Genomic DNA, 72,089 nt, shown 5'->3' on the forward strand with positions numbered 1-72,089 from the left:
ATAAAAACACATTACAACTGTATATTAGTAGTATTAAAGTATGATTTTATTCTCCAAATACTTATTCTTAGATTATTCCCTAATCCTACCCACACCTAAACCTAACTTATACCTTTCTAACAATAAATAAGCAACTAATTAGTAGTTTATTGAGCTAATTGTCTTAGTTAATGCCTTGATGATAGTGTGAATTGTAACTTAAAATAAATAAATAAGTATTGCTTAACGGATGTGTTGTTCTAACGCATGAATTAACGTTTACCAATTCAACTTTATTGTAAAGTGTTATCACATAACTTTAGCTGATTGACTGGCTGTGTCTATTTTTCAAAACACTGCAGCTTTCATTAGCCATTTGATTTAGCTGTCTGAAATGAAATGATTCATAAATATCAAGTGCGATTAGACTGCTGTGCGTTTTAGTTCTTTGATGTTTAAATAACTTCTGCCCGATGTGTCAAAGCAAGCGTGATGTTTCTGATCTTTTAATGCAGATGCTACCTACCTGATCCGCAGGAAGAAAATCGCAGTTCTCAAGGAATACAATCTCAGGCGTCATTACTCCACTCAGCATGCGGTGCATCTGTGAGGAATGAGGTTTAGATGAGCTGCTCGACTCCGAAAAGGTCTAACCATGCACCATTAACCATATATAGTTAAAATCTATAGTTGTTAAAGCTCATTTTTTTGTGTCCACCATTGGAGAACACTACCTAGTTTAGCGTCTATACAGTCGGGTATTTTTGGGTACAGTCTAGTTGGAAAGCGCTTTTTCTGTTGTTGCCATCAGCATCCTCTGGGGTTCAAGCAGACATTTATTTATGCCCTGCTGTTTTGGCGGTCATCCTGAGAAATGCTGCAGAGAATTTCATGTCTTAAAAAAACCTGTCTGATCACTATCAACAGAATTGACGGGGTATCTCCGGTCACCTCCGTTCACATCTTTTTTCTGCAGCGTGATACCTCTACTTGTCTGTTTTGTCTCTAATTGGCCTACATAACCAAAAGTGGCACATGGTTTGTGGATGATGCGCACAGCAAAAGTCACACAAAGGACAAGGAAGATTTCCTCTGCTGTTTTGCAGTTTCATTGACGGGAAAGGTAATTATAATGTATTCCACCATGAGACACTTTTAGACCTCCTTAATTTGTTTCTTTGAAATTCTCCCTGTTTTGTAATCTCGAGGGACTACGTTCTGTGGAGAATAAACCGAGCGATTTGATGTGAAGACCCTTTAGGTAACTAGCAGACATGGTGGGGGGATAATGAGCTCACAGGCTTTATACCTTTTGTTTCGAATGGCTTTTAAAAAAATAAAAATAAAAAAAGCACTCAGACTAAGGAAATAATTGGCTTGTTCTTGTTTCTGTTCATCAATAAAGCAATATAGGTTGGTAGGTTCACATAATTTATCTCTGCAAAAGCGTTACTTGCAAATCTCATTGGTGTTTCTGTTGGTGTTGTTAGTTGTTGTGTTTTGATTTGCATTTTAAGTGGAGTTGCGAATATACAACACAAAAGGTCAAACAATATGTATGTTTGAGTTAACATATAGGCAACGTGATACTGTTTCACTAACCAATCCTTATAGGATTTTGTCAAATTGATCAGTAAACATCTAGGACCAGTTTTTTTTAAACAAATTGATTTGGATCAAATTGGTCCAGATTTGGAAATCCCATGTTTTGCTATCCAGGATTAAGTGATCTCAAGCTGCCTTTCCACTACACATGACAAACGACAAGTGATAGACCGGAAGTCATTTATTTCCAATGGAGAATAGTCCAGGGGCTGCGTGAAGTTTAGATCCGATATGAGCTACGGATTTGGGCCGGATTAAGAACACATATAGGGACTATAGCAAATCCAAGAGCCCCCTTTTATTTTTTTTACCTCACAAAAGTATGTATATATATGTTGTTGTTGTTGTTGTCATTATTGTTATTATTATTAATAATTTACTAATTAATATTATTATCTATTTTTCCACCATTTGATTTATATTTGATTATTATTTATTTTTTCTATTTTTGTTCAAACAGGCTGCAAAAAAAAAAAAAAAGTGTAATACTTCCTAAATTAGTGCTTTATAATAAATACTTTAAATAGTGGTTTACCTTTAAAAAGGTTCTTTAGAACTTTAGCTGACCAAAAACTAAAAAACCCTAATGATATTACTTATTTTATTAATTTATTTATATTTTAGCATCAGATATATTGTCTAATGAAAGCCAGTGCCAATATTTTTATTGCTCCATAATATTATTAATGTCGTTTTCATGAAAGGGGCAAAGTTAACATGTTAACAGTTTGCATGTTCTGCCATGATTGCGTGGGTTTCCACCGGGTGTTCCTGTTTCCCCCACAGTCCAAAGACATGCGGCATGGTGAACTGAATTAGCTAAATTGGCCGTAGTGTATGTGTGAATGCAAGAGTGTATGGTTGTGTCCCAGTGTTGGGTTGCTGCTGAAAGGGCATTCGCTGCGTAAAAACTTGCAGGAAGAGTGGCGACCCCTGATTCATAAAGGGACTAAGCCGAAAAGAAAATAAACAAATGAATGAGTATACTTTGATGACAGTTTTTTAAAGGAACTTTGGGTTTTTTCACTGTGATCCAATTACCAAATTTTAGGATTACCAAATCCTGTTTACCAGAACCAACAGTGTAACCTACTGGCTTAGCAAAGAACAACAGGTAGGCAAAATACCAGTGGCCACAAACAGCCTTTTTTGTTTTAATGGCAAGAAACAGAAACACTGTATTAAACATTTTACATTTTTAGTTTGTTCTAATACAATACTGCTTTGATATCGTTTTGTTGTTGTTTACCATATCTCATTAGATATGACCTGCTTCACAGGGTGTCCGTGGGGTCTTAAATAATTTTTATTTACATCCAATCCGCTATCCGATATACATTCAATCGCCAACAATCCATCTTAATTAAATCAGGGAAAGAAATCTTAAAACAATTACACAGTTCCTCGTGATAATAACAGAACACATTATGGTTATACTTTGTTATCTTCCATTCATACAAAAACTACAGGAGTAAGGGGGAGTAGACATGATATTTATAAATAGACGTGAAACTTCATTCATTCATTTTCTTTTCGGCTTAGTCCCTTTATTAATCTGGGGTCGCAGGATGTACGCCCAACCTATCCAGCATGTTTTTACGCAGCGGATTCCTTTCCAGCTGCAACCCGTCACTGGGAAACACACAAACTCTCATTCACACACATATACACTACAGACAATTTTTGCTTACCTAATTCACCTGTACTGCATGTCTTTGGACTTGTGGGGGAAGCCGAAGCACCCGGAGGAAAGCCACACGAATGCAGGGAGAACATGCAAACTCCACACAGAAATGCTAACTGACCCAAGCCAGGCTTGAACCAGCGACCTTCTTGCTATGAGGCACTACCTACTGCACCACCACGTCGCCTAGACATGAAACCTAAGCTTTTGTAACAAATGCAATAGGTTGAATAGAAGTTATACTCAATCAATTAGCCAACAAATATATAACCAAAAGCCAACAAATATATATTTTTAATTATTTATTACAGTTGTTTTACTTTTTTTTTGTGGCGAACCGGCCATTAGAAATAATCATTAGTGTTTAGCCCTGTATAAGTCTAAAATTTCATTCACAATGGCCTTAAAATGTCTTGAATTTGACTTGTTGAAACCTGCAGAAACCCTGCTTCATATACGCTTAAACAAAGGAATTTATATATCATTAGTAACCATTAAGTTTGGGAACATTCACTTAAAAACACTAAACTTTTTATTTTATTTTGTTCAAAAATCACAACTCAATCCACTGTTGTGATGGGATCAGGATAATGCTGTTTTTTTGGATCAAATAGGTCCCAATCTGAGTTCAAAGTTTAATAAGCCAAAGGGCAGGTTTGATACAAATCAAATGTATGGTCTGATTTTATTTTATTATACTTGTTTTTTAGGGGTTTTCACCTTTATTGGACAGGACATCTTGTAGTGTTTTTGTGTTCTCTTTATGCACTCAGGGTCTGAGAGTAATGCAATTTGAGTTTTCTGTATGTCTGTGCAGGTAAATGTGACCGCATTAACAATAAAGCTGACTTTGACTTTCACTTACAGCAAACTCACTCTGATCAAAAATTTGGTTTCACCACCTGCAATCTGGACTAGAATTCTCCAAAAATGTGTGTTGTAATTTTTATTTTTATTTTATTTTTGTAAATATTATTACTTGATACAGTACATGATCAGGCTTATAATGACCCATATTAAGAATAAAGAACAAGAACTAAAAATGACTCGGTTTCATCTCAGAGTAGGTAAATATGTATTCGAAAAATAGCATGTATATAAAATGCACATATACATTTTGTTGAATGTTGGAAATCAGAAGACATGGACATTCATAGTAAAAAGTTACCAGTTTCCAACATTGTACAAACTATCTCCATTTGTGTTCAACATAAGAGAGAGGCTAAACTATTCCCTATATCAAATACTATTCCCTTTATATTAAGAGCCCATTAAATAACACAACTTACATAATAATATTACATTTCTAAGTATGGAGTAAAGTAATAAATTAGTTTATAAAATTAAGTAATAATATTTTTATTATTTTGTTTTTTAGTTTTAATGCGAGTTTATTTTTTTATCTTTTAAAAATACATTTCTGAATTAATATTAACGTTGTCACTTTGAATGATAAACTCAATAAGAGAATGCATTCATTATGAATGCATTAAAGAAAAGGCAAAAGGGACTTTCTCAATGGACAGTGATTTTACTTAAATAAGACTTCAAAAACACATTGCTTTGAACTTTAATTATCTGTCTATACAGCACCTATATAGTTCTGGGGTCAGGACGTTTCAGAAGATATCATTATCCTATATCATATTTGTTTATGTTTAACGGTAAATAAATGAAGGTGTAGATTATACAATGTGTTGTAAATTGCAGAGCTTTTATATATAAAAAAGAGGGGAAAAAAGCTGCACGTTCTAAACGATATCAAGCCTCAGCAAAGGTAAGGGAAGGTAGGTAACGCAACAGCACATATATATTACTTAAGTTACCACCACAAAAAGTTGTTAAGTAACGCAACGAGTTACTTTTTCGGCGAGTAACTTTAATGCATTCTAAGTAAGTTTCCCCAACACTGGTTATTAATAGTATTACACAATTTACAATACAAATTATCTATGCATATTTTCACTGTAAAATATCTCACGAAACAACACAAATATATTGCAGCAATTTGTGAGAAAAGCTGCAGCAAAATTAAACTAGTAGTTGAACTGACTAGTTTAGGTGGCAGTGCGTCGTCGCGTCTGGTAGCTCCGCCTTGTAAATAATCAAACTACATGAACGACTCAAGTTAAGAACAGAGAAAACCGTTTTGGAAGCATCACGAAAGCTATGAACAACACAAGGTAAGTTTGCCAAGTTTACGTATTTTTTTCCTGCTGGGCTTGCTAGAGAGAGGTAAATGGAATGAAATAGGCCTACTGATTGGATGTGTTTGGTTTGGAGATTGATTGTGTCGCGTTAATTAAGCGAGCTTGTTTTTTAAATACAGCTGTTACTGTAGGTGTACTTTAGCAAATAGGTTTCTTTTTTATGTATCAGTGAACTGGTTGGTGCTTTATGGAAATTTCGAAACAGGGTAGGCTACTAAAAATGGCTGTATTTTTAGCAGTAGCATGTTGAGAAATTTCCAAAGCACGCATAAAACAAGGAGTGAGCAGGCCTGTTTTTAGTTTACTAGAAATGCTGATTTATTTTAATTTTGGTGTCATTACCAAGTAAAAACAGTCTGGCATGTTTGTAAACTTTCACAATTTGCAGGTCCTACAATTTAATTTTGTCAGCCAGTTTTTTAGAGGATTGAAAGTTTTTTTTTATTTAACTGCCAATAAATCGGTCCATAATTTGTTCAAACGTTTGGAACAAGTTACATAAAAAAAGAAATAGGTATACTGTATCATGATATGTACACTGTAGGCATATTTTACAATTGTAACCCAAAGAATGACTGATAATATTCAGAATATTCTGACAGAATATTCTGTCAGATAAAGAAGAACCAGAGATTCAAATAAATAAAGTTTACTAAAGATAGTTTGCAGTTTCATCAGCAGAAGCCAGCTTCAACACTCGTAATGAGTTCCTAGGCCGGTGTTACGGTTTAACTGGTGACCGTGTTAACTGGTGTCCCTTTCCAGATGTAAGCTATTCACGTTTGCAGATTGGCAGATTCGTCACTTTTTTCACAGCAACAAAACATGTCCATACCAAATAAAGATTCTTATTACTTGGTGTCAGTGTCATTGTGTGCATTATTGATTTTAATATCTGTGTAGCAGAACAGTATATAACCAAAGTAAATAAAAAAATAATTAGAATTGACATGTCTTTAACAGGATTCGAACCCGTATAGTGAAAAGGTTTAGCGTTCGTGGGAATCAACTTATCTAACTGAGCTACTCGGAACTTCAAACGAAGCAGTCTGTTTTAATATCTTTGTCAATTAAAACATGCCTTGCTGTGGTTGTGGACCCGTGTTAACATGTTTCCATCGATGTTAACATGTTTACATGTTGTTTAGTTACATGTACTCGCGTTAACGTGTTTCTACAAACTCTCCCGCTGATAGAATAGCTCTCTGTGACTAAACGATGCTTCATCAGTTGCTCAAACCATGTTTTTTCTTAGTTCTAGACTCATGTCTACCTGTGCCTTTGGAGTCGTGTTAACTCGTGACCCATGCTCATACATGTAACGTAAATAAAGATTTTATCCAAAAAATGAATACAATGACGATATCATTATGCAACATATTATGTCTAATATATATAATATATATTTCATATATAATATTATGCAACAGAATATTAAAATATTATGCAATCAGAATATAATAGTCCCATGGAGTCGTGTTATCCTGTGTCTACAAAGTTACAAGAGCTGATAATTTCTCAGAATAGCTCTAAATGACTAAGATGTTCCGCTAAATAAGCATACGTTATAAATCGCAGTCTTCCCCCCATTTTATTTTAAAGAGAATAAAAAAAATCAGGCTACATAAACAAAACTCGTATGTGGATTCGAACCTACTAACAAAAGAGACGCAAGAAAGCAATTCTATTTAACTGAGCTATCAAAGACTGCTGTAGGTTTAGCAGCCTTTAGTAATTTTATCGCATGTAGCCAAATCATGTTCATATGTGCCTTGATACAGATGTGACCAAGATAATACATTGAAATGTTGCGATTTTCAATTAATATTCTGTTGCATAATATTATATATGAAATACATATTATATATATTAGACATAATATGTTGCATAATGATATCGTCATTGTATTCATTTTTTGGATAAAATCTTTATTTACGTTACATGTATGAGCATGGGTCACGAGTTAACACGACTCCAAAGGCACAGGTAGACATGAGTCTAGAACTAAGAAAAAACATGGTTTGAGCAACTGATGAAGCATCGTTTAGTCACAGAGAGCTATTCTATCAGCGGGAGAGTTTGTAGAAACACGTTAACGCGAGTAAATGTAACTAAACAACATGTAAACATGTTAACATCGATGGAAACATGTTAACACGGGTCCACAACCACAACAAGGCACGTTTTAATTGACAAAGATATTAAAACAGACTGCTTCGTTTGAAGTTCCGAGTAGCTCAGTTAGATAAGTTGATTCCCACGAACGCTAAACCTTTTCACTACACGGGTTCGAATCCTGTTGAAGACATGTAAATTCTAATTATATTTTTAGATTTATTTTGGTTATATACTGTTCTGCTACACAGATATTAAAATCAATAATGCACACAATGACACTGACACCAAGTAATAAGAATCTTTATTTGGTATGGACATGTTTTGTTGCTGTGAAAAAGTGACGAATCTGCCAATCTGCAAACGTGAATAGCTTACATCTGGAAAAGGACACCAGTTAACACGGTCACCAGTTAAACCGTAACACCGGTCTGATTACAATCACAAATCAATACCATATACACATGCAAGAGACAGTTATAATAAGTTATAACCCCTGTTGTTTCTTCGTACACTCATCTGTCTTATTAAAGTAGTTGAAAACTGGTATGAAGAGCATTCAGACTGATATATTTTTACTACAGAAAGTCTATCTTGAGTAAATAGGAAAAATCGCTTAAAACTGAATATACACATAATAACAATAATATTAAAATCACTTTAGACAGCAGTAACACATAATTATACAAATAGGAAAACAGTTGCTGTCAATCATCCAGTCCTTAAGTTCCACTCGAGGATAGAGTTAAAATAGATAGACAAAGAGACTGCAAATGCACTGAACATTCTTATATAATATTAAGCAATGTGTTAACTTTATTCATTAGTCAAAATCATTTCAAGATTAAATACTGATTCAAATAATCATATAAATAAAGTAATGAGAAAAAGGATAAACGTTGATCCATGCTGGGACGGATTGGAAGGCGGAAATCTGATTCCATCAACACTTTATATAATTAAAAGAAAAACTGGTTGATAAAAATGTAAAATATTTGACTATAGCTTACTGAAGTATTTCAGTAATTGAAACAACACTATGGCTAACCTAATAACCATAATAGTAGTAATATTTTATATGATTAAAGTAACAAATTACATTCACAGCATATTTTTATTCGTTTTCAAATGTAAGAGCAGAGCTTAAATGCATTTCTCTGGAAATGTTTTTCTTTAGTTGACTGCATCACAAACCATTCAGTTTGAGTTATTTACCTAATAAAACTAAAGTCTAAATGTCTCACGTCTACAAACAAGCAAAAAGTGATTACGAGAAGACTACAGTTATCCGTGGCTTTATTATGACACACAACAGGTAATCATGTTGCAGGAAATTGAGTTCTCAGAGATCCTGATTTACACAGGCACTGTATGCTAGAGAATGCAGTGCAACAGCGTATTTTTCATTTGACATGCTACCTTGATGCAATCTCACTAATCAACAACTACTGGAAAGCTAGTTGATCACTGTGACACCTCTATCTTTCCAAACAGCATCCCTTATGGATTTTTATACAGATCTAAAAGGAGATGAAGTAAATTATATATTTCTCAGAGCCTCCAAAGATTGATCCAGGGGTTTTGCAGTACATAGCCAAAATCACTTTAGTGCTCCAAGCCGGAGAAATGTACCAGCGTTATATCAGGCTGCAATCAAGTGCCTGACAATCACAGAAATCACGATTTAATCTCTAAAAAGCTCTCCGGTCAGAGGCTACATTGCTATAGAAATACTGGGGACACTCACTAGGCTTTAGGAATGAATATCTTTCATGCTACAGAGTTAGATATCGGATCATTCGTATTCTAGGGGACAGAAGAGAATCAGGAAAGTTCAAAAAGGCAATCGAAGAGAATAATTTGAAGGTACAGTGCAGTGTGTCAAGCCATCTAGTGTTTATTAAAACTCATTAAGCAATGCTTGCCGGTAAATTCCCTAAGGCTTTGAAGAAGATTGCTTTAATGATGTCTCAGGAAGCTGTAACTGTAACTCTGTTCAGTCCCAAGCTACCAAAGTAGCTTTAGTCCACTTGTATTTTATGCTATTTCTCATAAGGGGAACGATTGGTTGATTAGGATGGAAATATCGAAATATGGGCTGCATTGTATTGTTTTAGCATCGATATTAACAGTCAATTGCTGGATTTGCAGTGTTGAGGGTTTATTGTTGATCAGCACAACAATTGAGAAAATATGACATTTGTGAAGCCAGTGCAAAATATAACTATAACAGAGTGAAACTTTATCATTTATAAGGCATTTCAAGAGTTTAAAGCATTCGGGTACAAAAATTTACAACATTTGTAACAATTATGAAGAAAAATGCTACAAAATTATCAATACAATGAAGACTTCAGTGTTATTTTTCATTTCATTATTTAATTTCTGTACCTGAATACTGTTTGACTCTCCTGAAAACATAAAGCTCTGTTTCGTTTACTTTTTTTTTGCTTTATTGTATTTATTCTTGCTTGAAATTTGTTTATTATTTTTATACATGATTCACACACTTACAAAATCAACCCAATCAATCTAAATTCAAGATATTTGAGATATTCAAGAGATTTTTCACAAATAGCTAGTCAGGGCAGCTGATAAAATCATTATAAAACAGGTAAGTTACTTTCTAAGTGGCTCTCTCTTTTTTGTATGTTGTAGTGCTGTATTTATATCATAGTCTGGTAGTGTTTCTGGTAATGTTTACTTTGCTTTGTTTTTTTCTTAGTTAATAATTGATCTAACAATTGCAACAGAGAAATACTAGTGAAATGTCTCTAGACTGATGGCATTTCATGTCGTTCATCTTTATAATCTTAAAATGTCAGCAAAACCACCTGTTTTGTCTTCACTTTAGATATTACGCTAGAGAATCATTTAAATACAGGATGTCTGGGGGGTCTTAAAAAGTCTTAAATTTTTATATTTTCAAAAGAATATTTTAGGCCTTAAAATACTTAAATTCACAAATATTGTGCTGTAGGTCTTTAATAACTTTAATCAAATCTTAAATTTCCTCTTTACAAGTAAAGCTACCCAATCGGCCGAGATCTGTCCAACCTCCAACAATCCATCTCAGTAAATCTTCTTTTGTTTTTTCTAAAGTTTTTTTTTATTTTAAAGAAATACAGCAAATTCAACAAATTAAAATCCCTAAACTACAATTAGTTATACAATTACTTAAGATAATAACAGAGCAACATATTTCCATTTATACAAAAGCTATGTACAGAAGTAAGGGGGAGTGGACATAATGTTTATAAGTAGGCATGAAACTTAAGCTTTTATAACAGAAACAGATTAGTTTGAATAGGAGTTTGAAAAGGACTCAATTCATTTTTACTAAAAGCCAACAAATACTCTATTATTGATTATTCATGTAATTTTCTTTAATACATATGATTTTAGCGAGGTCAATCTTCTCTTTAAAAAATATGAAGCATATGTTGAAAAAAGTGTATAAATTTTTTTTAGTTTTGACAAGAAATAACTTTTGGCTAAGAAACATATATATATGTTCTGCTATATAATAAAATCCTTAGTGTTTAGCCATGTATAAGTCCTAAATTAAATTTATAATGACCTTAAAAGGGTATTAAAAATTCTTAAATTTGACTAGATGAAACCTGCAGAAACCCTGAAATACTAGTTCTAAAGTGATGTTTGTGAAGTAGCAACGTTTTCTTCTGTTTTGACATTAGCTGCATATGTGAATGTGCGTGAGTAGCGGAAGAAAGTAGTTCCTCTTACAAAAGGATTTTCGAGACTCTCTGTGTTTGATTTTTTTTTTTATATACACAATTATGCCGTCGGAATGTTGTATAAACACAATATCACACTCGTAGCAGTGCGATATGGGTGTATATTGTCACTTGTGGGACACTAAGGCACGTCTACCACAGGTGATGACATACAGCCATATCATACTGCTACTTGTGTGATATTGCTCATATATATATATCGCAATGTCCGATTTTTCAAATATCATGCAGCACTACTTGGAGTACAGACATGAATCAATGTCTGCAGTCGTAATTGTTTACCAAGCAATACTTGACATTGTAACAAGCCTAGCGGCCCTGCTGTTGACATGGCGTCGGTGAATGTCAGCTGTGTTACTAACTGGAATAAGAGATTGAGTATTTGTCCTCTGTCCTTAAATCCATCAAATTGCATTGTGACTTGAATAATGGATTGTCTGTCAGGCCTCCTGATGTCATTTTTTTGGGTCAGTATTGAAGCAGATTGTGTGTCGTGGTTCGCTAAGGGAGTTGCTGCTCAGTTCATGCCTGCTGAATTATTCTGAGCACAAAGATAAACACATCCAAAATGTCTAATTTGAAAGCATGCTGACTGGATTGGTTAAGAAAAAGAAGCATGAATGTTGATCATTGGGAAATGTGTTCCTAAAAATAGAAATGGGATCAATAAAACAAGCTATGTTTGCTTACAGAAGCGGCACAGTTTGCTGGTACAGTTTGAATGTGTGCTAAAGGGACGAATGGAGGTTTTTCTTTCCATTTCTTGATGATTTTTGTTTGATTGATGTGCCTTGTGAAGGTCATAAGACCTTGGATGCTTGTAAACAAGTGCTCTAGCCGGAGAGTGCTTGTTCTCTACGCGGACCAGAGCAGGAACCAGCCACTTTCCATTTGTAATGTTCAAAGTAAACGAAAGAGCGAGACTGAAACGCTAACCTCATGGGCAACATCCATTTCAAGTGCATGTTAAATGTATTCCCTTCTGCTATATGGGAAAATTTGCTTGTAAATTTAAGCCGATAACACCTAAAGTTGTTTTGCCATTTTTTTTTCCTCAGTCCCAAAATAGTGTTTTGACTGCAAGGAGGAGCAGTTTTAGAGCTCTATGCCTTGTACACTGTGACTTACCCTTTCAAAATATTTATGGCTTGTGGTATATTGTTAAAAACAGGACTGAAATATTCAATGCAAATGCAATGTGACTTAGATAAGTTAATTAATATTGTTTATTATTATCATATACATGTAAATATTTATTAAGCACATTTCTCACACACTGGTAATTCACTTAGGCTTAACATTTAGAACGTATATTGTGCACAGCAAAACCCCTCTCTCAAGTTATACTAAACCTGTATGTGTTATGGTGTGTTTTTGTTGTGTATGTAGTTGCAGTGTTTAAGTCACGTGATCTTCCACATGTGCCATGCTCCATGTGCTTTCTGTTTGTCATGTGATTCTTTTGTTCTGTTTTCCCGCCAAGTGTAAATGTTAATTAGTTCCACCTGTGTCAACCCCCCTGTTTGTTTTCAGTGCATTTATGTTCTGTGTATTTATACCCCTGTGTTTAGTTCAGTCTTGTTGCGTTATTGAAATGTCATCCCAGGATGTTATTCCTAAATTCCATGTTCCTGAGTCTGTAGTTAGTGTGGTTTTGTAAATAATGCGCGTGTCTTTTAATAATTTCAGCGTTTTGTGCATTTGTAAAGGAGCGGATGTGACAGTGTGAGCTAAATAATTATCTTGGAAGAGTATTGATGACCAGTCTGTTGACTCTAACCCTTGAATTCCATAATAGAAGAAAAAGCCCACTGCTAAGCTACAAATTCATATCTATCCATAAAAGCCCTGTAAACCCCCACTATCTTCAGCAACTCTGCAGTGTCTCTATAAGGCCGCTTTCCCTGCGTTATACATCTCAAATGACAAATCCGCAAAAGATAGACAGACAGACACTCATATTTTATTTTAGAGAGTTGGCATGAGGTTCAGCTGTGTCCTCTTCATTTTCTATCCGATTTAGGCTCAAACTGATATGGCTAACAGCTACACTGACTGACAGTATTTACACAACGGCAAAGTGTGTGCTAGTAGAGGCGTGATGCTTCTTGGTGGCATGGAGCCGATCCACAAAAATCACAGCACATTATATAAGCTGACCAATCAGAGCCTCTTGAGGGTGGGTCTTTCAGAGGAACTAGGAAATATGACAATATTTATATATTTATTTATTATTATTTTTTTTAACAAATAAAGCAGAGGCACACATTGATTTGAACCCCATAAACCCAACCAAAGCTTAAAAATACACTCTGGACCACCCCTTTAAAGGTTGTACATCTGATATTAGTGGCTAAATATGTCTGGAAAAGATTGGAACAAAGTTTTCAGAAAAGAAGTAAAATATTAAACCGAGTAAAGGCCATGCTGAAGTGTGAAAAATGAGAGTGTAGAGCATTTAATAGTCCTCCAGTGTGTCATTCATTTTAGTGCGAGACGTGGTGACAAAAGGCATTTGAGTTATTTGTTAAAAGCTTTAGGGATTGCAGTGTCTCCACCCACTGCAATAGTTTCCGAGCATCGTAGAACAAGCTTGCTGTTATCAGTTACTTCATTCACAGCTGGTGGTCTCGTCATGCTACGTTTAATTTTAGAAAGAGCAATTTTTCAGCTTCCGAAGGCATTCATCTTAAAGCAAAGTCAAACTTTGTGATGAGATAGAGCTGTACCTAGATGTTTTCTCTGAGGCGAAGAACTGATGGTGTTGTTATTTTAAAGCCAAATACAAACTCAACAATTGAAGTAGGTATTTGTGATATTTAAACATTTCTTCTTTCCAGTTTTAGCTTGATTTGTCATGAACTGTGCAAACAGTCAGTTGCTAACCCCATCCTGCAACATTGCCTCAAAGAGGTAGTACACCCTAAAATGTAAGTCCTGTTATTAATTACACCCTCATGTTGTTCCAATCCCCTGAGACCTTTGTTAATTTTTTTGAAAAGTCTATAAAAGAAACCGAACAATTGTCAGAATTTTTCATGTGTCTTCAGTAGTTCAACTGTTATCATACAAAGCTCAAAATAACTTGTAAATGCAACTCAACAAATACAACTCGTATAAACTATGAACAATAATTTTGTCATGACGTCAGGTGCGCGTTTATTACAGGCAATACGATGAATTGCTATTACAGTCAGCTGTGAATAAAAACAAGTGGTGTATTGCCTTATAATAAACGCATCCCCTTATTTTATACAGAAAACATTGGCAAACAAAGTTGTTTTTAACTTTATTTTGGGGCATAAAAGTGTTCTTGAAGCTTCATATCATTACAATTGAGCCACTGAACTCGCATGAAATGTTTGGACTTTAAACTTCTCAGGATTGTCACTGTCTATGAAGGATGAGGGAGCTCTCAGATTAAATCTAAAATGTATTCATTTGTTTTCTGAAGATGAACAAAGGTCTCAGTGAATTGAAACGACATGAGGGTGAGTAAATAATAACAATTTAAATTTTTGGGAGAACTAACCCTTTAAACAAATAATAAATGTTTAGAGTTGTCAAATATCGATATTGATATATATCAATTCTGAAATATTTAAAATGATACAATTTTTCTTTTGGTTAGCATCATTACTACTTTCTTTTCACCAGCAGGGAGATGAATACTTTAATAATAATAATAATAATAATAATAATAATAATAATAATAATAATAATAATAATAATAATAATATTTTAACACTTGTAATAATCAGAAAATAGAATTATTTAGAGAATAATATATTTTTTCTTTTGTAATTTATTGACTTTGGACTTAAGGATGTACTGACTACCTTGTATAAGCATTTAGTTATTTTCGGTCCTTTTTACTTTATTTGGGTACTTCTAATTTTGCGAATTTGTTCCCCATGGTATCTAAAATGGTATTAAGCATTGATATTTTTCAAGGTATCGTACTAAAGTTGGAAATTCCAGTATCATGACAACACAAGTGACAACATGACAACACAAAACAGGACTATATGATTGTTGCAAATAAGTGCAAATAACAATGTAGTGAAAATGATTTTCATTCATGCAGGTTTCAAAATTCCATTCCATAATACTCACATCCCTAATTTGAAGTACTTTTAAATCATTCACTTTGAATATCACTTGAGTACAAATACTAAACTGTAGTATTTAATTTGAGACTAAAGTTATATTGACATTCTGTACATATAACCTTTTCAAAAGGTGTATCTAGCCATGAAATGAATCCATGATCAACATTGCCTTTATGCCATCACAACTGACAACAGATCAAATGCATTTTCAGTCACTCTAGTCATGTACTAGCTCTTTAAAAATGCCCGAGAGATTCAGGCAGTGTCACTCACTCTTCTTACCACTTCAACATGCATGTTTAATGATGACAGCACATGACAACAAGATCAATGCTAAAATTCAGGGCATTTGGGTTATGCATCATTATATACGTGACCATGTTTCCAGAGGCAACAAAAGCTCATCAGAGACATCTACTGGATATTTGATTTGGGCCTAAGCTCTGGATGCTATGGTTTTGCATGCACGATTATGCCTGAAGCAGAATTGTTTTAATATGTACCAAGAATCTATAACCAGGTGAATAATCACAAAGAGTGACTTTGTTCTGAAAGTCAAATGGCATTAAATCCATGCTCATTTCTCATGATATCAAAATTCTTTACTTTTTTCCCCCATTCTTTTTATTTTTGGTGATGCTTGAAAACAGCCAGTTTTGTTGGCTTTGGCAATGACTGTTTTCACTAACACTGCCTGGCATTATTCAGCAAATTTATCTTTAGTACAGCTAGTATATTATGTTTGTTTACATACATGTGTCGTCTGTCACAATTTGCTCTTAAAGTAAACAAGATATGTGTTAGGGTTGCCAAGGATGATACTATTTTTAAAAGTAATTATATATTATATTTATTTACTGTACTAGAATAGGTTAGCATGGTTTAATGACCAAAAAAGCATGTGTTGACATATTAGGAGATATATATATCTCCAACTCTCTGACTACTAATGTACTAATGTACTTTAGTTTGTCATCAAAAAAGCGCTTGCATGTATTTTTTTTAATTTTTTTTTGTAACCATGCATGCTTAAACATTTTAAAATGAATTATTTATTTAATTAAAATGAATTATTTGTGGTGTGTAATTGGTTTATCCACATGGAGGCAACTGTACCTTGGGGGCATTGATTCAAAAGGTAGTCAAAAAACTGCATAAACGGAGTAGGGCAAAACTTGTACAAGCTACAGCGACAATGGATGCTATCTAGAGGAGACAATGTGCAAAGAGTTTAGAACATACTATCACTACTAACTCTAGCATAAAAAATACAATGTTTTTTTTGTGTCTCCTGGCGAGAGATTGTATGCAATGTGATTATGGCCGAACTGAAATTTGGTTGTCAGAATTCATAATTTTGATTAACCTGACCTCAAGAAGAGCATTGTGATTTAAGGGTGCTTTCACACTAGCACTTTTGGTCCTCTCCCAGGTTTTTTTGACATCAGAGTACGGTATGTTTAGCTAGTGTAAACGATATCTTCTGAACTCGGGTGCGCACCCACGAACCATACCCGAGTCTGCCTAAAAGAGGTGGTCTGGGGTACGGTTCGCATGAACTCTCTTCTGATAATGGAAGTAAACTACCAACTGAACAGCAAACTTTAGTTTTCATAAAATTAATTTGTGTTTGTCTGTGTATCACCTTGGGGAGGACTGACCCAGTGCAAACAGTAATAATGTCTGCTTGTCTCCACCAAAAAAGACTTATGCAGACATCGCATGATGTTTTGAATGTTTTTAATATTCTTTGCAGCAGATAGATATAAGTGGCTCTGTGTAATTTGGTTTTAGTAACGAAAGCAAAACATTCAGTTAAAGCAGAGTGACCATGATATGCGTATGTCTCCATTTTGGTACTTTTGCTTTTGTGGCCATCACCTAGCAACAGCTGTACACAAAACAGCAGCTTAATGACGGAAGCAAACCGGGATTCAGAAGGAAAAAAAGACTGTGTGAACACAAACCAGTCGAGAAGGTGGCAAGGTGTGAAAGCACCCTAACAGTCAATTTTCTGTTTTTATTTCATGAGGACTTGAACTCCTAAAATCTGCATGTCTACATATAGTAAAGAAACCCATTAAAAAAGGCTGTCGTAATTTTTTTTTAAACTGTATGTGTCTACACATGGGCTACTAAAGAAACTAATTCACTTTAATAGACTCAAATTATGGATATCTACTTGTACTGAAGAAACTTGTTCAAAATTGCCTCTTGGTCAAATGTCTACACATGCTCAAAAAAATTAAAAATTGGTACATCACTAAGAGCCAAACTGAGCGTCTCTACACTTACTGTACTAAAGAAATCCATAAAAAATGGTCAGCTTACAGTATAAAATGGTCAAACAGACTACTCCAAATTATTCAAAATTGCCTTTAAAATGGTCAAAGGTGTACACATACTAAAGAAACCTTTAAAAGCGGAGTTAAAATGGGTCAAACTGAGCATGTCTACATGAAACATCAAAAGAGCAGCCTTGAAACAGTCAAACTGTGCTTCTCTGCAAGTACAAAAAGAAGCAAAATTGTTTAAAATTGCAACGTTTCAAAATTGGTGCTTTAAAATGGTCAAACGAAGCATGTCTACATGCTAAAGAAATGCCTTCAAAATTGCAGGATTCAAAACAGTCAAATTTAATGTGCCTATTTAGCAGAGGCTAGCAACAGGTGCTCTACCGACAGACGCTAGAGGCCATGGTCTTTAACCTTCTTGTTAGAGCAACTGACTCCCATAGAAAGAATAGCTGATTGGATCCCAGCCTAGGTTATTATAGTTAACAAAGACGAACGGAAAAATAAAAACTAAAATTTTAAATAATTTTTGTTAACTAAATAATAATAAAAGAGAGAATTTTTAAAAATACTAGAAGCAACTGAAACTGTATCGTGTACATACAAAAGTTACTGAAACAAACAAAAATTGTAGCAAAAATGTCTTTCCTTATCGTCTTTGTAAATATATTTAAAATATAATCTTACTGTAAACATTTTTAAATCTTATAATTTTGAAGTAAATCTATAATAGGTTTTATTTCTGTATAGTGATCGCGAACAAATCTTTTTAACCGGATCTTCTAAGTGAACTGGTTGGACTAATTCACCAAATTGAATCATTTAAAACAATTTCCGTCTCCACTAGGCACTCTTATCCACAAACTACTTACTTTTTTTAACATGCCTAATACCCCCACCTGCTGTGACTGAATTAAACTTGAACAACTGCAGCGCGGGAGAAGCGATGGCTTAAATGAGAGGGTCTGTCGAAAAAAACTGAAGTTTATTTCATAACAGAAAATGGTAACGGAATTTAAATAAGTGAATCATGTTTTAGTTGGATTGCAAAACATAACTGTAAGATTTTTTTCAGATCATGGTGGTTTTAACTGACTGAGATTATGATTGCTGACTACATCATTTTAGTATGCTGAATCCTAACATGGAAAGATTGTCACAAAAGATTTGGTTTGCGGTAAAGATCTGAACTTCCCATCACTACTATGTTTGTCCAACCTCAGAAGCAGCCTTGCACATATTTTACTTAGGCTGTTATCTTGTGGGCTGTTGTATTTAAATTTGAGGATGGATAGATGGTGATGGTAGATGATAGTGGTCATGTGTCCTCAGAATACATGTTTCAAAAAATATATGGTTGAGTTTTTACTATACAATATTTATTCTGATGATTTTGAATCTTGCACCTAACAAATATCCCAAAACAAAATACAGAAACTAATAAAAACTAAACTAAAACTAAGCAATTTCAAAATAAAGAAATTCATAAAAACTAGTAATACTGCTTCTAAAAACTAATTAAAACTAACTGAATTTAAAAATTAAAAGTCACTATTATAACCTAGATCCCAGGTCAGAGCGAGTTGGGTAGCATAGAACCGACAACACTTTGCTATCCTAAACGCTGTCAGACTAGGCATGCTGACAATTCAATTTCACTTGTTTTGTTTAAGTTCTTTTGTCTCCAAAAGACTTCAGTGCATGCACACTATATAATCAGTCAGTGCATGTTTAAACAGAGACACTAATGAAGTGTTTTATTAGTCATTTACAAGAAAAATGCTATAGCTCTATAGACCATTTCTTTTCTGAATAGAGTTTCCATGTAGTGCATTATCAACAAATCTGCAAAGGGCAGTGCATATCAGAGGCAGAGCCATATTAAAATGCATTTTTCCACCCTTGATGGTTTCATGTTTGCATATATGCACTGGCGTATACATTATAAATGCAATGGACTTTCTGGAGGTAACGGTACAGCAGCTTGAGGTAATTTAATTAGCTTTTTGCGTGATTGCTCGCTCACGTACAGAATTGAGCAAGTAAAGTGCTCCGGGGACAAGACGGAGATTGCGACGGGTGCCTGCGCTGAAGTGGGCCCTGCTTCAGAATCCCGATGACTATTCATCGATAGCCGTCCCTGAGCAGTGAAGGGTAAGAGCGGTGCACTCTGGGAAGGAAAACCATCCACACCAGAATTGGAATATTATTCCGCTGCATGCCTCCAATAGACTGCAGTTTCCTTTCTGAAGTGCGTTAAGCTTCACAGCCTCTCTGAATTCAATCAGTCATCAGAGCTGGTGGCAGGTTAGTGCTTCTCTCTATTGATTTCAACCTAGGGAAGCCAGCAGCTGACAACATGCATTTTCAATCTCGACGGCTCTTGTGCTACTGTGAGAAGTTGCATAAATAATACATCCATTGCATTTTCATCAGCCGCTGTATTTCTGTGCGCGAGACGCATGCCGTGACGAGGCCAGAAGACGTGCTTCCAGAATGGAGCTCAACTGCTCTGCCGTCAGCCAGATCATGTCCTGCAGCACTGTTTTTGTTTTAAGATACATCAATACTTCATTTCGGAGGTGTGAAGAGGGGTAATGAATAGTTAATATTTCTGCCATTCACTGACAGTGATTAACTAGAATTATTACTAGAGTCCTTTACCACCTCACGCAAGACTCCGAGTCTTCAGATGATGGATGATGGATTCGTTCGGGAGTTGAAAACACCCCAGACATCCGTTCAGCTGGTTTCCATATGCCAAAGGCATCCTCTTCTATTTCCCCATAATAAATGGACATTTTTCATATTGGTCCGATTTGTCTGTGGTAGAAGCATTAATTCATTGAGATTTACAATGGAATGACAATCTACAAAAAATAAAAACTCTAAGAGTGATAGCCCCGGGGAAAAGCTGGATTTCTATTCGCACCATAAATCTGGCGGCGGGAACGGCGTGGCAGACAATATTAAAACACTGCTGAAGCCGTCACACCTTATCTGGGTTAACCTTGAGCTTGTGTCATCTTCTTCAGCGTTCCTGCTGCCGTTTATAAAACTGCTCAACAGCAAGCTAAATTGTGAGCATGAGTTTGTCACTTTTTTTTTTTGTGTGGATGATTTACATTTCTTTATCACTCTTTTAATAGATTAATGTAAGGAATAGTGTGATAATGCTGTGTGCATTTTGCATAATATGAATAGAATACATATTAAATATAACATAATAACAGAAATTAAAGTGGCACCAGTGGTAGCACCTGTCGGCATTTCTGTGTGGAGATTGCACGTTCTCCTTGTGTTTGTGCGTGTTTCTTTGAGTTTCCTTGCGGGTGCTCTGGTTTCTCCCACAGTCCAAGGACATGCATTATAAGTCAATTGGCTAATCTAAATTAAGTGTGTATGGGTGTTCTCCAATATTGGGTTGTGTGTGTGCTGCGTAAAACATATGCTGGAATAGATGGCACTTAATTCCGCTGTGGCGACCTCTGAAATAGAGACTAACCCGAAGGAAAATGAATGAATGAATAGAATAAAATTAGAATATTTCTACATATTTGTAATGTTATACTCTTTAAGTTTAGCATCAGTAAAATTAAATAAAAATATATTTTTGGTTGTACTGTCTATTAAAAAGAATTATTGATCATTTAATTATATTGTCATATTGTTATTTTAAAGGGATCATTCACTCACTCAAATTTGGAAATTTTCTCAAGCTTATTTTATTTTGTGTGTTGTTGGAAACTGGTATCTATAAGTCTATAAATAGAAAAAATACTAGAAGTCATTGTTTTGTTTTTGATGTTCTTTTAAAAGCAGAAAAAATATAAAACTTTTAAATGTCTCCTGTTAACCCTCCTGTTAATTTATTTTTAACTTCAATTAATTAGTTTAACTATTTCTCAAAGAAGATAGAGGCGAAGAACCGACAAATAAATAATTTGAATGAGAAGAGTAAAACGCACAACTGTCAAACTGAAACCAATAATGTAATGTCTAGGCCTGGCCCTTTGTGGCATAGATTAAACAAGGTACTGGAAATATTCCTCAGAGATTTTGCTCCATATTGACATGATAGCATCACGCAGTTGCTGCAGATTTGTTAAATACATATCTATTCAAGGCAGGATAGATCAATGCTTTCATGTTGTTGATGCCAAATTTTACAGCAGAAATTGAGACTCATCAGACCAGGCAACGTTTTTCCAATCTTCTACTGTCCAATTTTAGTGAGCCTGTGCGAAATTATAGTCTCAGACAGTTTCTTGTTCTTATCTGACAGGAGTGGCACCTGATGAGGTTTTCTGCTGCTGTAGCCCATACACCCCAAGGTTTGATGTATTGTGCATACAGAGATGCTTTTCTGCATACCTTGGCTGTAACAATTGGTTATTTGAGTTACTGTTGCCTTTCTATGAGCTCAAACATTCTCCTCTGACCTCAACAAGATATTTTCTCTTTTTCGGACCATTTTCTGTAAACACTAGAGATGGTTGTGTGTGAAAATCCCAGTATAACAGCAGTTTCTGAAATACTCAGATCAGCCCGTCTGGCACCAACAATCATGCCATGTTCAAAGTCCCTTAAATCATCTTTCTTCCCCATTCTGAAGCTCAGTTTGAACTGCAGTAGAGTGCCTTGACCATATCTACATGCGTTAGGTTGCTGCCATGTGATTGGCTATTTAGAAATTTGCATTAACGAGCAGTTGGACAGTTGTACCTAATAAAGTGGCCGGTGAGTGTATATTGCCTCTGTAGAAGAAAGTGCCATTATAAATCAGTCCTTCTTTTAGCGCTTTAATTTGCAGTCATTTCTTCTCAGCAATTACTATTGAACGGTTTTCTCAATATATATCACATGCTGTCCAAAGTCACTTATTTGCACCTCTTATATTGATTAACTGGGATTTTACATATATATTTTTTTCCTTCCATGAGTTGCAATTACTAGACCGTCTAATCCCCATATCTAATCCTCCTGCCATTTTTCTCTGCTAGGTTTGACCTCTATCAGAGATAAAGAGACCACCTGCTTTTCCTTTCCTCATTAATAGTCCTGAGCCCAGCCTGATAAACTCCCCCTTTTAACTGCGTTTTTGTCAGACAGTGAACCTTGACTTGTGGAACACATATTCGAGTGTTCACATTAACAGATGAGCCAGAGATGGAGGTCCAGTGGGAGCGATGCCTTAGCTATAGAGGGCAGTATTGACCTGGTCACCGCCCCTGGAAGAAAAGCTTCAATGAGCAATCTAATTTTGATTCTGCGTTGTCTGAGATTAATGGAAAGTACTTTACATGGTGTAAAATGGATGCTAGAATGATGTCTCAGTTTGCTCAAATTAAAATTAACTCATCATTTAATCACCCTCAAGTGGTTCCATACACTTGAATTCGGTTGTGCTGTTCAATACAAAAGATGTTTTGAAGAATGTTGGAAACAGTCTCTGACCCCCATAGTACTTGTTTTTGTAGATTACAACTGTACTATAAACTGTATTGTCCTGTTATGCAGTATGTTACTTTATTTTTGAAAGTTGCATTGTGAAAATAATTTTCATTATACAGTAAATATATACAATACTATAAATACAAAGATAAATGTAGGTAATTGTAAATGTAAATACAGTCTTTTTGATGTAATTGATTTACAGTAAGTTACTGGCAAACTGCTGCCAATAAGTTACTTTAGATCAGACTAGGGCATTTTACGGCCCCTTGAATCAGGGGGTCCAATCACTCAACCAAAATATTACAGAGACCATACCCCCACTCGGAGTCTATGGGCATCATCGTAGAACGCCTGATCAACCTACCAACCTACCTTCCCTTCCCCTTCATCCCACTGTCCTCTTATTATCCCCTTCATAAAGTCTAGCTCAGAGTGTGGGATGGTCCATGCTGGTGAAACTGCAGTTGGCCACTTTCACTTTCATTCAGGAACATTTCATGCATGCCCCTATGACAAGCGAGATATTGGATCAGAGTGCTGCTGGAAGAGTGTTGTTTTAATGGAATGTGATACCGCACACCGTATGGGAAACAAAAACTGTGTCTGTGTTCCTCTGTAGGACTCGGTAGCTGCAGACAATAGTGTCAAACTGTATAGACTGTCCTGTCACAAAATGCGGTGAAAACTCTACACGACAGTAAATGTTTGATTGTGGTGTTTAAATGTATGAACTGCACTTCAATAATGCGACTATTATCGGCATACTCCACGTCTTGATTTAATTTCTGTTTAGTTCGATGATGACCTTACTTGGATTAAATTCATTTGAAATCGCTGTTTACATGGTAGACTCTTAATCAGAGTATCGTCTTAATTGTATTAAAATACGATTATTGGTGTCCATGTAAATGTATACATTGATGATCATTTAATCCCATATTCACCTCACATTTAACCTGCCTTCAGTGCACTTGTTCAGACCAACGCAGGCTAAAATTCTCTCACTGAATATAAAAATTAATAAATGGTCTGGCCCTCTAAAACTGCCCCAAAGTCTTCTGTGGCCCCTTAGAAAAACCAATTGCTCACCCCTTCTTTAGATTCCTAAGAAAATTGTTAACAGTGTAGAAAAATAAATACTATGGAAGTCAATGACTATTGGTTTTCAACTTTGATCAAAATATCATCTTTTCTGCTCAGCAACAAAATCAAACTCAAGCCGGTTTGCAAAGGTTGTATTAAATGAAGACAGAATATCTATTTTCGTTTGATCTATGCATCCAAGTTTCCGGAAAATGCAGAGTTTTTTTTTTCTCTCATTCGCCGTGCGGTATCAAACATTGCATGAAAAATACACGCTTAGAGCAGATCCTCGAATCAAATATCTCGTTTGTCACGAGGGGCATGAATGAATTCCCTGAATGAAAGAGCCAAACTGCAGTTAAAGTCCATCATTTAATAATTTGGCAAATAATTCGACTACGGATGTCCATGTAAGTTAAACACCATCACTTTCTCCTGTGTGTATTTTGACTGAAACTCGCGCGTGCCCAAATAGACACTCCCACACCCTCCCACTTTAGTTCCTCCGACACTCCCCTCTAAACAGAGCTGGACACGCCCACTTTTTTGACTTTTTCCAAAGTAGAGGTGTGAAAACACCCTGCTGAAACGAGGGGGTTTCATGGTCCTTTAATGATTTTCAGTTGGTTGTACAGTCAACTACACTCTACAGACCGTACAGTACTATTTTTTTATGATATGATATTTTTTACTCTGTACTTTTCTCAGAAATTCACTGCAAGTTCTTAAGCTTTTATCTTAAGCGTTAAAGTTGCAGTAGGTGATTTGCCAGAATGCTAGCGTTAGCATAATAGCTTAGAAATCAACATCTCTTCCCTGCTGTCCAAAGCCATGCCTCCTAAGTCATAAACGCACACTAAATAGATGATCTGTTGACAATAGACAACCCTATATAACGCTAGATCCAGTGTTGGGCCGTCTACTAGATTAACTACATGTCACGGTTTAAAAAAGGAACGTTTGTAAATATAAATATAACACTTCACCTAATTGAAGCTGGAACCTCATAGCATAATTTCCCTCCAGCATTCAAAAGTAATTAAGATTTTGCTGCAGGATTTAGAAAAGTTTTGATTCTGATCTTTAGCAGAAGCTCTTTTAAAAACAATCTTTCTTTTCATGAATACAAGGCCGTGCTGGTCTTTCAGAAAGAAGACTTTCAGGTTGATGCAGAGTTTGCCTGATGTCTCTCTCTCTGTCAGCTGTAGGTGGCCATGCTTCATGTATATCCGCAAATGCTGTATCTATCTGCGTAAAGAGGCTGCGCAGAAATACACATTTAAATTTGTTGGCAGACAGTTTGAGTTACCTCATACATTTAGATCATTTACTTTAATCATCACTATTGGAATGTGAAGAGACTGTCAACCAGCACAACAAATAATCACCTACTGCCCCTTTCAAAGTGATTTAAATTAAAATTTACTCACCATCAAGTTTTAAACCTATATATTTTTCTTTCTTTTTAAACAGTAAAGGAAGAAATCTTGAAGAAAGCTGGAAACCTGTAACCATTGACTTCCATAGTAAGAAAAACAAATACTATGGAAATCAATGGTTACCAGTTTCCAGCCCCATTTAAGATATCTCCCTTTATGTTAACAATTTTAGAACCTATAAATGATGACAATTTTCGGTCCTCGGTGAACTATCCCTTTAGGTGAGAATCTGCAACTTAATGTTTTTTCCATAATGCATAGGCTTGCATCATAAAGCAGAAGCACCACAACTCTCAGTGACAGTGTCCGATGTGCTAATTAAACGAATCAATCACTGACACATTGCGCAGGAGTTGAGTCAGTGAGACAGCTTTTGTCATTAAGCATGCAGTCTGTTGGTGTTATCCGGTAAGGTCAGGTGTAATGAATTGTCACGAGCTGTTGTATCTTACTACTCTATTTCATGTTAGCATGTATACTTGAGTGCAGCAAGTGCGCTAATGCAATGTAATTAATAGTTAAATTGCATGTAGATGTACACTAATAGATATGGCACTATATTTTAGCACCCGTAACTGCACTTGCATCACAATTCAAATGTTTTAGGTAGAATTTTTTTTACTTTGGTTTACAGTGTTGTGCAGCATCTTACAAAATCTATTAAAATAGAAAGCAGTTAGTTTAAATTGTAATATTATAGTTTACAGTATTGAAACTTTACAGTATATTTGTCAAAGAATCCTGACATCAAATGTTTTAATAACATCTTATATTTTAGATGATTTATAATTTTCTTATTCTCATTTGTCATTTTAATTGCATTAAAACATCAAACATGTTTAACAACATCATATATTTTAGATGATTTACAATTTTTTTGTTCTCATTTATGTAATTTTAATTGCATCATTTTCTGATGCAATTAAAGAAAATTGCACCAGAAGACCACCTGGTGTGGTCTTCTGCTGCTGTAGCCCATCCGCCTCAGGGTTCGACGTGTTTTGCGTTCAGAGATGCTTTTCTGCATACTTCAGCTGTAACAAGTGGTTATATGAGTTACTGTTGCCTTTTGAATCAGCTCTGGCCATTCTCCTCTGACCACTGGCATCAACAAGGCATTTGCACCCACAGAATTGCCTCACTGAATATTTTCTTCCTTTCGGACCATTCTCTGTAAACCTTAGAGATGGTTGTGCATGAACATCCCAGTAGATCAGCAGTTTATGAAATACTTAGACCAGCCCATATGCCACCAACAATCATGCCACGTTGAAAGTCACTTAAATCACCTTTATTTCCCATTCTGATGCTTGGTTTTTAACTTATGCGTGCTTTTATATTTTGCTGGTGAGTGAGTCATACATATTCTACTTAATAATACTAAAATAAAATGGCACTTTAAAGTACAAACTTGGGGAAAAAGCTGATGTTTAGGCTTAAATTCAGAAACAGGAAAGAATCTACTTAAGCATTTTTTTTTAGAATTTGCTGAAAATTAATTCAATTTATAAAACCTTTAATAAAAAACTTACAATAACCTTGTTGATCATCAAATTAGCATATTGTAATGTTTTCTGATTTGTATTTTAAGTCGCTTTAAAGCTCTATAAAAAATATTTTAACTAATAATATTGGACAATATCATGTGTATTTCTGTTCAAATGAATGCAGCCTTAGGCATAGTATTAATAGACTTAATATTGTTTTTCTTTTTTTTACTGTACTGATCCAAAACTTTAAACAGTATTTGTATATTCATCTCCTCCTACGCATCTGTTCTGCTCAAAATGTGTCATTTTAAAATGTTTATTTTACTGGAAAACAATACAAATATACTGATTAAAAGTGTTGTTTTGCAGTGTGCAGAGAGTCAACAGTGCTGTGGATAACAATGCAGAGGAGAGCTTTTCTTGTTTGTGATGACAGGCGCTTGGACTGCTAATAGAGAGCTTGGGTACTGTCAGACGCATTTCAAGGCCACGTGGTCTACTGATGGGTATCTTGGGGGCTTTCAATGTCTTCAAACAAAGCCATCTCTTCACCATCTAAAGCACCACACATTCAGATCCTGTTAGTGATCATTGACGTCTAAAAATCAGTGATTCCTGTAAACATTACATTGGTTATGAAGTAGATAGGGGTGTAGATTAATATTCTAGTCAACTTTACGTTGATATTTGTTTTTGGCATTAGCTTTCCCAAACCAAGTTGCATAAGTGACAAATCCAGGACAGGAAGATATGAGTACAAGTCGTATTCTAAGCTTAAGGCTAAAAAAACAAAGAACAGAAATAAAATGATATGAGCATTTGCATATACATTGAAATCCTGTTTCACAGATGAGGTTGAGACAATGAGCACAGTGTAATGTAGATTTTTAAATTAGCATTATTTTTGTTTTTTGAACCTTTGTTATCAATTCTGTTTGCAGAAAATGAGTTTTATATAAAAGCAAACATTAGGATACTGCAGAATTACTTTTAAAGGTACTTTTACAAAACTTTGTATTCAACCAAACATTCGGCTGTATTTGACTCTTGAATAACATAAATAGAACTTATATTTACACATATATTTTACTTATTTGACATAAGATTTAATAAACTTTTATAAGTTCATCATTAATATATTTTTTTATTTTTAAAAATATTTTTATAATGTCCATCTGTTTTAAATTCTTATAAAAAATACACACACACTTGAGGCTAATATACATGTATGTTAAGCCCACACTGTAGGTCTGCCATTGCCTACGCAGATGCACATCTTCGAAGTACCCTGAAGTAGACCCTGATGCACACCTCTCCAAAATTTTAACTACACATTGTGACTGCAGCTTAAGATCTGTGATTGGTCATCTTGGTAGTTCGTTCAAGTATGGGCAGGGCTGAGAGCCTGAGTGTTTAACAAGCGTCAAGTCGAGCTCCAAACATATATTTTTTGTTTTGAAGTTAGGCATTTTTTAAATGAGGTTGCTGAACGTTTGCCAGTTCCCACCTCAATTTCAGCATAAATTTTAACTGCAGCAAGGAAACTTTTAGATTTTATAATAAGTGTCCTTAACTAATATGTATTTATGCTGAAATGAATAACCCAATGCAATGTACTGTACTTATTGTGTAAATACTTGTTTTTACATTGTACTTATGCTTGATTAAATACCTGCATTGCATGAATATACAGTTGAAGTCAGAATGATTAGCCCCCTTTGATTTTTTTATTTTTATTTTATTTTTATTTTTTATATGTTTTCCAAATTATGCTTAACAGAACAAGGATATTTTTACAGTATGTCTGATAATATTTTTTTTCTTCTGGAGAAAGTCTTATTTGTTTTATTTCTGCTAGAATAAAAGCAGTTTTTAGATTTTTAAAATCCATTTCATAGCTTTAAGCTTTATTTTTTTGATAGTCTACAGAACAAACCATCATTATACAATAAATTGCCTAATTACCCTAACCTGCCCAGTTAACATAATTAACCTATTTAAGCCTTTTAATGTCTCTTTAAGCTGTATAGAAGTCTTGAAAAATATCTAGTCAAATAATATTTAATTTCATCATGGCAAAGATAAATAAATCCGTTATTAGAGATAAATTATTAAAACTGTTATGTTTAGAAATGTTGAAAAAAATCTTTCCATTAAACAGAAATTGGGGGAAAAACATTGGGCTAATAAATCAGTGGGGCTAATAATTCTGACTTCAACTGTACATCTGTAATTACATGTGTTACATTTTAACCCACCCTTAAACACATACCACAAAAACTATTGTCAGTATGTGGCAGTAAAGGTGCAATATGCTAGTTTGACACCCAGTGGTTTAACTAGGTATTGCATTCTTGGATCAAAAAACACACAATCGCAGGTTGCCAGATTGAGGACCAACCGAAAAGAGCCTGACTATCAAGAGTAAACAGTGATTTTAGCTGATTTAAATAATGTTATGCATAATTGCATGTGATAAAGGGAATATTTTCATATTAAAAGGACTTTTTGGCCTAACAAATACCTAGAATTTAAATGTCCGAAACCACTTCTATTTCTTGCAGCTTTAACAACAGAAAACAACATAATTCTGACACATAACTCATATTTTCAAAGCAGAATATCTGACTTTAGCATTGTTTTTACAAAAATGTTCTCTTAGCATGTTTCTTAAATATCTGCAAACATCTTGTGGTATGTTTTTGCTTTAGAAGAGTAAAAAAATGTACATACAGCACCTTTAAAGCCACTTAAAAATCAGATTTTAATGTGACTACCCTTGACACCATGCACAAGTCTTTTTTTGGAAGAGTTCTGTCATTTTTGAAGTAATCTGTGGTTAAATTTATACAGGCTTATTTCTGTATTTCCTTTTTAAACTTTAGGCTCACTCTTATTTCTTCCTGTTTCCAGGTGGTACAATACTGCCTTGAATATTCAGGTCTGGACTCTGCGGAGATGACCATTTCTCTATAAATATGATTTCAGCCATCCCTGAACTAGCACGATGAATTAAAAACTGTCTGTACTTTTTGAAGCATTCACAATCCCATTAATTTGGACAATATCACCAACAACACTGGCAGAAATACAGCCTAAAATGAGAACAGAGCCTCAACCATGTTCCACTGAAGGCCGCAAGCACTCATTCAATTTTGGTCTAACTTTTCTCGCATATTTTTGAATTAATGATGCTCTTTTTTACCAGTCTTCATTCCAGTCTTTGGGCCTTGGCATATTTTTGCCTTTTCACACTCTTCCCCTTCCAAAAATGTGGTTTCTTGGCTGGTTTGTGGATTCTACCACAAAGACCTTTCCTGATGAAGCTTCTTTGGACAGCAAAAGGGTCAACCTGGCATCCAGATGAAGCTGCAGATGCTGAGCATGGTTCTTGGTGGAGTTCTGACTTAACTGCATCTCTAACTCTTCACTCATTCGTTTGGCTAGAGGAGAGCTGCTCTCCCAACTGAGCCTATTTTCTTCCAAGTTTTTTCTCCCCTATTTATGTCAATTAGTGGAGTTTGGATTTCTTGCCATCGTCGCATTTGGCTGACTTGGTTGCAGTCGGTTGAGCTACTCTACTGTGAATTCCATCTTTTCAGCAATGAAATTCATATTAAAACGAATCATCATTGAACCAACTAGAGCAAAACCCACATTCTGTAACTGAATTTTCTTCATGTACTGAACTTGTTTCACGCCGATGAAGCTTTATGCATGATTTTCCAACCAAGGCTTATTCTAAATACGTACACCTATATACATTTCTGGAGAGCACCAAATACTTCCCATGAGCTATGTTTTTTGCAGTTTTTTCAAAAGCAATCCAGAAAAAGAAAAGCCCTCGCCTGATTTTTCCCATGTTTTCAGATTTTACCACGTTTTCACCCTGTTATTTACTTGTTTATTTAATTTTTTGGCTTTTTTTTCATCTTACCTGCCCGTTCCCGTTCACGGGACTCAAACCCTTTCGTTGGGGTCAACTCTGCTCTACATCTCAAGTCTGCCGACATATGTTGCGAGCCACTGGACAAATTAGTAACAGCAGAAAAGCGGTTAGCTGGTAAGCGAGAAAAGGAATGGTGTCACACCACACCATAGCATTCATTTTAAAGACAAAATGCAGCCATACGTTCCTCTTTCTACCAAATTCACGATCTCCATAAATGTATATAGGGCTATGTTTTCCGTGAGCCTATGTTGCATCCAATTTTCTGCTATTGCACGTTAATCTCTGCAAAGCTACTTTGACATGGTCTACATCATGTAAAGCCGCAAAAACTCTTGACTTAATTTCCAGTCGGGCTCAGTGGTTAGCACTATCGCCTCACAGCAAGAAGGTCATTGATTCGAGTTCTGGCTGGAACATTTGGCTTCTCTGTGTGGAGTTTGCATGTTCTCCTCATGTTCGCATGGGTTTCCTCCAGGTGCTCCGGTTTCCCCCACATTTCAAAGACATGCGGTAAGTGAATTAGATTAGCTAAATTTGTATGTGTGTGTAAATAAGAGTGTGTATGGATGTTTTTCTGTACTGGGTTGCAGCTGGAAGGGCATCCGCTGTGTAAAACATATGCTGGAATAGTTGGCAGCTCATTCCCCTGTGGCAACCCCTGATAAATAAGGGGCCGAAGGAAAATGAATGATTGAATGATTTCTGTTTTCGCCAACTTTGATACGCTACTCATCATGTTTATTTATTTTATCTTTAGCTTTCTTCATTAGAGCTTGAATACCACATACTGAGTATCTAGTTGGTTTGATGATTTCCCTTTGAAAGTGGCCTTGCTTATGCAAAAGTAAGATTTTTGTCTGTCAAAATCTTCATGGCATTTTCATTGGAATGATGCTTGAAAGTTGGATGCATACATAAGAAGCATTTGAAGCAAGTCTTGTATAACAGATCTTTTTCACAGTTTTGACTTGAAATATTGGGACAAATAGTGATACCAAAGACACAAATTAGAATTTCAATAGTTGGATTTTATTCAAGCTAAATGAGTAGTTTATAAAATACAATACAAATGTACATTTTACTCAAAAAAACATCTTTGCCTACTGATGACAAATCCAAAGAATTGATGGTCACTTCATTTTTTTTTTAATTACAAACAAGTGAAACAACAACAACAAATCTAATGGTGGTCCATGACTTTTGCACATTACTGTGTTTATATGTGTCTCATTTGAAATTTTGACTCAAAATACTTTTTATTTTCTATATTCTGTAAATGCGAGAGACTAAAAGGTGAACTTATTCTTATGGATGCCAGGCAGGCCGATAGGGGAATAAAGTCCAGAGAGTAAAAGGGCAAACGGTTAAAGCAGAGAGAGTAATGAGGTCCAAAGGTCCTATATATTCTCATGACCAAGATAATTATCTGGCTGCATGGACAAATCTCTCATTTAGGGATTTCTAATAGGTTGGTTCTGCTTACATTAAAACTGTATCAACACTGTAAATAATTTCCTGACATCACTGTGTTAATTGGATGTTGTAAAGGTGAGGTTTCTCATTTTAAATTAGCTCCGGCTTAAAAAGAAAGCATTCATTAGAGGTTTGGTAATTCCAGACTGCAAGGAAATGCTGTTTTACAAAAATCGATATAATGTAATAGACTTTGCAGCCATTTTCTCAGCACATTAAGAACACATCAAAATTTCCAAAGCGGAATAATCTTGATATCTGTCCAAATGCAATAGTCGTAAATGCAACGGTGTAATATAAATTAAACTTTCTTATTTTTTTACTCGATGTCTTTTTCTACAATCTCTAAAGAAGTGTTTCTTAACCACGTTCTTGAATGAACCTCCATGTCTTCTTAACCAAGTACATCTGATTCAGATCATCAGCTCATTAGCAGGGACTAAAAGACCTTTAATGATTGTGATGGTTAAAGGAGACATCCAAAACATGCAGTGTTGGTGGTTCTCCAGGAACATGGTTGAGCAACTGCTATAAAGCATCCCAAAGCAGTAAGTTTCATAACAACTCTTTCAATATTTGGATGTGTACTGATAGCTTAATCAGTCTTCCCCACACTACAAATGCTTTCAATGACATCTAGCAAATCCCTCTCTCCTCTTGACAGTGTTTCCGCAACATGGCTTATTGTGGGGCTTATAACGAACTCATTATCATTATCTTTCATAATCGCGAATGTTTATTCTGCTCGGTTGAGTCACGTTCCTCTGTTTAGTCATTTATTTACGCAGTAGTCCGTTGCAGAGTGACTCCGGTCCCTGCTGGCATCTGTTAGCGAGGCTTTTAAAGCAGGAAAAAAAGTGCACTACAAAGTGAGGTTTAAACTCATTAGGCATTTACTTCAGAGCTCGCTTCTCCTCCCATCAACTTCACATCCCCTCATTTCAACTCGAGACAGACAGGTAAGAGCGAGGGGGAGTCGAAGCCTTCCAAGACCGAATATCAAAGACGACGTCTGCTTTTTCATCCCCTGCTTAGGGATCAGATTGGAGAGAAGTATTTAGGCATCTCAACGGGTCTCGACTCCCAGGAGGAGACGGGGGGTTGGTTAGGCGTGAAGGCTTTTGCTGTTGTTGACAAACTTGTTTTTAGAAGGATTTTTTTCTTCTTTTTTTTTTTCCTTCTGTCTCAACATGAGATGCAACCATCCATCATGGCCGTTCTCCCGTATTGAGGGTCCGACTTGTGTTTGATGGAGCAAAAAAAAAAAGAGAAAAAAGATGCGTTCTGTTTGTGAAAATGAGTCACGTTGTATTTTCAGACAATTTAAACCTGAGGTGTGCTACTGCTACCTCTCTTTCATTTCTCGTTATTTCTCTTTCCATCAGTGTTTGAGTATTTTAATTGGCTCTGTGGGGTGTAATGGAGAGTCAGGGTACAGCTCATTTTAAACAGATTGCATTCTGTAGGTTTATATTGAAGTATAAAATGGCCATGACAGTTCTGGGAAGAATGAAGGGATGTTTGTTGTTTTAGTGTTGATGAAACTGCAGCTGACCCTTTACATGTTTTTTAAAAAGATGTGACAAGGACATTATTTTCCGGGCCCAGTTGCCTGGATGTGAAATTTATTAAAATATTTTTCTAATAAAAAAAAAAAAACAATTATAATATTGTGAGGAATATTTAGCATATGTGACCCTGGACCACAAAATCAGTTATGCATTTTTGACATTGAAAGTTCTGTATCAACTAAAAGCAGAATAATAATAAATTTTTTTTTATTGATGTATACTTAGGAAAGTATAATAGCAAAGTATTCAATTTGGCCATGATGAAACCATTTAAAAATCTTGAATCTGAGGGTTAAAAAAAATCAAAATACTGAGAAAATCATAATTGGTTGTATATAAATGAATACTTTGCAATGTACATTTCTAATCAAAAATTAACTTTTGATACATTTACAGTGCAAAATGTCAAATGTTTTTTGATGTAAAAAAGAAAATAAGTTTGACCCATACAGTGTATTGTTGGATATTGCATATGTAATATATCATCTAGTGTCACATACACTCACCGCCACTTAATTAGGTACACCTCACTAGTACCCGGTTGGACCCCCTTTTGCCCTCAAAACTGCCTTAATTCTTTGTGGCATAGATTCAACAAGGTACTGGAAATATTCCTCAGAGATTTTGGTTCATATTGACAGATTTCATTATGTGTGAAGCTCTCATTCCACCACATCCCAAATGTGCTCTATTGGATTGAGATCTGGTGGCTGTGAAGGCCATTTGAGTACAGTGAACTCATTGTCATGTTCAAGAAACCAGTCTGAGATGATTCATGCTTTATGTCATGGCACGTTATCCTGCTGGAAGTAGCCATCAGAAGATGGGTACACTGTGATCATGGTATTAATGGGCCCAAAGTGTGCCAAGAAAATATTTCACACACTATTACATCACCAGCAGCCTGAATCATGCATACCATTTACCATTTCTATGTTGCAGCAGAAATTGAGACTCATCAGACCTGGCAGCATTTTTCCAATCTTCTATTATCCAATTTTGGTGAGCCTATGCGAATTGTAGCCTAATTTTTTTCCTGTTCTTAGCTGACAGGTGTGGCACACCATGGGGTCTTCTGCTGTTGTAGCCCATCCGCCCCAAGGTTTGATGTGTTTTGCATTCAGAGATGCTTTTCTGCATACCTCCGCTTTGTTGTATCGAGTGGTTATTTTAGTTAGTGTTGCCTTTCTATCGGCTTGAACCATTCTGTCCATTCTCTGCTGCCCTCGGGCATCAACAAGACATTTGCGCCCATAGAACTGCCGCTCACTGGATATTTCTCTTATTCAGACAATTCTCTGTAAACCCTAGAGATGGTTGGGTGTAAAAAAAAAAAACAGTAGATCAGCAGTTTCTGAAATAGGCAGACCAGCCCATCTATCACCAACAACCACACCATGTTCAAAGTCACTTAAATCACCTTTCTTCCTTATTTTGATGCTCAGTTTGAACTGCAGCAGATCATCTTGACCATGTCTATATGCCTAAATGCATTGAGTTGCTGCCATGTGATTGGCTGATTACAAATTTGTGGTTAAACAGGTGTACCTAATAAAGTGCCCGGTCAGAGTATATGTAGTTAATTGTTATGAAATGACTTTAGTTTATTTCTTTTTTCATCATTAGTGGTATAAATAAATATTAATATAAAGTAACATGGAAAAAAAAAATCATTCTAATATTTTGGGCCATGTTATATCCACCTCATCACTCTCTCACTGTAAAATCTCAATGGCCTAAAATGGAAAGATAAGACAATCAATTGATCTATTTTTTTATATAAACCAGATGGAGTTTTCTCCTATAACTTAAATAGTTGCTTGAGTATGACTTGCAGCTTTCACTTTTGACTATAATACATTTTCCAGCCTACATTACTTTGCAGATATGCCTACTCCATTACCGTCAAATGTGGCATAATTCACTTAAATTGAGATTCTGGGTGGCAGAATTCAGCATTTTCTTTTTTTTCCCTGTGCTGGAGAGCTGATAGGAAGCAATTTCTAGATAATCCATTCTGAAGCAAACAGTCCCTTGACTTTGAGTCTGCGCTCATACAGTCTCACCGCTCTCTCTCATCTCACATGGTGTTTGAACAGTAGGAACGTCTTCCCATGCCATTTTAGACCAATCACTTGCTGACTAGGAGACCATTTCAACCCGACTTTCAGCATATTTCACCCTGTTACAATCTCTGCTGGATAATTTGGACCTGTGTGGTGAATTATTATAGATATTACGGGCAGATTTAAACCTTATTTAGCCCGTGCTATCGATTTTCACTTAGTGCCCCCAGAAGCGCGCCGCCACAGAGAGTTGCGAGCGGAAAATGGCAAGTCAAATTCAATCCGCATACAGCAGGTAAAAATGACCTTTATTAGAGGGCTGTAAGTAAGCCAGGGGAGATCCATCCATGTTGTGTTAAACAGCGGGCCACTGTGGAGCCCAGGCAGAATAAATTAGGAAGGAGGGATATCATTTATTGCGCACTGCTGCACCAGGGGTAAACCGACATCATTAATAATCCTGCCGGTTGCATTTGCTTCCATTTCTCTGAATTTAAATAGAGGTCCTGCTATTGAAATGTTGGGCATTAGACTCTGGGTTCTTCGCTAGACTCAAGCAAATATGCCATAGCACTTTCATTATCGTTTGAGTAATGGATTACATACTCGTCTGTTGGACTGACTAGTATTGAAGTTTCATTAATAGACTGACTGGGCTAATCTGTGCTCAATTTCTCAGTTGTAGTGCTCGACGAAGGTGCCAATGGTCTAAAATCTTGATGAGTGAAATCCTTCCTTAATGATGAGTGAAATCCTTCCTTCCTTAATAAATATTGCATAATGGCTTCTTTGTTGCATGAAGGACAACTGATAGCTTGGGATTACTGACAAAAATTTTGGAGACATTTTCGTTATGGTACTTTTATTATTGTTTGGTCGTCTAGTATTGGGCCAATGCCAATTTTTTTTATGCACCCCTTCCTCTTGGCCCTTAAAACAGAATGTGAAGAGGAAGGGCTTCAAAATTTAGGCCCAATCCCAGGTCCACCCCTTAGCCCTTCCCCTTACTTTTATTTTGCGTGTTTCTTGTGAAGGCGTATGGGTGTCCCAATTCTCTTTAGCTTGAAGGTGTAGGGCTAAGGGGAGGGGCTAGATAGCCCTTCAAACAGAGATTTGTCTGGACCACATTCGAAACCAAGGGGTACAAAAAATTCCCAGACTACACCAGCTACAACGGCAGCATGATTGCACACAGAAGTCAGGAGACGCTGTTATGAATGTATCAAAACATATTCTTGTTTGTTGTAAAAATTCTTAATAATGACAAAAAAAACCTAATTTGTGCGTCTCCTGACTTCTGTGTGTTGTAGATGGTGTATTTTGGGAAATTTTCATAACCCTTGGTTTTGAGTATGGCCCTGAAAAATCTGTTTCAAGGGCTATCTAACTCTTCCCCTTATCCCTACACCTTCAAGCTAAAGAGAATTGGGACACGCCTACCCCTTCATGTGAACTGAACAAGGGGTAAGAGGAAAGGCTAAGAAATATAATTAGGATTGGGCCTTTAGTGTAGGTTTTCTATTTGGTTTAGAAATCAAAAAGGTAATTTGGCACATCATACCTTGTGACTGAATTGTCAGGTTTGTGTTTGTGTCTCTCTAATTGTGAATCCCATCTTAGGGGACAAATTGATGCAGACACCTTAATTCCCATTTCCTGAGAAATGGCCACCATGGGAGACATTGTGAAATTGATTGTATTTCTTTGTCCTATTATCTACAATGCAAGAGATTCCGGTAAAACCTGTAAAATCAAATAACTCATTACTTGTAAAACAACATGTCATAGAACACGCGAGTGCCATTAATAGACAAGATTGCACTTCCCCGGTTTTTCTTTATTTTGAGTTTGCAAAACACTTTCTTTCCTGGGCATTGAAGTTTGTCTCCTAAGAGAGGGGGTAATTGTGAAAGAAAACTATTAAAAAGTTGTTAATCCTAAATGGAATCAATGAAGTAATAGTTTTTTTTTATTTTTTATTGTTGTTCATCAGTTTTTTTTTTATGAACTCTGAGTAATTGGTTTTGTTTTTTGTTTTCTCTATTTTACATTCTTTGTAATTGGTTTAGTATTTCACATTTAATTAGATTGGGCTGGTCATAATGTGTTTGACTTGTGAGACACTATAACTTTTTTTTTTTTGCATCTCAACACTGAGGTAGCTTTTATAGACCGCTTAAGTGAAATATGTTATGTTTTATTAATTTGCACAGTGATTTTATTGTGCTACTTTTCATTTTATTTAGCTGTGGTGCTGCAAGGGAGTGCTGCTAATTGAAACCGTGCAGGAATCACTGATTTGAGAAAAATCTGTAAAGTGATGCATCAGGAAACTTATAGAGTTTACCACAGTGATGCCCAATGTAGGGCCCATGGTTTGCGAACTGAAGAGTGGGGGGGAGGGGGTGTTTTGTGATTTGCGAACTGAAGAGCGGGGGGAGGGAAGTAATTCACTTACTGAACGGCAGGGGGTGGTGTGTGTGTGTGTGGACGGTGGTGTGGGGGTTAAATTCCGGGTGTTTTCTGGGAGACAGAACAAAATGGGAAATGGGTCTAAAATATGGAAGACTCACGGAAAAAACAGGAGTGTTGGCAGGTATGGTTATCACCCCAGCATAAACTATAATTGTGAAAACAACGATACATTGCTTTAAAGCATTCATGCATTGGGCTCTTGATGAGCTGTGGTGGGCATTTCTCTTCCTACACATGCTGCACTCAGTAGACCAATCACAACATATTCTGTCATCGGACTAGGGCTGCACAATTATGGCTAACATGAGAATCACAATTTTTTTTGCTTAAAATCAAGATCAGGATTTTCTCACAATTCTGTAGATGCAGAATTATGCTATGCAGGTTCTGTTCACTAAAGCAGACGTCTTTGATGGGGACGCGCGTGTTCTCTCGGTAGTGAACAGTGTGTCAGCTTACCTGTGATTTTGCAGCCGCGAATATGTCATTACATGAAGATAAAAAATTACATATTTGGTTCAATTATACCTTATAAATACAGTATGCGACACTTTTAACGTCATTTTTGGAGGTGTACATGTTGCTGAGCAACGTATTTCAAACAATATAAAGACTTGTGCGTCTGCCTTTTACTATTCTCTCCTGACCATGAAAATATAATTGGCTGAACTGTAGAAAAGCTGAATTAAGATCATGTTTATGGTTGAATCGATTAATCGTGCAGCCCTACATCGCACCAATTACTGTCAAGCAAAGGAGGGGTTTTGGGAAAAAAAATAATCACTGAACAAATCATGTGGGAGTCATTGAAATAATTGGGTGAAAATAAATGCAAATCAAACGATAATGAAAATTTTTTTGACCTTGCATGCATATCAGATTCCTGTAGGAGACCCCCAAAACCAAAATATGACTTTTATAATTAGGGTTAAAGGGGCCCCTTTAATTTTGAGCATTCTGACATTCTACTCATTTGACATTGTACTTTTTGCATATTGTTCAAGGAAAGATACATTTTGGTACAACTGCTATATATGATGAGACTTTTAGGTTAAATGAAATCCAGATATATTTGTTTTGGATGGTACAGGCTATCATCAGAATCGCTAAAGGTGCATTTGTTTTTTAACCCAATAAGATCTTTAAGTTTTCACATAAACATAGCTTCTTTTTTTATATATTTCTTTTATTTTAACAACTATGTTTTTATTCTACCACAGATATAATGTGCCAAATCGCTTTCATATTCTATCCATGGTACTTAGATGATTGGAGTGCTCTGTTTTTGTTTACATACTGATTTAAAGGAAAATATCTGCAGCGCTTAAAGTTGAGGATGGCTTTATCCCATGTAATCCGTCTTTACTGTGCTTTATGATATACAACATTATCAGAGTGAGAAAATGTATTGCTGCGTTTGCAAATGGTGTTAACACATTACTCTGGAAGGATAAAACCATTTTAGGGGCATGTAATTCCTCTGAGCTCACACTATTAATTTTCAATTGAAAAGCCAAGGAACACTGGGACCAACAACAAATGTGCAAGATAAATTTCTTAATACGAACTGTGGATTGTCTTTACGCAGATTACGTTTTAAAATGAAGGGCACAGAGTAAACATAAATGACACAATCTGTATCAGGACAAGGATGACAATGCTAAATTATATTGGGGGAAGAAGAAGCTGATTGAACCCGCTTTTGTAGTATTGTACGTCTATTATTGGGGAAATCCGTGATGATAAAGAAGAGGCATTAATATTCAGAAGCATTCACTCACTCCAAACGACCCAGGTACTTTTAATTGCTTTTCATATCTGATGAGATTCCCTCCATTGATTGACTGTGCCTTCTCATTTATTGTAGCTTATAGAATTTATCTGAAGCTGATAGAAATGGTTCCCATGACACTAGTACAGTTACTCACACTCCCTACAGCACTCACATACTCGGAACTAAATCTGCAGTTTGTGGTTTGCAGTATACCTGGCAAATTAAGAAATTATTAAATACTTATATCTTTACTAATTAATAGTTTGATAATTAAAAATAATGTTACTCGTGATATCTGAATGGGAGAAATTTTTAGGGTTTAAAGTTTAAATAAGCAATCTCACACACAATACTTGGTAGAAAATCCATTAAAGGGCACCTATTTGACTCCTTTTTAAGATTTAAGATAAGTCTTTTGTGTCTCCAGAATGTTTGTGTAAAATGGTTGTGTCATTGTCAGACTGAAAAATGTCCACTATGTATTGTACCTTATCAAGTATGTCATCATGCTATTAAAAAAAAAATGTTTGTCTACATGCTATATTATGCTAATTTAATCACAAAGAATTAAATAAAAATGCATTATTAGACCTCACTCTATACTGAATCGTTTTCATCAATCATTTTTTAACTTGAGTTAACAAGCTACCTTTTATTGCTGAACAGGAATACAATGCAACATACATGTATGCACATATTCTAAAAGCAATAATTCTAAAGGCTAATGTTCAACAGGATCTTGATATGACATAAAACCTGCCTTGCATTGCATTTTGTCTAACTTCTAGTTTACTAGAACTTTCCAAACCCAGGCTGTATTTCTTATGCAGTGTCAAAATGGAGATATCGGAGATAGAAGTCAGCTTAGACAGAGGTAATGAAGCAAAGACAGATGGACCAGTGGCTGGAAGATATGTGCTTTCCTTTAACCATTATAAAACAGAGCTGAGTCACAGATGACCTACATGAATTAAAGTTACTGCTTTAAGTGGAAAGAAAGGGCCATGAGCAGCTCACTGTCTTTCTATGCTTTAAGTGTTTTTTTTTTTCTTCATTGATAACCAGTTCTATATGAATTATCTTTTGTTTTAGCAGAATCCAAATACCCAGTTCTCTTACATTGATTAGAGAAAGGTTTTTAAATGTAATCTTATATAAGCGTTTAGTATCTCATACACAGGGTATCAGTCTATATGACTTTGTTTCTTTGAAAATCCTTCCTTGTGCATTTAATTTCCAGTACTCTATAGAATTCTGTTTGCTTGGATAATTGCACTTTACTAGTGATGAGTTGTGTTCGCTATTCATTATTGTTGTGTACTGTTTTGGGTAATTTGAAAAAAAAAATGCAGTATTGGTTTCTGAACAGCCTTTATTCTCACGACTTTGATTTTAAAAGGTGCTTTTGTTCCATTTTTGCCATGGAGTATAGCACAACACAATTACTGCAGATTTATCTGTTGCACATGATATGAGTCCCCCATTCCAGCACATCCCAAAGGTGCTCTATTGAATTGATATCTGGCTACTATGGAGGTGATTTGAGAGTAATGAATCTAGCTCACTGTTGTGTTCAAGGAACCAGTTTGAGATAGGCATGCTCAATATATCATTTTAACATCGATACTGCAATGTGCAAATCCGCAATAGTCTCGGCAATGGATCTGTTTGTCAAGTTGGGAATGTAGTTGACCAGAAACCACACTTCAGAACATTTGTGGAGTCATAGAGAAGTTTAACCTTAATAGAGTGAAGGTTAATTTTGTTTTTTGAGTTTTTATGGCTTGTGACTATATGATTTCAAGCAAATGTAAGCCATATTTGTAATAGAAATATAATGTTTGTGGCCTAATCAAAGATTTAATAGTTTTTAATTACATTTATTTTATACAATGAAGACTATGGTGCAGTGCTAAATTGATAAATTGCGAGGTCCTGAAGGTCGAGGTCGGGTTAACAGCCAGGTCGGGTTAACGGATCCAGCATGTTACCAGAGGAGGGAGAGGTGTTGTGGACGAAGGTGAAGATGGTTGGGTATGGGGAGTCACAGAAGAAAGTAAAGAGCGGGGTGGGGCAAGGGCGCGTGTGAGGAGGGGGATCAGTAAAACGAGGTGCCGGATGAGATTTGAAAGGTTCTGGATCCGTCTTCTTCCGGCACAATTTAAGCCCTGCTGTGGTGTCATGTTCAGTGATGGTATTAACGGCGCTATAAACAAACAGCTTTAATAACGAAAATACTTTTTTTTCGTAACAACTAATCTAATTACTGTTTACCCCCGTTACAATGCCATTAACTTACTGATAATAAAATATGCGCGTTACTGTAATTGAAAAAACTGAACCGGTTTTCATGTGAGCAGTGTTTGTCTTAGCCATAGGAACTTTTTTTCTCTGCGGTGTGTGTGTGTGTGTGTTCGGGACTGGGGCGGGACATACAGTATAACCAACCAGCTATGATGATTGGTTTTTGTGAATGTGGTGTAACTGAGAATGTGATGATAGGCTTAGATAGAGTGCATTTCCATGGTTTGCCAATTCGAGGCAGAGTAGTACGAGTGTTAACACACAAGTACATACCACTGACCAGGAGTCAGAATGATGGCAAATCCAACAATTTCAAAGGTAGATTTTGCTAACTAGATATATAAGCACTACTTTTCCCTTGTTGAGGTGAAAGGCAAGAATGCTTATGTATCATACAAATTATGCCTAGGAAAAAAAAAGAGTCTCTTTGTATCTCTGACAAGTAATTCTAACCTAATGAAGCACCTAACGTCATCACATACCACCACAAAATTAGTAGCTACGCAGGTGATAACGTGAGTTCTGCTACCAAAGGAAAAGATGAAGCCATGATGACAGAGCAAAAAAAAATCAATTTTTCTCCACTTCAAACACTTATTACTCAGATATAAATAAACAAAATAATATCTAGATTCAGTTGAGGACATGCTCACACATTGTCCCAGAACAACATTCAAATAGTATAGATTAGTGTACAACGTTTTATATTTATTTGACAAATTTGATGTTTTTTTAAGCAACACAATAGTTACTTTCCCTGGTAATAATTACTTTTATAATTATGTAACTCAGTTACTAACTCATTTACTATTTGGAGACAGTCCTCGCTGTAGCCTGCAGCTTGATGACGTTGTTAAACAGGTCCGTAACCTAGTTGACGATCGCCTACACCTCCCTCTACCCTAAACCCAACCGTCACAGCATGGGCGTTACCTTAGTGAGTGGTACAAGGATGATCCCCTACACCTCCCCCTTACCCTAAACCCAACTGTTACAATAGCATGGGCATTACCTAAGTGTGTGGTACAAGGATGATTGCCTACACCCCCCCCACCCTTAACCCAACCGGCACAGTAGCATGGGCGTTACCTTAGTGCCTTACGGCTGCCGGCTGCAGCGAGGACATCTTGACTAGTTTTGAAAAGTAACTAGTAACTATAGCTAATAAATTTTTTAAAGGAACGTGCCCAACACTGTATATGTTTACATTTGTTTATTTAATTTATGAGCCTGAATACAGCTAGACTCTCTGGAAATTCATAAATGACTGTCTATTTGTTTAAACTTTTTTGTGACTTTGCTGTTTTCTATTTATCTATACATGTCATTTGTATATTATATATTCTGCCCTACAAAATCATCCCAATCAATCTAAAATTATAAATTATTTTCATATAGAGCTATTCCAGTCATCTGGTGAGTTATATTTATATCACAATATATCACAGAAAAACAAAACGTATATATATATTTTTATCTGGAAGTGATAGTAATCAAGATTGTGCACAATGAGGGGATGATGGTCACACAGCAGCGGTGCTTATGCTCTGTCGTTTAAACAATGCTCAAATGGTACTAAGGGACCCAAAGTGTGCCAAAAATATCCCTCACATCATTACACCAGCATCAGCCTGAACCGTTGATACAAGGTGGGAAGGATCAATGCTTTCACACTGTTCATGCCAAGTTCTGTCCCTTCCATCTGAATGTTGCAGCTGAAATCAAGGCTCTTCAGACCAGGCAAATTGGGCTTGTGCAGATTGTAGCCTCAGTTTCTTATTCTTAGCTGACAGCAGTGGCGCTGGTGTGATCTTCCGCATCAGGGTTGGACATGTTGTGCGTTCAAAGATGCTCTTCTGGAGGCCTCAGTTGTAACAAGTGGATATTTCAGTTACAGCTGGCTTAAACATTTTTCTTATGATCTTTAGCATCAAACGAGACGTTTTCACAGATAAAACTAATGCTCACTGGAGATCTTTTTCTCTGTAAACCCAACAGATGGTTGGTTGTGAATACCCCAAGATATCAGCAGTTTCTGAAATACTCAGACCAGCCTCTTTGCCACTGACAACCATGCCATGTTTAAAGTCACTTGAAGGAAACCTATTATGCCAAAATGACATTTAGTAGTGCTTTAAACACAGTTGTGTGGCATTGTGTGAATATCGCCAGCCTCTAATAGTAAAAATGAATCAATTATATTTTATTAGAATCATGATTCATAAAAACAGTCTGCAGAAACACTTTGATTGACATTCTCCCTTTGTTTCATTCATTCATTTTCTTGTCGGCTTAGTCCCTTTATTAATCCGGGATCGCCACAGCGGAATGAACCGCCAACTTATCCAGCAAGTTTTTACGCAGCAGATGCCCTTCCAGCCGCAACCCATCTCTGTGAAACATCCACACACACACTCATACACTACGGACAATTTAAACTACCCAATTCACCTGTACCGCATGTCTTTTGACTGTGGGGGGAAACCGGAGCACCCGCAGGAAACCCACGCGAAGGCAGGGAGAACATGCAAACTTCACACAGAAACGCCAACTGAATTGAGGTTCGAACCAGCGACCTTCTTGCTGTGAGGCGACAGCACTACCTACTGCGCCACTGCCTCGCCACCTCTCCCTTTGTTTGTTTCATCAAAGGCGGAAAGTTTCACCCTTTAGTGATCCCTTCCTCATATCATAAACTGAGTGAGAAGCAGCCGTCTGTCTTTACAGTTTTCACCTGCTGAAGATAATGTCAGCAACTAAGAGGCCTTATAAATGTGGAGATTTAGGATGCACAAATGAACACTGTAATCTCCACAGTCTGTCTTCTTCTGAGACGCTTTTCACATTTTCAGTTTATCATGGATATAACGTTAGTCCTGGTTTGACTCTGCTGCTATGTTGATGCACAGGCATTAATCTCATTTGAATTTAAAGCGACAGTCAGCAAAATGTTACAATTTGTATTAAAACCTTAAAAGGTCAGGTTCAAAGAGTTCTAAAATATTATTTGTGGGCTGAAACTTCACATGCACACTCTTGGGACATCAGATACCTCTTTTGCATGTCGTAAAAAGGGGCATAATAGGTCCTCTTTAAATCATTCTGGACTTCAGCAGAGCTTCTCAACCACATGTTTACATTTATTGAGCTGCTGCCATGTGATTGGCTGATTAGATATTTGCACCATTTACCCACATCACATAAATAGTTAACTATATGCAACAAAAAATATATAATTTTATTTATTATGACACTGTTAAATATCGTTTCTTTTCAATAGGTTAAATAAAAAAAAAGACTGTTGAAATTAAAACAGAAATCAACTATTTCTTTTACTTTGATGCTATTCAGGAGCCATGTGCACCCACTGACAGGGTAAAAACTGCTCATCTCTTTTTCAAGTTCAAAGCAAACTTGAATACCAAAGCATTTTAGATATGTATATAAAATAAGCCTATGTAGCCTAATATGTAGCCTAATGACATAATTAAATCAATAAAATATTCAGCAAATGAGAAATAAATTACAGGAAAAGGAATAAAAACAGACAATATCTCTAAAAATGATAATAATTACAAGATTAAAACATGTACAGTAGATTATACAAGGCAAAAGGTGTACAAATATTTTGCACCCAGTTTAGACCCGTCATTTTGTCCTCTCTAAGTATATAGTTTTTCTGAGTCGTTTAGATTAAAGAAAGAAATATTGATTGTTTCTCTTGCGAATAAAGGTGAAGAATTGAACGCATACAATTAACAAACGACTGAAAAAAAAATGACTGAATCTTGGACATTTTAGAAAATTTAGAAAACCATATTTAAATTTTTTTTTAGGAAATTTAGAAACCTGAAAGTGCCAAAAAGGAGCATATTTGTGGGTCTGCAGTGCATGTGAGATTGTCTGTGGGAGTGTTGACAGTTCACACGCGCAGAGAACAAAACGGGTTTATGAAAGAGTATTTTCCACTAAGTGATTGTGGTTGTTTGGTTATATAAGGCGGATACAAAATAGCGAAAAAAAAAAAGATAATTAGAGTAAAAATAACAAAAACGTGTCACTATATATACTTGGGCAGCTGTTAATATACCTGGATGGCCCGCCCAAGTAAAGTCTATGTGTAGGAAGCACTGTGTGTACGTATATCATATGACAACGTAGTATTGAATGCTGGAAATTCAGCTTCCATGATTTGTATAAAACATTTTTAATTTTTCTTTAATTTGAGTCGAGTTATCATGCTGTAGCTAACATTAACTTTGTATGTTATCGGTGGACATTGGCAGTCTCGTTTGTTCAGATAGTTTGGTGTGACCTTTAGCATTGCTGCAGTAATGGCAAAGTCATCTATCTTCTTTGAACTGTGTGGGGACTTCTTGCCATCACTTAAAAATGACAAGTGATACTTCAGTGACATCATTACGGCTTGTGAAGCTGCCGTTCTACTGAGGCCATTGAGGATGAGGAAGCAGCCAAGGAGAAGGTTAACGCTTTGCATGCAAACAGAGAGAACATTTGCAATCCATTTGGTCAATGCAAAATCAGAATGATGAATGGCTGCATAATGGTTAATGACTGCCCCTGGGTTCACTGCTTTTGTATGTCATGAATGTAATATGAGAGAGATAATGTGATTGGTGTCGCTTCGGCACTTCATGGTAATATGCCAAATTCATCATCGAATCGACCATGTCGTATGACATTGTTGACTGAAACTCTCATTACTAAGCACAGAAGAAGAGAAAAAACGCTATTATTCCACAGCCCTGATTTACACGTCTTTTAAATTTAGTTTTGCTTCAGAGCACAATGCCATTAGGATATGACTAATTCCGAGATTTGTGCTTTGGTGTAAATAAAGTGACATTTACCAGATTTCATTTAATGGCTCCCTTTTGAAATGGCTCTTATTGTGCTGGAGTTTTAATTGAATGCCATTTAATGTATCTTTAAAGTGGTAACTCTGTGGGCCTCATGGGAAATCTTACTGCACACAGAGTTGCAAAAATTGCAATTAGCACCAGGAAATGGAAAACGCCTAAAAATACTCACGATAACATGTTCTCCACTACGGTTTTAGTTACATGTGATGTTATAAAGGTTTGTCGTTAGCACCTTCATTACCACCTCCAGCATGGGAAGTGTGTGTTTCTCACACAGGGACGGTTAAGGACTAAATCAATTACTTGTATCAGTTTTGAGCAGAGACTGCTGTAATATGCTTCAGAGAAATTAAAGAGATTTGATTACATTCGGTTTCAAGCAGAGCATAAGGATTACTTCAATGTGGATCACATCATCTAAATCATTACAGGGTCATTTACACAAAACAGGCGCCACTTGTTTCTCTTAAGAATGTTTACATTTATGCATTTAGCAGAGGTGTTTTCCCAAAGGTACTTTGAAACAGGAGCAAAGCATTTATGAAAGTTGACAATGTTCTTTGACTTAAGTTGTGTAAGTTCATTGCAAATAAGCAACGAATAAGCTAAGCCTGCATGGTGAATTCGTTGTTATTTTCGGGGTTAATTATTGTGATATCTTGATTGCAACAGAGAAATACTGTAGACTGTAACACTGTAAGAAGATATCTCTGTAGATGATGGCATTTCATGTCAAATTCAGCCTTATAATCTTAAAGTGTGAGCAAAATCAGCAGTTTTGTCATCACTTTAGACAGTCATTCAAACACTAGCTCTAAAGTGACATTGTGAATTAGTAACATCTTCTGCTGTTTTGACGTCAGCTGCAGATGTGAATTAATGGCGGAAGAAAGTATTTCCTAATAAAAAGGGGTTTTTAGACTCTCCATGTTTGATCTTTCTTATTTACGATTGTGCTGTTGAACTGTTGTATAAACGCAATATCACACTCGTAGCAGTGCGATATGGCTGTTTATCAGCACTACTGGGACGCTAAGGCACTCGGCCTACGGTGCCTTATCACACTGCTACTCATGTGATATTGCTCACATATATAAATATACAGTTGAAGTCAGAATTATTAGCCCCCCTGTTTTTTCCCCCAATTTCTGTTTAACGTAGAGAAGATTGTTTTCACACATTTCTAATCAGAAAATTTTTAATAACTCATTTCTAATAACTGATTTCGTTTGTCTTTGCCATGATGACAGTAAATATTATTTTACTAGATCTTTTTCATGACACTTCAATACAGTGACATTTAAAGACTTAACTATGTTAATTAAATGAACTAGGCAGGTTAGGGTAATTAGGCAAGTTATTGTATAATTATGGTTTGTTCTGTAGACTATCAGGAAAAAAAATATAGCTTAAAGGGGTTAATAATTTTGACCTTAAAATGGCTTTTAAAAAATTAAAAACTGCTTTTAAAAATACTTTCTCCAGAAAAAAAACTATTATCAGATATACTGTAAACATTTTCTTGCTCTGTTAAACATCATTTGGGGAAAAAAAATTATTAGGGGGCTAATAATTTGGACTTCAACTGAATGCATATTAAAAAAATCTGATATACTGTGAACAATGTGTTCTGCTTACCTTTTTTTATTTAGCAAAAACTACTTTACTATTGTAAAAATTACTACATTATTTAGCCTCACAGATGATTAATTTTATATTATTAGTAGGATTGTTGTTGAGATTCAAATGTGTCTCAGTCAGAACTATAATTATACTATAATTGAACCAATTATCTTCAAATTATCCTTCTTTTTTTCAATTTTATTAGCTTTAATTGGTTCCTCAAATCATTCATTCATTTATTTTCTTTTCAGCTTAGTCCCTTATTAATCAGGGCTCGCCACAGCAGAATGAACCGCCAACTTATCCAGCATATGTTTTATGCAGCAGATGCCCTTCTAGCCACAAACAAACACTGAGAAACACCCTTACACTCCTACATTCACACACATACTCTACGGACAATTCAGTTTATTCAGTTCACCTGTATCATATGTCTTTGGACTGTTGGGGAAATCGGAGCACCCGGAGGAAACCCATGCCAACACAGGGAGAACATAAAAACTCCACACAGAATTTGCAACTGACCCAACCAAGGCCTAAACCAGCGACCTTCTTGCTGTTTGAGGCGATTGTGCTACCCTCTGTGCCACCATGCTGCCCTTGGTTCCTCAAATCAAACCTAATAATTGCACCAAGATTAAAATTGTCTCTTAGTTTTATTAGTTTTATTAGTTATTAGTTTTTTTTAAAATAATAAATCCAGAATCATTTTTAAAGAAAAATATGCACATTATTTTTAATAATTGCAAAATTATCAGAAAAGTACAAGCCTCAAAATGATTTTTAGAAGCAAAAATAGTCAAAAATCATCTTACCAAATTCATAAAAGCACCTATTATCTAAAATGATCCAGTATCAATCAGTTGCAAAATAGCATTTATTTTTTACAAATGTTCACTGTCCTTCAGTCTAGCACTTTCACTCTCTGCCCGGAAGGCATTCACAGCTTTCTGCCAGAGTTTATCTGGTAATGCAGATGATCACACTCCTTTAGACTTTTGCAAACAGCCATACTGTTTATCACTTGCCAGTATGTCTGTGCACTTTGTCTTCGGCAGATGACAGGGGTGAGCCGGGATAATCCAGGACAACTTCATCAGCCTCGTTTTCTCAGTGAGAAGTCGTGCAGTGACGCAGCCTCCCCCATTTGCAATCAATTTCTGTCTGCATAAGAGAGTAAATACAGCTGCTATCGGATCCTAGAGTAAAATATATTACCTATTAATGTCATTATGGATTCTAGTTTATTAACAGATTCACAAGGGTGACCTATGCAATCTCAAATACACACTCATATTTTATTATGCCAAGTACACATTATGATGAGGGTCCGTTTAACAGCATAGTTCATATTAGTCCATTTTTTTATGTCACAACATAGTTGTTGAACACAAATGAGGATATTTTAAAGAATGCCTTAGATGCTTTGGTTCATGCAATAAAAATCAGTAGGCCCGAAACATATATAGGCATTATTGATTGATTAATTATGTACTGACAATAGTACACTTATAGGGCAATTAGGATGTAGTATAGAATACAAAATGTATGAAATACTGTATCTATTAATTGCATATACAATTTCCATCCATTTGGATTACATACTTGAAAGTTTTGTGATTTGATATTTGTTACTTAAACGTAAAAGAAACTAATAAGAGCAATATTTATGAAATAATAATGAATCTGGATTTTTGTATAGCTTGATATATTTAAACCATATTCATATGTTTTAACTGATTAAATCTAATTGTAATTGTACTTCGGATGACAACATACATTTTAATAAAATTGACCTAAAATCAAAAGGTTACAAACAGTTCATTCTCGAATTTGTGTTTTATTTTTTTGGAGAAAATGCATAAAATATTTAAATGATATTAAAATGATAAAAATCTTTAAACTTTTACATTTGCACTTAAATAGACATGGGATGATAACTGTTTTCAAGGTATACAACGGTTTGGAAAAGTCACACAACATCATAAGACATTAATTCTAGGTTAGATGTAGGTAGTGACGTTGACAAAATTCAATGTCTAGCCAGGAATATAAGTACAACGTTAATTTGACGTCCAATAAGGATGTCAAGTGACATTGATTTTTTTATTGATTTTAGGTTGTGGTTGTGTTGGAAAGTGACCAAAATCCAATATTGAGCAAACATTTTAAACCAACGTCATATTGATGTCAAATACTGACATTTATTCGTCAGGTATGGCAACCTAAATCCAACGTTTAATAGATGTCATAGTGATAATGTCCACACAACGTCAAGCTGTAACATCGTTAGACATTGATATGGTGGGTTTTGTTGATATATTGATATGTTAGGTCAACCTGATTTTCAATTCCAAACAAAATGCTACGTTCCACGATGTTGGCATTACAAAATCAATCTGACGTCATGTTGACATCCTGTGCCTGCTGGCGTATTCACTGTTCCAAACTATTTGAAATGTTTCCCAAAATAAAATGTATTATGTTCAAAGGGGAAAAAAGGTTTTGTTTTTTACCCCGACATTTAAAAAGAATATATTTTAGAGCAGTAATCACAATACTGTGAAACGGTAATATTTTTAACCGAGGTTATCATATCATCAGAATCGTCGGACTCTGGCCCATGCCTAACCTTTATTAATATAAACCAAAATTCAAATGTGTGCTTTTACAGTAATATGCTGTTAAATGTAATTTACTGTAATTTTTCATTAAAATAAACGCTTTTAGATATTATATCAACATCCTTTTATTGTGTTGTGCTGTTACGACACCTTGTATGTTTGGTATATACACTTTTTTTTGTTAACCTTTGCTTTTGAAAGCTTTTTTGTTACCATGCCACTATTACCATAACAAAAGAGGGCACCTTAACTCTCATTCATTCCCTACATAGTAAAAATAATCAATAAACTTTCAATGATAGACCTGTTGTGAACTCAACAGTTAAACACATCTTGTCAGGTAAATAGGATAAATGAATACATGGATATTTGGCCAAAGCATTTGAATATTGAAATGTGTTACTTCCGTGAACAAAATCAACAACTGTAAATAAATAGTTTTTTATTTTAATTTAATTTATTTTATTTTAATTCGAATGGCATTTGGCAAGCACGGCACCCTCATTAAAGCTGATAAATCTCAAGATATGTTTTTTTCCAAAGTGACTGACAATAAACAATTGTCATTGTCGTGTAGATCCTAAATATTGCAGAATGAAAAAATAAATGATTGAAATTTAACAGCTGTTAAATAAACAACCTTAGTCATCCACCCTTGACATTTTGTCTGATTTGTATATGCTTCTGCTTCTCCTTTGTCAGATTTACATATATTTTGCTTCAAATAGATGTAATATTGTGATTCACCTTGTAGTTTGAATCATTGATCATAACATTGAGAATTGCTAATAGAAAAGATGGTCACACTTTATTTTGATGGTTCGTTTGTTGAATTTAAGTTACATTGCATCTACATGCCAACTAATTCCCATTAGATTATAAATAGACTGTTAGGTTGGGGTTAGGGTGATGTAAAAGTAGAGAAAACAAAACAAAACTAACAGATCACAGCTATTCACATTGCATTCACATTGAAGAAGCACTTGTAAGACACGGTATGGCTAGTTGCATACATTTCAGCTACCTTCTGTCTTTTAGCAGTCTGACATTAAAAACTCTTCTTGTAAACGTACAGTATGATCTCAGAAGTAAGCAAAAAATGCCGTTAAATAAAGTTTTAACAATAATTTGTTGGAGAGATGATGATTATGACTTCAACAAGTGTCCTGAGGCCCAAACAGCAGTGGAAAATGACAAGGAAAAAGAACACCATACCCTATCTTCATCCCCAGTTTGTTCAGTGCAAAGGCAATCCATTTGGTCAGGCATAATATTGGACCTCTTTGATTCAGTCTCCCTTCATTACACTTTCTAAAGAGATGGGGAATGGCTTCCGTCTGAGAGTCTGTCCATGAAAGGTCCTCTGTTGCCCGTGTCCCTCATTCTTGCTTTTTTCCCCCTCTACCCCTCCTCCTACAGTTTATATTCCTCTTGGCATTTGATAGATATCACCTTGGCTCTAAGAAGCCCAGTTCAAGCAACCAACCAATGCCATATTAAATGAATATCAACTTTCAAGTCAGTCTTTGCTCAGACAAGAATTTTATTGTCAACATCCTGGCTAAAGCTCCATTTTTTTTTGTAAAAATGCTTGCTGTACCTTTCTGTAAGAGAACAGATAAACAAACATTTAGAGCAAATGTATACTCTGTCTGAAGACTTTCTTTGTAACAGAGCTCTGGCACAGTGTCAACCCCTCCCTCTTATGCACCGGGTTGTTATCAGAGTGCGCTAATAGGACTTCTTGATCTCCTAACATTCGTCAGGAATACCAAGTCACCATTCTGGCCGAAAGGAAATTGCCTTTGCATCTCATATTCATTTTCCGCAACCCACCACCTCTTGATGGGGTCTGTGTGCTCCACTTTGGCTTGCTCTCTTATACAGTGTGAAATAATCTCTGGGCATGGGCCCTGGCTCTGCCGGTAATGAACACTGGGGTGAAAGTGAAGGTCATGCTTCCATGATAATTCCAATGAATTCATTGTTGTGCATGTAATGAAAGACAGAAGGGCCCTTCATTGCCTACCCGCGACAGTCGCTGCCATGAATATTCCTGTGCTCATCGCTTAAGATGAGCGTGATTGGGAGGACAAATCATTTAACAAAACAGATGCCATCCAAGTCCATGCTTTCAACCTTTCTAACCTCAGAAAATCAGCCTTTCTTTAGTGCTGCTATTAGTCAGGGTTTGTCAAACGTAGAGACTATTTTTAAAATGTCAACTTTATAACACTAATTTCCTTTCCTAATGTTTGAGTGCTATTAAGCAGGTTCTTAAACAGCTGATTGGCCACTGAGTTCACATGCTCAACAGACATGACTGTGATTGGCTGTAATGATCATCACTTCGATACAGTGGGGGAAATATATTTTCAACACATAACCATTTTTCCGCAAAAAACATATTTCTGAAGGTGCTGTTGGCTTAAAATTTTCACCAGATGTTAGTAACAACTAGAAATCCATAAATGCAAAGAAAACAAATCTAATTAGTTTACAAATTAATTTATGTGTAGTAAAATAAAATGACACAGTAAAAAAGTATTAAACACATGAAGAAAGGGAGGTGCAGAAAGCCAATAAAAGCCAAGACTGCAGCTGAAATCTCTCAACAGTTATTCAGCAACTCTCTGCCTTTCATCATTGTAAATTAAGATTTGCTGCTTCAGTTCAACATCTACATAAGCTGCATGATGAAGATAAAACCAGAATGGACATTTCAGCAAGATGATGATCCAAAACACAGCCAAGGAACTCTCAAATGGTTTCAGCGAAAGAAAATCAAGCTGGACCAGGCAATCACCTGACTTGAATCCAATAGAAATACAAATAAAGATCAAATTTGACAGATGGGACCTACAGAACCATCAAGATTTTTACACAATGTTGAAGTCATCAAAAAAATAGATAATCACAACTGAGCAATGCATGACTTCATTACCTATATGAGAAGCATCTGTAAGTTGCCGTCACCAAAAAAGCCATTTATACAAAATGTTTAAATACATTTCTGTACTTCAGTACATTATCCTTGTGTCATTCTATTGTTATTATCAGATTTTTTTTTGTCATACATTTATGTTTGTATTGTTTGGGTTTTTACCAAAATCTGGTTTAATTCTATGTCAGCAGGTCCTTTAAAATATTTTTTTTTTTCCAAAGAAAAAGTGAAATGCTTTTTTCCCCCACTGTATATGGAGTGTGAACAGAGGATATGTCTATGAGCAGATGAGTTATCTGCTGATAGACATAGCTTTCAAATGCCCCAGTGTCCATTTATTTTGTGCTCATGCTTTAGTGAAGAATAGTTAAGCAATGATCATCAGTGGCAATCACAGTCATATCTATTGGGTGCATGAATCCCAATAGCCAATCAGCAGTGTTTAAGAAATGGATGTTTTTTAAATTTCTGTTTTTTAAACTTCTGATTAGTATAATGGTGTTGGCAATTTTGACAGCTTCACTGTCTGTTCATCCATATTTGTACTTGTACTAAACATTTACAAAATTAAGCTCTTCTTTTTTTAGTAAAAAAAAAAAAAAAAAAAAAAAAAAAAATATATATATATATATATATATATATATATAATTGTTGTACAAATGTAATGGTTAGGTTATTCATTTATTATATTTAGGTGTAGCTGCAAAAAAAAAAAAAAACACTTATTTAATCATTTAGACAATTTAGTTTTTTGAAAATAGTTATTAAAAGAAAAAGGAAGGGTAAAAAAAAGAGTACAAACTACAGCATACAACCAAAATACTAAAACTTGCTAAAATTAGGAAAACCTAATAACAAGGAAAAAAACTGGGTTAAAAATATGAATAAAACTTTAAACAGCAAAAATCAGTCCAAGGCACTCGAAAAATGTGGGAAAATATATATATATATATTTTTTTTTTTCAATATTTTTTTTCTCACATTTTTTGATGCCTTGGTGCTGTTTGGGTAAAGGATTCATCAGAATAAACAGAAGAAAATCAGCCCAACAGATTATTTAAGCTACCGCTGAGCACTTTTTGTTTGATTTTGGATTTTTATGAATAAAACTCTCAATGATACAATTTAATGTGCATTTTTTTTTTTTACAAACAAACCTTTGTTAAAAGATGTTCTAAAATTTGAAAAACTTAAAAAAAAAAACTGAAGGAATGATTGAGTGGCTTATTTATAAAGACTGACACCTATTTCCTTCCTACGTGAATCATTGTTTTAAATGAAATATTTAAAAGGTTCACCCATTACCTGCGAATCTAAAACAAGTAATGCATCAAATATATTACTGAAACACTTATTAAAAATAAAAATGAAAACTTTCTTTACATTAATAGTACATTTGAGTTACATTTTTACTGACTTTTCATAGGGTCCACTGAAATATTCTCACCACTAATACAGTGAACAGTGGAAAAAGTCCCAGAGCTACCTCATCTTTTTTTCATGGCAGTTCTTGGATTTCCAAACTCCTGCATTTTTATCCATACACTCAGCTGCCTCCTTGCTATCCAGGAAAGCCCTGGGATGTTCTCTCTGCTTACAATTCGAATACTTACTTGTGTTTTCAGCCCCTAGAGATGTAGAAAGATTTACAACTCTATTGTTTTGCATAATAGGCTCATGTAAGATGAGTTAAAAAACAAAGTTCTTTGATTGTTGTACGTAATCTGTAATCGCTCCCACTGATGCATATTCCTTTGTTATTAAATATATAAATATTTGATTGGGAGAAGATAGACTTTGCATCCTTTTGAAGCATTGTATTGAAGGATTATTTTCTTGTTTTTAGCTGTAGTTGTATTCTGATTGCTCAGTATTTTTGAGCCAGGTGTCCCAGTCCTTAAGCAAACACTCAAACTACATAATTTAATGAGTCATTACCATTTATTCTTCTGGGACTAAAGTACCTGCTGTTTGTCTCCACATAAATCTGATTTAAATTTTATAATAAAGTCATTTTAGTGTTCAGATTTAGGAGAAAATACAATGGCTGAGGACATGATGTAGACTTTATGAAGTAACAACCTCTGAATTATTGATTGGCTAAATTGTACTTCTATGAAGAGACTCCTGAGTTGCCTGGTTCAGTTAATGAATGCGCCTAATTAATGTGCTCTTAATTTCGTTTGCCATAAGGGCAGAAGCTATTAGCAGTGATGTAACATACCGGGTCCTAAAGGGTCTTTTTTCCAGCCACACTTCATCTATTACCAAAACTGATTCAGTCCCTGATCACCGGCCTTCTGCTTTTACAAAACGGGGGCTCTGCCATAGAGAAATGAGAAATATGAGTGCAAATATTCATAATATCCACATCCGACCTTATTAGAGGATATCTAAGTGTAAACCTTCTCAAAGCAGGGGAGTGTTTGACTTGTAATTGGGGTAGATTTTGTTACTATGGCAATGGATGCAGAAGAGATCTGTGCTAAATCGCAGTCTGTGGAGGCCGGGCATGAAAAGTTCAGTAGGAAGTTGCATGTTCAGGATGGAACATAGCAAATTGTGCGATATGAGCAAGCCTACATTTCTGTTTTTTTGACAGCGGCAGGTAATATTGAGATGCTGTGACATGGAATATCAACTGCCAGGGTCGCAGGTGTGCTTGTACACGGATCTATCATGGTAAGACACAAGGAAAATAGCTGTGGGCATCTGAAGAAATTGATCAGAGTATTCTTTCATTCTGCTGTTTTATTCACGTCCCGTCACATTACAGAATCCATGTAGGAAGCATATTGTGAGGTAAATAGATCCAAAATGTGCTTGTTCTATGGCAAGCTGTTTAAACATTTCATGTATAAACTGTTCTCGTATCAGTTTTCATGCTAGCTTCCTAGTGCCTATTTTTGATAGCGTATATTTTATGTAGTTATTCCTTAGCTGATGCTAATTCTATAGCTAAAAGGAATATTATTTCTGAAGATACTAATATTTATTACATACTGATATTTAGGTATATTATAAAAGGCTGATTTTGTTCATTAAACACTAGTAACTAAATAACAGTACTCATTCATTAGATATTAGTATTTATTTTAATACTGACTAGCAACTGTTCTGCTAATACAGTAACAAACTAGTAACAGCCCTTCAGGGAGCACTCATTTCGATTAAATCAAAATAGGCTCATTCTACAACTTCCATAGAATTAAGCAGGGTTTGGATGGCAACACTTTTAGCTTAGCTTAGCATAGATCACTGGAATTCGGATTAGACCATTAGCATCTTGCTTGAATGACAGAGTTTTGATCTTAAATATGAAATGGTTTTCATATTTAAAGCTGGAGTCTTCTGTAGTTACGCCGTATACTAAGACTGACAGAAAATGAAAAGTTGTGTACAATATTACTTTGTGCCTGAACTTCCGTCAATATAATTAACGTGACCACCTGCTTGCACAGGAAGTGTGCCTTGGAACTAAGGAGACTGTCTATTTTTAGAAATTAGCCATTTATTCTTGATTATTGCACCAGAAAAAGAGGAGAGAACTGTTTAAAGGGCCATGACCCCCGTGCCCTTGTCTCAACTGGGTGTTTTCACAACTCTAGTTTGAAAAAAGTCAGGAAAGTGTGTCCAGCTTTGTTCAGGTGGGAGTGTCTATTGGCGAAAGAGGGAGGGGATTGCATGAAAAGGAGAGTTTCATCATGTTCACCACAGCTGATTTTTACACGAGCAACACAGTTGCGGGGGAGATAGACAGTGATTCGGAGAGTTGTGGAGAGTGGATCTTTGAGCTGTGTTTTCAGTCCATAATATTGTAGTGATATTACTGTAAACTTATTAACTAAATCATTTTGACTAAGGTATATCTTTAAAAACTGAAAGAGTACTGCTGACAAAACACACCAAATCCATAGAGACAGGACAATCAACATGAACTGGAACCGTGTCTTTTTTAAAAAATAATGAAGAATAGCAAAACCGGATTTCACCATTTCTAGAGGCGAAAAGCTAGGGGTAAGGTAAAAAATTTTCCTTACAAACATATTTTTGTTCCATGTTAGCAGACCACTGTAATCCACACATGTGGATCTACACACAAGCGGGGATCTCATCATGGGTGAAAGATTATGTGCATTTTAGTTCACTTGCATTTACATTGATTAAACTCTGATGTGATATGATGGGGTGACCTGTGCCTCGACCCCCACAAACTGATAGGTGTGAACTAAATGACCCTTTTACAATCTCAATGGGTATTAGCAAAACAACAGCTGAAACATCTGAAGAGGGTCCTGCTGAGCTTCGTAAACAGAATGGTTTGTTTGATGCTAATATAAAGTACTGTCTCACAGACAGTACTTTGAGTTAAGTTACTTGAAGACCGACGGGTTAACATCACTGCTGAGGAACTGCACTATTGATTGTCTTCAATAAAGTCTTCTCTCCGTAAGAACTTTGGTCAGCTTACTTATTTTATGTATTAGAGTAATCTAATACATTGGCGAGCCACCCAAGCCACCCAAGCCAAATACAGCAAAATCTAACATGGGGAAACAAGACATTCATTGAAACACATTTATAAACGCAACACTGACGACCAATTTCTCCAAACAATTCTTCTACTACTTGTTTGAATTACGGTTGGCAACACAACATGGCATGTCCCTAAACACTGTAACAGTTAAAATGAGTCTTCAAAGCTCACAATAGAGCACGCTGAGTGGTTCGAATGAAGTCTTTCTCATGAATTAATGAATAGCTGTGCTGAAAACTCGATGTTACTTTATTCTGGCCGATACAGATAGCCAATCTTCACACTGAAATTTATACAATGATCTCATGGCTGTGACGTTGCTTCTTTTTTTTTTCAGTGGGGGTCGCTGGACAATGAAGGGAGGTCGCATGGTGATTTCCAAAAATCTATTTGTTTTTATTAAACCATAAGAATTCCCATATTTTATCCATATCCTACTGAAGAGAAAAAAAATTGTCGTTTATAGTAACTATATACTATATATATATATATATAGTAGTTATAGTATTTTATAGTTACTAGTTCTATTAAATTGCGACCCCTGGGGTAATTACATTATGTTAAAAACAACAATAGTGTCAGATGCAGCAGATTGATTTTATAACACCAAGTTAAACTTTCTCTCCCATTTACATCTCTGACTTACATTCAAAAAATTAAATGAAGAATAGACTTGGGTCTATTGGTGTGTGTGCACCATTGCATGCAAGGTTTCTGTATTAATAACTTCCTCAGAGGATATTTGGGGTCGCGAGTCACTGGCATTGTCATTTTGGGGGTTGCAGGCTGAAAACAACTGCTCTAAACAATGCAAAAACAACCAATTTTCACTAGTTGGTGAAATATATTTGTCTAAATAGTGTTTATAGCAATGTGGAACACATATATTAGTCAACATCTCACAAAATGTGTTTTGATGACCCTTTAACTCTGTTTTTAAAAACAGGGGGGTGTTCCTTTTTAACTTTGGCTTGTATCTAATGATACTAGTATTTGACAATAGTACTTGTATGTGATAAATAAGAGCAAGCGTGTAATAAATAAGCGCTAGTACCTAAAGAATATGCACTAGTAGAAGTTTTAACACAATCAATTCTATTATTGGAAAAGATACTAGTATCCAAAACAATAGGTTATACTAAGATAAAAATGAATACTAGACTGATAATAAATGTTAAAACTGCTTGCCATACTTATATCAGTTTTGACCAAAAGCTTTTCATGCATAATCTGATCATCGGAATAAATTCCTGCTCAAGCTTGTACTGAACTCTGTAACAGCTAGGGGCCACTAAAGGACTCTTCCGGCACATTGATCGCTGAGAAGCAAAACTTTTCATGGAACTTTCAGCCGCTTTCATACCAGGAACACACAGATCAATGGCCACTGATGACAAGACATGCAGACGCACTCGTACATGTTTATTCTCAGAGCCTTTGTCGCAGACTGTCTTCAGATGCCAAGCTTCACAGCGGCTTGTTCACGCTCTGCAAGTCTGAGGGAAATTAGATTAGACTCTTGAATTGGTGAAGAGGCCTCATAATGTGGGGAGCACGGAAGAGAAATGCTTCCGCCGCTCCGCTGTTTGTGTCTGTGGTATTAGTCATAGACACACAGCTGCTCTGAACTGCCTGCCAGCTCTGGTAATTTCAAACAGCAAACAGTCAAGAGAGCAGTTGATGGTGATGTTGAACTCCCAAACATGAATCATGCTGCATGTAAACTTTCGCTAATTAAAATGAATGATCCGTTCACAGGTTTATGCTTTACTGTGGGAGTAAAGGCATAAGCAATAAATTCACAGCGTTTTTAGCAGATGTTTGTTATTGGAAAAAAGTGAAAGCATGTATAGAAAGAGATGTTGATTAAAATGTGTGTCCCACCTGCCAAGGAAGAGGGATTGAGTTAGGCATGCTTCGAACTATGATGTGATTTTTCAATAGTTATATAACATTGTACAATAGTCAACATTTGAAGTGGATCAAAAGCTTCATCACAGTTGTCCTAAAACTCTTGTCTTATTCTGATGATACACAGGGCAACTTTTTAAGCAATTTTGCTGGGCAATAATGGAGAGCAATGTTGACTGGATGCTTTATTATTGAGACTGGACAACAATATTGTATCTGCATCCCATTGGCCTAAATAGTTGCCCTCACCTGATTGCCCATTGTCTGCATAATTTCTCAAGGTTGCCCAGCAATATTGCTCAAAAAGTTGTAAACACTTTGGTCATGCCTGTTTCACAAAACTGCTGCTTTTTAGTCTCTTTGTATCAAAATCACCAACGATCTAGTCTATACGAAACTACAAATCTGCCAACAAAAGAACTACAAATCCCATTTTACCTGTTCACACACACCAGTTGCAGTTCAGGCGCACATTAAGATGAAAGCTCATTCATTCTTTCATTCATTTTCTTTTCCGCTTAGTTCCTTTATTAATCTGGGGTCGCCACAGCGGAATAAACCGCCAACTTATCCAGCAAATGTTTTACGCAGTCGATGCTCTTCCAGCTGCAACCCATCACTGGGAAACATCCATACACTCTCATTCACACACATTGAGCTTACCCAGCTTACCCAATTCACTTATACCACACGTTTTTGGACTTGTGGGAAAAACGGAAGCACTCAGAGGAAACACATCCGAACATGCAAACTTTACACAGAAACGGCAACTAACCTAGCTGGGGCTCAAACCAGCGACCTTCTTGCTGTGAGGCGATTGTGCTATCCACTGCGCCACTGTGTTGCTCCAGATAAAAGCTAATCACAGATTTTTTATACAGCTCACACACACACACACATCAAGGATGAGTCTTGTTTGTTTCCGGTAGCAATTCTAAGCATATTATCCAGTCTAGTCTTTCAGTCTATCAATCCTTGCCTTGTTTTCAGTGTCTTATTTCTCTGCCGCCTAGCCTGCCTGACCATTCTATTGAATAAAGTACTGCAGAAGGATCCTCATCTCCGTTGTCTCTGTTACACCTTGCATATTATGTTTTTTCAAAATAAGAGTCCCACATAGTTGATGTTTAATAAGATAAAAAAGGTTTTAAAAGCAGGACATGAATTTTCAAAATTTACCAAATAAATAATTACCAATAACATTAAAAGGACAGGCTTTCATGCTTTTTGAATAGGCTACTTTATGCATTGACTAATGAAATTATAGATTGTTTATTTCCTGTCCAACTACACATTTTAATTACATGAAAGTAATTAAAACAAGGGGTTTAATAGTAAAACAATAAGATAATTATTATGCAAAGGAACTGATCTTATGAAATGATCGATCATTCAGCAAATGCAGAATCATCCAAAGTTTTGGATTTTTAGCTGCACCCACTAATGTTGATAGGGCCGGATTAAGAACATATTGGGCTCTGTGGCTATAACAAACGCAAGGGCCTCATTTATTTAAGTTTTTTTTTGTATATTATTTTTATTAATTTGCTAATTCATATTATTTTCCCCTATTTGATTTCTATTTGGATATTTTCAATGTTTTCTATTTTACTAGGCGTACAAGCATACAAAATTAATTTCATAACATAAACTTCAAATTTTGAACAGGCTATCAAAATCAATAAAAAGAGCACTTACTAAATGAGTGCTTTACAATAAATATTTTAAATAGGGTGATTTTCAAAAAGTTGACTTTAAACTTTAGCTGAGCAGAAGTATCTAAAAAAGCCTTGCTTCTAATTTCCCAATTGGTCTTGAATCAATCAATTACAGAAGGTTAGCATGCTTTTTTCGGCCTCGGATATATTGTATGATGAAAGCCAATGCCAATGTTTCATTGCTCCAGATTATTACTGTCATTTACTGTCATCATTATAAAAAGGGAAATTCATTAATTTAAAAGTTTGCTTTCTAACTAGTTAGACTTAAACCAAGTATTTTCTTGAGATAGATACTCCGCAGCGATGGACTTCTTGATAATTGTTGTGTTGGCTATTTGATTTGGTCGCATGTTGTCTCTGTTATGAGAGAGCAGGATTGCGTGGGAGCGCCACTGTGGCCAAGACAGCGCTTCAGTTATGAGTCCATTCTGCATGATTGCTTCTCTTACTGCAAGTTAATGACAAATGCTGTTTGAATATTTTTTGTTCTGTGATGCGCTTGGCTAGCCTTTGACTGGACCATTCTTGCGGTAGAGCAAAAATATGAAACTCTGCTGAGAAATAAAGGACTTTCTTGGGCAGCCTTATAGGGGACTAAACAGGGCTATTCAAAACTGAGCTAAAGCAGCTCCGAGCCATACTGTACCATCACTGTTTTTGAACAGCAATGAGCCAAAAAAAATGCTTTACATTAGCGACATGGGTAAGCATATTGCAAAGGGGTGTTTCCTACGTCATGACGCAAATCAATTCTTCAGCCAATGAAGGACCTTTCGCCTCACCTAGCCCTTATGTTAATTCGGCCCTGTTTGTTGCTTTGAATAGAAAAAAAGATTGCAAGCATGAAATAAATCATTTATTGACGGAAATCTGTCTCTCCAGCTCACAACTTAAAGATCGCAAGCATGAAATAAATCATTTATTGACAGAAATCTGTCTCTCCAGCTCACAAGTCCACTGGTTTCATAACTGAGCTCAACAGTTGAGAAAAGGTTGAGTTTAGCAGCTGTTGAACACGTGTGCTTGCATTACAGAGAAATTAGGGCTCCAGCAACTGTCAATCATAGCAGTTACTATGGTTACTACTAATGTTTGGGGAAGCACATTTATTTCAAACTGATCAAAACTGACTGGTACTACCACCAAAGAGCTTAGAATGACCAAGAGGCAACACTCAATAGTATGTTCCATTGCAACAGCAGCGCCCAGCATTTTGGAGTGAAAGCGATCGGCTGTCCATTGGATCTCATTGCTGTCACGATGGCAGGCAGCTGCTTTGTTTTTTTCTTTCTTTATTTATTTAAAATGCGTATTAAAGCTAAGATACAACCCTAAAGATGACAAAACATTACTTACTATGACAATTATCAGCACTTATCACATCACATCAATTATTTTAAAGACTTTTAATATGTTGTTGTTCTATTGGAGTTTTCATTCTAAAATGGCCGCCATGCCATCTAGTGGTTGTATCCCAAATTGCACTAGAGTGTCGCCTTTTGGTAATTCTATGCTCTTTGCTACCACTCAATGAGTTTAATGAGCACACTTACAGATTGTACATGAGATTGAAGAACCTTTGGTGTTTGACAGTCATTTACATGTACTTAACTCTTATTATTAAGCCATATCCAGATTTTCATTCTATTGCATATTTTACCTACGAAAGAACATTGTACTCATCATTTCTTTGTTATACACTTTCGTTTTGGCCATCGAAAGCCTTTTTCGTTTCATGTTGGTTGTTGACAGCACAATGTGTGACAGTGAAAAGATGGTTTGGACGTCAACAACAGCTTGATTCATACGATCATTAGCTGTGCAGCAGCAGGTGTGTTTATGGCGGAGCAGGTGGGAGATCTTTAGCGAGGGCTCTCTGACCTGCAGGCTTGTTTGTCATGTGTTGGGATCCAGGTCATGTTTGTTAATGAATGAGCTGGCAGGCCGAGTGCGCAAGTGACATTTGTGGGCAGTGGACAGAGGGCTGGTCATCTGGAGGGGCACAGGGGTCTGCTGTACCATTCGCCGGACGCTCGAGTCAAACGCCATCACCAACGCCTCAGGACAGAGAGAGACTGTGGAGACACTGATAGTGAAAAAACAAACAGCAACCAGGGACCAGAAGTGCTGAAGCAGTGCACAGAAGCCATTTTAGAGGATTTGTGAGGATTTATTTATGGAAAAGACTAAGCTTGGTTTTCAGTCTCCTCTGGTGCTAATATGGGGAAAGATTGGATATTTGGTTCATTTCTTTGGTAAAATATTATAAACATTTCTGATAAATTTCACAACATGGTACGTTATTTATTAGGCTTATAAGTTGCTAATATTGACTGAAAATAAAAATAATAATAGTAGTAATTATGAGAAATACTAAATAAAAAATTAGTTAGTACAATCTTGGTGTTACATTTGTATTTGAAACTCTTTTAAAAAATATTTAAACAATAAATAAACATTTTAATTTCATATTTTTGTCTTTGTATATCAGCAGTTGATTAACATTTTAAATAAGTGTGTAAAATAGAAAAAGAGCTGGACATTTAGTCATGGGTTATTCAATTGGCAACTATTAATGATAATTAAATGATAATATTAGGAATGGATTATCATTTATATGCAAGGCTAAAATTAGAAAAAAATCGGACATTTGGTCAAACTTTCGATTTAAATAAAATAAAGTTATGCTTGAAATAAAAGCAAGCAATTCATAATGTTTATCAGTTGCTAATAATATTATAATAATATGATAATGATAATATAATAATAATAATAATAATAATAATGATGATGATGAAAAAAATGGTAGAAATGGGAAAGTTTTTTTATATACAGTAATTTCAATTAAATGTATTTAAATAACATATTTAACAGCTAAAATTATATACAGTTAAAGTCAGAGTTATTACCCCCCCCCTGAATTATTAGCCCCCCTGTTTATCCCCCCCCCCCCCCCATTTTCTGTTTGACGGAGAGATTTTTTTTCCAACACATTTTAAAACCTAATAGTTTTAATAACTAATTTCTAATAACTGATTTCTTTTATCTTTGCCATGATGAATATAAATAGTATTTTACTAGATGTATTTCAAGACACTTCTATACAGCTTAAAGGGACATTTAAAGGCTTAACTAGGTTGATTAGGTTAACTAGGCTAGATAGGGTAATTATGCAAGTTATTGTATAACGATGGTTTGTTTTGTAGACTATTGGGACAAAAAATAGCTAATAATAAATAAGGGGCTAATAATTTTGTCCCTAAAATGGTTTTTAAAAAATTTAAAACTGCTTTTATTCTAGCCGAAATAAAACAAAAGACTTTCTCCAGAAGAAAAAAAAATATTATCAAACATTCTGTGAAAATTTCTTTGCTCTGTTACACATTATTTGGGAAATATAAAAAAAAAATTAAAAGGGGGGCTAATCATTCTGACTTTAACTGTTCATAATAATATTATTATTAATTATTTATTTTTTGTTAATTTTTAATGCATCACAGTCACTGATCAGTATTCTAAAATAGGTTTTTATTTACTGTCCAAAGTATAAAATGACAGCAGCCCACAGACAATAAATAATGTAAACGGCAGCGTACCCGCAATCAGATGTCAGAACAGAGAGCAAGCAAACAATATTCCTGTGTTCTGGCTGATGCAACACACAACCTCGTGGCCATATGGAGACGCATAGCAGATCCAGCTTCGCAGTTTCCACCAGGTCTAAGATCAAGTAGCTGGCTCCATGATACAAGTGCCTCAAGAAACTCTTAAAAAATAAATAAATAAAAAAGCTTTCCTCACGTAGCTCCATCGATCCTTCCCAGGCCTGTGATGCCTCACGCTGCGCTGCCTCCTCAGCAGGAAAGCCAACCTACAGAGACTGGAGACCATGGATGGAGCCCGCTTTAAATCTGAGCCAGTCACTCTGGCACACACTACAGTCCTCAAGATCCACGGCATGGATTCCTTAGCTGAAACTTCAGGGCTAAAATTTTGGTTTAATTAATCCAAGCTGATGCAATTAAGCACTATAACCTACACTATAACCTACTTATGAGTCATTCCTGCTGTAGCTGTGTGATATCTACAGTAGTCTTTGATGATAGATTCAATTTCTGGTGTAATTAAAGATAAATGCTTTAAGATAGATCAATTTGTGTGAAGTTTGCATGGTCTCCCCGTGTTGGCGTGGGTTTTTTCCGGTGGTTTCACCTACAGTCCAAAGAGATGAGGTACAGGTGAATTGAATAAGATAAATTGGCTGTAGTGTATGTGTGTGAATGCAAGAGTGTATTATTTATTTATTTATTTATTTATTTATTTTTTATATTTTCAAAGTTATGTTTTTCTTCTGATGAGAAAGTGTTATGTCTTCTAGTTGTGCTGGAATAAAAGCAGTTTTTTTTTTTTTTAATTATTTCAAGGTCAATATTATTAGCCCCCTAAGAAATATTTTTTTCTAATGTATATACAGAACAAATCGTTGTAATCTAAGAAGTTGCCTAATTAACCATACTTGCCTAATTAAATTACCAAGTTAAGTCCTTAAATTGCACTTTAAGCTGAATACTAGTAGCTTGGAAAAAATCTAGTAAAATATTATACACTGTTGTCATGGGAAATACAAAAGAAATTGGTTTATAAAACTATTATATCTAAACGTTAAATCTTCTCTCTGTTTAACAACACTTCTGAATTATGTTTGAAATAATTATTTTTCATAGGAGGGTGAATAATTTTGGACTAAGTATGATATCAACTGTATACGACTAATATTCAATACAAATTTGCTGACCATAATTTTGTAATGATGGTGTATTACTGTAGATAGGGCTTTTTTTAAATGGCAGATTTATTCAGAAAAGACATAAATTATATCCAGATGGCGCTAATAAAACAAATTTACACTCCTCATGACTGAATTAAATTCTCATTAAACCCCTGCAAGGTATAAATTGTATGAGAAACACTGTTCATTTTGATTTACGATTTGCAAAAATGTCTTTAAAAAAATCCACATCGTTAAATCATTACGACTGATCATTACATTTCAAATCAAGTTAAATTACAGGCTTGTGATTGTCTATTAAATGGAGGGGGATTAAACCTTAAAGTTTTATAACTCATGCAAAACAGTTTGGCTACTAACCCATGAATTATATTTTCTAAACCCCATTTTGAGGTATAGATTAAAAACATTTTCATTATAGATTTGGGCAGTATGTTTATTGTATATTTCGTTTATTGTATATTTAACTGCGTGTGCTCTTAGTGCTGATTCATGAGATATTACCTAGATAAATTTTCAAATGCATGTCTGTGCATGTCTTTAAAAAAAAATGTAAAAAAAAATTAATAAATTATATATATATATATATATATATATATATATATCCTTTGATTATTTTTTTTCTTTTTTAAATATTTCCCTATTGATGTTTAACAGAGCAAGGAAATTTTCACAGCATGTCTGATAGTATTTTTTCTTCTAGCGAAAGTCTAATTTGTTTTATTTCGGCTAGAATAAAAGCAGTTTTTAAAATTTTAAAGACCATTTTAAGATCAGAATTATTAGCCCCATTATGCTATATTTTTTCGATATTCTACAGAACAAACCATTGTTATACAATAACTTGCCTAATTACTCTAACCTGCCTAGTTAACCTAATTAACCTAGTTACGCTTTTAAATGTCACTTTAAGCTTTAGAAGTGTACTGAAAAATATCTAGTCAAATATTATTTACTGTCATCAGGGCAAAGTTAAACTAAATCAGTTATTAAAACTATTATGATTGGAAATGTGTTAAAAAAACTTTCATTGTTAAACAGAAATTGGGGAATAAATAAACAGAGGGAGGGGGGGGGGGGGGGGGGGCTAATAATCAGGGGGGCTAATAATTCTGACTTCACCTGTGTGTGTATTTATACAACAGTTCTGTATGGTTCAAGTAGTTATATAATAAACAATAAATGTGATAATTTTTCCATACAGCCAAGATTAGATAACCAACAACTCCCCCCTCACCAATATATTTCCCTGTAGGTAAATTATGTTTCTCTTTTAGCTGTAATAATTATAACATGTCGATAAGAGCCTTTTTCCTGAAAGATATTGTTTAACAACCGAATGTAATTGTATACCTAAATCAATTTGTGGGTGACGTAAATTGGAAAAAAATCTGTCTGCTATCAAATCATTTTCTAATAAATATAAGGTCAAGGATATCTTAAACTCATTTACAGAATAAGCCCTGTTAAGCTTTATTTCAAGTGAAAAAATAATAATAGATATACAGTACAGTAGATGAAAGATGTAGCTTTTACAGCACACAGGTAAAACCCAATTATTTTAGACTTATTTTAGCACTGATCTTTATCTTTATTTTGGAAGAATGTATTTTAATTTATTATAATGCTTTCTTTTTAGGCATTTGCTATTTCTAATAAGAGTTAAACAAGAGTGTTTATTTTATGAAGCTATTATTATTATGATTAATATTGTTGTTGTTTTTGTTGTTATTTCAATAGGCCAAATTTCAAATCTATAAAGGTATATTTTTAGGAAACATACCATGTTTTATAACATTTAAAATGAAGCAAAGTGCTATATTAAATCAATATTGCCCGCGAGAAACAGAATGCCTCTTTTATGAGTATGTACACTATCAAATATTTCTATATTATTGTTCATTACCTCCAATTAGCAATTATTTTTAATGTGATTTTTATTGTTGTTGTCGTCACTGTTTAGATTTTTATATTGTTTGTCATTGGTTGTTTGCCTTGGAGTCTTGCCTTTAAAATATTTGAGTCTCAAATTTTCTTGAAATTGTGAACAATCTTCAGATTTTAACCAGACCCATGGCTCTTATTTTGTCATGCTTTTTCCTCACTTTCACTGCATCGGTCAGTTCGATGCGCAAGTAGTATCGAATGAGCAAACCCGACCAAGTGGGAAAGAGTGAATAAAAAGGATTGTTGTGTTTTCTTTCATACATCACAGAGAATCATGAATGTTTCAGTGAGATTTATCATAAAAAGATAGCTCACCCTAAAATGACAATTTCATGATCATTTACTCACCCTAAACATTTTTCCAAAACTGTAGTAGTTTGTTTCTTCCATTTAACATAAAATAAGCTATTCTGAAGCATGCAAAACCTGTAGTCATTGACTTCCTTATTACTTCCATCCCTGAATGGCTACCTGTTTCAAACATACTTCAAAATCTCTTCTGTTGAGTATAACTTAAAAAAAAGAAACTTTGAAAGGTGTGGAACCATCTGAGAGTGAGTACATTTTTATCATTTGGTGAGCTATTCCTAAACCGATGAAGTGTTTAGTTGTTAGGTAGAAAATAGGAGATTTTTAGTGACCATTGAAAAGCACTAAACCACACCCCATCTGATCAGTTTCTGGCTACTTCTGTGATCAAAAAATAGACAAGCTCAAAACACAACAAAACCGTCTTACACCGTTCACACTGGTTTTCTCTGTCACAAAACTAGCAGTCTTGACAAGTATTTCCTTGCTCATAATATTAGAAAGTTTTGAGACCATTTATCACGGCTCACATTTGCCACAGAGAGCATTATAACATGACCTGTAATTGCTTTAATGCATGCATTTATCATAGACCTGTTAGAATAAGACAGACTGCTGTATATACAATTTCCTGCTGAGTCATCTGGGTTGACAAAAATAGTGTGTTCTTGCCACATGAATATATAACCGCACACTGACTTGCAGGCTTTATTCAACCAATGTTTCAGCAAGAAGCTTTTGCCTTGGAATCAAGACAAAGGCCACAGCTGAAATGTTGGTTAAATACAGTTTTTTTTTTACTTGCAAGTGAGTTATACTTTCTCTTAGATTTAGTATCTCATGACTTGGACTGGGAAGGTACGCATATGCTTAATTTTTTATGAGATTTGCCACACTAATAACCCTTCTTTCAGTGCTATTCAGGTGCAGTTTACACTATAGCAATGCATTTTCATTTTAAAACGCTATGCAGTTTTTATGGTTATATGCATGGTGTCCACACTACTCCTGAAACTTCAAGAGAATGTGGAGTGTTGTAAAAACACTGAAGACAAGGGTTGTGTGATCTAGAGAAAATACCTAATTTCAATTTTTATTTTACTTTATTTTATTTTATTTTTGGCTTTTTTGGGCTATTTTTTAATTTATTAAATTGTCAAGTTCTGCTCAGAATTTTCACATGACATGCTTTATGACTTGCCTAATTACCTTAACTTGCCTAGTTAACCTAATTAACCTAGTGAAGCCTTTAAATGTCACTTTAAGCTGAATAGTATTCTGAAAATTTTCTAGTAAAATAATATGTACTGTCATCATGGCAAAAAAAAAAGTAAGTTATCAGTTATTAGAAATTACTTGCATAACTATTATGTTAAAAACTGTGTTGAAAAAAAAACTACTTTCTGTAAAGGAAGGGGGGCTAATAATTTAGTAGGGCTACTAATTCTGACTTCAACTGTAAGTATGTACTATATGCATGCATGTACACTTTGCATGTATGTATATATGTAAGTATGTATGCATGGATGCATGTATGTACTGAAATCAAAACTTTTAAAAACAGTGTCAGTTTGACAGCCATTTTAGATTTTACGTTTTTTCAGTTTAGTGGCTAATGCGTACACATTCAGTCATACGAAAATGTCTGATTTTAAAAAGGAGGCGTGGCATCCAACCACACCCCTAAACCCAACAGTCAATGGTGGATATGCAAATCATACTAAATTGTGAATAAGATCACACAAATTCATATGAATGAGCCACTAAATTAAAAAGTTATGAATTGCGCGCGAGCTTTGTTTTATGTTGATTGTATTAAAAAAAAAAAAAAACAACAACAACCTGAAGCTGTTGTTGTTTTAAGTTATTAATACAGTACCATGATTTTAGTCCAGCCCACTTGGGAGTAGATTTTCCTCCATGTTGTCCCTGAGCTAAAATGAGTTTGACACTCCCTACT

General features: G+C 35.4%; 1 long non-coding RNA gene across 1 annotated transcript; it reads left to right on the forward strand.

Annotated features, from left to right (window-relative positions):
• The first annotated feature begins 5,402 nt into the window (after nucleotides 1–5,402).
• On the forward strand, nucleotides 5,403–34,310 carry LOC141378377 (uncharacterized). The gene is made up of 3 exons (XR_015478711.1): nucleotides 5,403–5,451; nucleotides 27,596–27,690; nucleotides 30,140–34,310. It is a non-coding gene; the product is annotated as an uncharacterized LOC141378377 (long non-coding RNA).
• The last annotated feature ends 37,779 nt before the right edge of the window (nucleotides 34,311–72,089 follow it).

This window comes from Danio rerio, chromosome 2 (genome assembly GCF_052040795.2).
Source record: "Danio rerio strain M-AB ecotype USA chromosome 2, GRCz13ab, whole genome shotgun sequence".
NCBI lineage: Eukaryota > Metazoa > Chordata > Actinopteri > Cypriniformes > Danionidae > Danio > Danio rerio.